The sequence below is a fragment of the Erpetoichthys calabaricus genome, chromosome 1, assembly GCF_900747795.2.
Source record: "Erpetoichthys calabaricus chromosome 1, fErpCal1.3, whole genome shotgun sequence".
Classification (NCBI taxonomy): Eukaryota; Metazoa; Chordata; class Cladistia; order Polypteriformes; family Polypteridae; genus Erpetoichthys; species Erpetoichthys calabaricus.
Window position 1 is genome coordinate 334,062,177 of NC_041394.2, and position 72,089 is coordinate 334,134,265.

Consider the following 72,089-nt stretch of genomic DNA (forward strand, 5'->3'; position numbering starts at 1 on the left):
GAAGCTATCAACCACAGTTCATGTAATTTCTATAAGAAATGTAAAACTAAGAAATTAAACATTTAACAAACTAGGAAGTAATGATGGCGAACAAAGTCTCCCTTGGCTTTGGAAAAGAATATACTATGGTTGATTTTATTTCACCTTAACAATAGTGTTTATATTTTTATCATGCAGACTCCTATGAAGACAGGAATATTAGCGGCTGTGAGGCACCACGAGACCCAACCCAGAGCTGTGCCGTTCAATGTGGCTGTGGTGACAAAAGGTCAATTGGTGATCGGACAGCTCATACTTCTCAGTCTACTGTATGCTTTAAACGTTCAGTACCCAAAAGAACTGAAATACAGTTTTGAAACAGTTCAGAATGTGCTCCTGAATATCGGGTGCTCAAGCTCACAGAGTGTTGTCATTCAAGAATATGCTCTATACATGTTAATGGCTAATGTGTCTTAGATCTGTGGATTAACAACATTTATTTCTATAGCACATTTTCATACAAACAATGTAGATCAAAGTGTTTTATATGATGTCAAAGAGAAAGTTACAGGAAAAAATAAATAAGATTAGGTAAGACTATTAATGAATAAGTAACAAAGAAAAATAAATAAATCCATACAATTTTATAAAACAGAGATAGATAATTAGTAGAAGGGCAGTGTCAGGGTGGTCCAGATCTAATTATGCAATTTTCATTACGCTATAACTTATTAAGCTTATTACATAGAGAATTCACAAAAAATTCTTTTTGTTGCCGATAGATGGCAGCACCTGCCCTGCATTCGTTTATTACCAGATATTTTGAACAATTCTTTTGTCTTGCATTGTTTTCCTGCATTGCATTAAAAGTTGCACAATTGGATCTGGACCACCCTATACAATATTATAATGTAAAAATATGTTTTTCTTTAGATTTTAACTTAATTTTGCTAAAACTACTGTTGTTTCTGTTAAATGTTGCCTCTGTAGCAACTTAATTTTAATGTTATGACAGAGTCACTTTACCCAGCGCAGTCTGTGTTCAAAAATATAGCTGTCTGAAATTTGAGTCTACTGTACACAATGCATTTATAAAAGATATCTTCATATTTCACAGTATTACTGAAATAAACAAAATTACAATGTCATGTCTAAGACAATAAAATTTTACTATGTTCAAGAAAGCCCTGATTTTTTTGTTTTGTTAAAACTGAATACTCTGTGCCATATATTACAGTTTTTCTCTATTGCTTTGATGCAATTCCCACATCGGAAATGTCATTCTCCTCACTCTTGATGCAGCTATGATATCAGTCCTGCATTTCCCCACACATATTAGCATATCTCATTGTGTTTGTACAACCTGCCATATTTCACTACTGAAGATGTTTAGACGTTGTGTTGACGCATTTCTCATCTGAACTTGTGAAACCAGTTTGAATTTTTCTCAGTCAGAATTATGCACCTCACACTCACCTTGATACCACCCTGAGTTGCATTAGTGTTTTTAATCAAATCACTTTAAAGTTTCTTAACAAATGTATGAAAGAGTGAGGCCAGTCAAGCATGGTCAGCAGTAGTAGTAAAATTGCCCTTCACAAGAAATTTCACAATGTGGCAGGCATGGAGCTCTGAAACTCAGACCAGCTTGTTCACTTCTTGGATGGGCTCTACAAGACCCCCATTCCAGGGAATGAAAGAAGAATTGTTAGGACCAACATCCTAACGTTGTTTTCCTTGGCCTGAGAAAGTTGCTTGAGTTTTGCTGTAAACCATAGTCTGTTACTATTAGGCTGATATAACTGTGTCTGTTAACTCGTCCAAGTCGCCTGTTGCAATCTTTAAAAACACCCCAATCAGTGAATTCAAAACAGGCTTCAGCTTTACCTCATTAGTCCACCTTCTCACAGTGTTAACTGCAGGTTTAGATGACTGTAATTTATTCCTAAAGGTTGGGAGCAAGTGAACCAAACAACGATCGGACAGCCCCAAAGCTGCATGGGGTGCAGCGTGATATGCATTCTTTAGCTCTGTATATCAGTGGTCCAGTGTATTTCTGTCTCTGGTTGGGCAGTTGTGACATTGTGACATTGTGGTCAGCAACACAGGAGCGTCACAAGGGACTGTACTTTCTCCGGTCCTGTTCAGCCTATATACATCGGACTTCCAATACAACTCGGAGTCCTGCCATGTGCAAAGATTCGCCGATGACACTGCTATCATGGGCTGCATCAGGAGTGGGCAGGAGGATGAGTATAGGGACCTAATCAATGACTTTGTTAAATGGTGCGACTCAAACCACCTACAACTGAACACCAGCAAAACCAAAGAGTTGGTGGTGGATTTTAGGAGGCCCAGGCCCCTCATAGACCCCGTGATCATCAAAGGTGACTGTGTGCAGATGGTGCAGACCTATAAATATCTGGGAGTGCAGCTGGATGATAAATTAGACTGGACTGCCAATACTGATGTGCTGTGCAAGAAAGGACAGAGCCGACTATACTAACTTAGAAGGCTGGCATCCTTCAACATCTGCAATAAGATGCTGCAGATGTTCTATCAGACAGTTGTTGTGAGCGCCCTCTTCTACACGGTGGTGTGCTGGGGAGGCAGCATTAAGAGGAAAGACGCCTCACGCCTGGACAAACTGGTGAGGAAGGCAGGCTCTATTGTTGGCACGGAGCTGGACAGCTTGACATCTGTGGCAGAGCGAAGGGCGCTTAGCAGGCTCCTATCAATTATGGAGAATCCACTGCATCCACTAAATAGTATCATCTCCAGACAGAAGAGCAGCTTCAGTGACAGACTGCTGTCACTGTCCTGCTCCACTGACAGATTGAGGAGATCGTTCCTCCCCCAAACTATGCGACTCTTCAATTCCACCCGGGGGTGTAAACGTTAACATTTAACATTATACAAAGTTATTGTCTGTTTTTCACCTGCATTATTATCACTCTTTAATTTAATATTTTTTATTGTATCATTATGCTGCTGCTGGAGAATGTGAATTTCCCATTGGGATTAATAAAGTATCTATCTATCTATCTATCTATCTATCAGTTCATATCCTATATAAATGTAGGTGGTTTTGTTGCTGAGATGTTCTCTGTTAAAATCCCTGAGAATAATCAGAAGGGATCTTGGGTAAATTTGCTCCATGCTAATTATCTAGTCAGCTAGTTGTTGCAGTGTGTCGCTTACAAGAGCTTGAGGTGGAACATAAACACCAACTAGAATAAACAAGGAAAACTCCTGTGGTGAATAAAAAGGCTTACAGTTAACAAAAAGCATTTCTAAATCAGGGCTATACATTTTACTTAATACTGTGACATTGATGAACATTGATTTAAAAGCAGATTCTGCCTCCCCTTCTTTTACCTGATGACTCTGTTATGTGGTCCACTCTATAAAATTCAAAGCCTAGACGGTGTAGCCAAGGCAGCCACATCATTCTAATGTGATTTGTACAGTATGTATATATATATATATATATATATATATATTGTAACACACGTGCGCTTGGGAGACAGTTTATGGGCTCAAACAGATACAGTTACCCGCCGAACCAGGGGTTGGCGCTGCCCTCTAACTCTTCTTTCCTCTCTCCCGGCAGAACAACTGAAGAAACCACCTAATAACATCACTTCTGGTTCCAGCCCTCACATTTACACCTTTTCATAACATCACTTCCAATTTCAACCCTCAAGATAACGCCTCTTCATAACATCACTTCCTGCAGATCCACCTATACATACTACCCTCGTTTTCTTTTGTGCCAGTTCCATTTTGAACTTTTTTCTGTGTGACAATATATGGGGGATCCCTCCAAATCTTTGGCGGTGTTCTTGTGCTTATTTTACAGTGGTGTAGTTGAAAGAATATTGTTCTCATGTCCGAGGAACAGGACCTGAATGTGGTGCTGACCAATATGGCCACTGAACTCCAGACGGTGAAGCTGCAATTAGGGAAAATGCACACCAGGCTCGCTGAATCTGAAGCCAGGGCGCAAGCCAGATCAGCTATCAAGGAGGAGCTTGGAGCGTCGGCTCCCTCACAGGTACTCTTGCCATTACAGGAAAACGATAACACTGAAACCCATTTTCTTGTCTTTGAACGAACAGTAGTTCGCCAGCGCTGGGAACGCGACAAGTGAGCTAACATATTGGCTCCATTCCTAAAGGGGGAAGTGCAACGGACTTATTACAACCTTAGCGTGGAGGAGGACACCAACTACGATGTTCTAAAGGCTGAAGTCCATAAATGCTACGACATATTGGCAGACCAGCAGGCAAGGTTATGCCATGAGTAGCGTTTTGATCCGGCTTGCTCCATCTGGCCCCAAACATATGAGATCTGGGGGGATGGCTGGGCAAAGGCCAGATGTCAATGATGCCTGTAAAATCTGTGGAGGAAGTAGTGTGCGACATTTTAATAAATACCTTGCCAGATTTTCTTGCCTTGCTGGTCCATTGGCAGCTTTTTAAAGACATGGACGAACTGGTCTGGATCATTGAATGTCATCAGGACACCCACCAAGCTAAGCGTTCGGAATGGTCCACTTGCCAAACCTGGACGGGGCACATGGTAAGTCCGAGCCGGCTCTTTGCGACATAGAAGCGGTTGTCAAGCAGAAAGAAAAATGAACCCCGGTCCTATGCTGTAACAAGTGCCGAGAGCCTGGACATCTGCTACCTCAATGGCTACTAAACCCGGAACCGATGGACTGCAGCTGGGTGAGAGGAGGAAGGTATCGTGTCCTTGTACAGGAGTGGTGGTTACTGGGTTTAAACTTACAGCATTAATAGACTCCGGCAGCAATATTTCCATTGTAACTCGCTGGTACGTGCTACTGCAACAATGGCTTAAAGGGAAGACCAGTCTAACCTGTATACAAGGGGAAACTCGGTGGTATAGGTCTGCCTCTTGTGTCATCAGTTACGAGGGTGATATTCAGACAATGCAGGTGGAGGTCTTTCGAAATCCACCTTTTCTCATGATATCAGGAAGAGACTGGATTAACAGAAAAAATGGTAACACAACCATTACTCCCGGAGAAAATTTGGGTCTAACTATGGACAGAGATTAACCGTCCCAAACTGTCTCCAGGCTGTGTAATCCACCAGCGTTAAGGGATCACGTAGGAATTTAATGTGATGGAGTGGAAACTGAGGCGGAACAGGCAAACACATCATCTTCTGGCGACGACCCGTCTCGGCCAGAAACTCCGCCCATTGAGGGCACCGCTGATTCCCTATCTTCACTAACTTTTCAGTTTAGACAAACGCCGGCCTCCTTCAAACGGGATCAGTGGAGTGACGACTTAATGAAATTTGCTAGAATTGCAGTAGTCTCCATAGCTGGCCAGCGCACTAACCTTCCCATACCTAATGGACCTCACTTTGTCATTAAGAATAATTTATTATATAGAGTAGCTGAGCACAAAGGGGAGGTAAGGTCACTGTTACTAGTACCACAGACCTTCCGGTGGCAGATCTGTGAACTAGCTCACACCCACCTCCTGGGCGCCCATTGGGAGCCGACAAAACTTTGGAGAGAATTAAGCTCCCATTTTATTGGCCCGGTCAGTTTGAGACCGTCAGTTTGAGAATTATATACTGACGGTCCATGAGACCATCCATTTGAGCGGTTCAACCAGACCCTCATACAAATGCTATGTAAGGTGGTCAATACAGATGGAAGGAACTGTGATCACTTACTTCCTTTAGTTCTTTTCACTTATTGGGAGGTTCCTCAAGCCTCTAAGGGGTTTTCCCCTTTTGAATTATCATATGATTGTCAACCCCAAGGACTATTGGATATCTTAAAAGAAAGCTGAAAAGAAGAGGCCCTCCCAACCACTAATATTTTAGAATATATCAGTCAATTATGCGATAGATTGGAAAAAAATTCGATCTATACTAAAAAAAAAAATATGTAGAAAGTGCAAGCAGCTCAGGCTGCGTGTTATAACCAGGGAATGTCCCTTCGGGAGTTCCGCCCCCATGACTGTGTCATGGTCTTAGTACCTACCTCCCACTCCAAATTACTGGCCCATTGGCAAGGGCCTTACGAAGTTAAGGACCATAAAGGCTTGGTCGACTATTTGGTTTAACAACCTAATTGACGTCTAGCTGAGCGGATTTATCATGCCAATTTGCTGAAACCTTGGAGGGACAGGGAGGTCGATCCTGTTCCCTCTCATCCCCACTCTTATTAAGCTCACAAATTGTCACTTAACTTCGGTCCCAAATTGATGCCTGCTCAGGAACAGGAGCCGGAATCAGTAATCCTGTCAATTTCGGAGGTAGTCAGTGAACGACCTGGCTGGCCCTAGCTGATTGTGCATGATATTATCACTGAACCCGGAGAGATAGTCAGAGAATGCCCCTATCACCTCCCGAAAGTGAAAAAAGCAGAAGTGTAACTTGGGATCAAGAGAATGTTGGAACTAGGTGTGATTGAGGAAAGCCATAGTCCCTGGTCCAGCTTGATAGCCTCAATCGGTAAGCCAGATGGGAGTTGGAGGTTCTGCAATGACATCATCTGCTTAATCAAGTATCCCAATTCGACACCTATCCTATGCCCTGCATGGACGACCTCCTTGAGAGGCTAGGGGGTGTGAAATATCTGACCAAACTTGACATGACCAAAGGGTATTGGCAAATTCCTTTAGCGGAATCTGCAAAGTCCAAAACAGTGTTTAGTACCCAGAGCGGACACTGGCAATACTTTGTACTTCCATTTGGATTGCACGGGGCACCAGCCACCTTCCAATGTCTGGCAGATAAAGTCCTACGGCCCCATAATTCTTATAGCTCCACCTACCTTGATGACGTTGTCATTTATTCCGGCACATGGAAGCAACACTAAGAGCACATTCAAGCTGTGCTTCGAACACTTGATGGAGCCAGCCTTCAAATCAATCCCAAGAAATGTTTTTTCGGATTTAACAAGGCAAAATATTTAGGTTACCAAGTGGGCAGGGGTACAGTGCAACCACAGTGTTCCAAAGCTGAAGCCATCCTAAGTTGGCCCTGTCCAAAAACCAAGCGGCAGATACAAGCCTTTCTCGGTTTTGTGGGGTGCTAAGTAAATAAAATTATTGTTGAAAAAGGTCAGAAACAAATAGGAGATTCTACAGACACATACAGTCTGACTGCAGCATCTAATGCTTGGACCTGTTACAGAGTGATTGGGGATTTCCAGTGACACTTTTCGGTAAGTCATACAAATCGACTCATGAGTACAAACAAATCAATTCAGCGGAGTACAACAGGAGTGCTGTAGCGCATGTGTGTGTGATGTCGCTAGTGCCTTTTGTTTCACAGGTAGGTGTTTAAAGTACCACCCATCAGATTCATGGCCCTCGTTCACTTCACATTGGGTTGTTTCAAGTTTAAACTAATCATTACTGTTGAACAAGAACACTGTCACCGATGAACCTCTCGGTCATCAGACAGATGGAATACAGTAATAGCACATTTATATTGGAATATATTGTTTGTTTTGTGCAATTTGTTATTAGCTGCGGTGGGTTGGCACCCTGCCCAGGATTGTTTCCTGCCTTGTGCCCTGTGTTGGCTGGGATTGGCTCCAGCAGACCCCCGTGACCCTGTGTTCGGATTCAGCGGGTTGGAAAATGGATGGATGGATGGATTTGTTATTAGAATGGTTTTACATAGAATATATAAACATAATGTTAAACAAATACATGTATGGCACTTTATACGTTTTACAAATTTGTCACATTAAAATGAACCTCTGTGGTGGGTTGCCAACCTGCCCGGGATTGGTTCCTGCCTTGTGCCCTGTGTTGGCTGGGATTGGCTCCAGCAGACCCCCGTGACCCTGTGTTCAGATTCAGCGGGTTGGAAAATGGATGGATGGATGGAAACTGAACCTTATGAATGTATTGTTAGAATTTCTAAAAATGATTTGCTTTCAACTTTATTTTATTTTAGTTCATAGTTTTTTATGGCTCTTTGAATGGACAAGGAGTGTTTCATTCAGTTGTTCTTCACACTGAATCATTATACACAAATTTGTCACATGATTCTCGTTCTGCACTATTACTTGGGAACAATTCCTATCCACTTATGATTCTTGAACTGATTATCTTATTGTATTTATGCATTTTCATTATACTGTCATGTTTTTAAAGAGATGATTTTCTGGATTGTTTTTTCTCATTTTGTCTCTCATAGTAGAGGTATACCTATGATGAAAATTACAGGCCTCTCTCATCTTTTTAAGTGGGAGAACTTGCACAATTGGTGGCTGACTAAATACTTTTTTGCCCCACTGTATATATATATATATATATATATATATATATATATATATTCACGGCATTCGAAGTCTGTGTCACAATCTGATTGTATGGGTGGTTACCTACCAGGTAACGCTTGTGGTTGGCCAGCAATCTGCTAACATCCGCCACGGTGCCCTCAGTTTGTGAGGAGCAGATCATAGAATGGTTGAAATAGGTTACTGTCAAATAAATGCAGAGTACACGACACGTGTTTCGCCCTCATTCTGGGCTCATCAGGTGTACACACTCCACTGCACTCCCTCTCGGGAATTGAACCTCGGACGTCAGCGTCAGAGGCGATGCCCCTAACGTTGTGCCACGGCGTGTGGTTCGTTTATTTGACAGCATGTAGATCGGGGTAATTACATTCATGGCATTCGAAGTCATATATATATATATATATATATATATATACACACACACTGTATATATGAGGGGGGACCCAAAAATACCTGGAAATATTTTTAAAACGTGTTTAATTTAATTTTCTGTACAAACTGCAATTAGTCGCCTTCAAAGTACTCTCCATTGGCGGAAATACACTTATCTAACCATTTGTTCCATTGTTCAAAACATTTTTTAAATTCGTCTGAAGTAATGCCCATTAATGCTCTGGTCGTTCCTTGTTTTACCTCTTCGACGTCAGCAAAACGCCTTCCTTTCAAGTCTTTTTTCATCCGAGGTAACAAAAAGAAATCACACGGAGCTAAATCTGGTTGAGTAGGATGGGTGGTTCAGGGTTGTCATACCGTTTCTTGCCAAAAATTGGCGAATGCTGAGAGCAGTGTGAGATGGAGCGTTGTCATGATGAAAGAACCAATCGCCCGACTCCCACAAATCAGGGCGTTTCCTTCTCACACTGTTGCGCAACCTACTTTTACAAAAAAATTCACTGAACACAAGCACAACCTTCCAGACTGATGGCACTTGGCAGACTGACTTGTGAGGAGTGTAACTAGATCGCCCTAGCGGCCCAACCACGTACTACAAGTACCAACCTAACAACAACAAAATTCCGGTTATTTTTTGGTCCCCCCTCGTATATATTATAAGGCACTATATTGCGTCCGACCCGGCACAGACTCACATGGAGGCACATGTAAAAACAAAACAAAGACTTTTATTTTCTTCACCTGTGGGGCACGCCGTCTTCCCTGTGAACCCCACAAGCACAACACAGTCCAAAGTGCACAAGCACAAAACCACAACACTCCCTTTCTGGTACCACCACTCCTCCCATCAAGCTTCGTCTTCCTCCCGACTCTGGCCACTGAGTGGTGGTTGCTGGCCCCTTTTATAGCCCACGCGGAAGTGCTTCAGGTGCTTGATCACCTGTTTCTGGTTGCACTCCCGGGTGGCACTGAAGACTCGTCCAGTTGGGCCTAGGGATTCATGCAGCACCCCCTGGCGGCCACCCCGGATCCCAACAGGGCTGTGGAGAACTCCATCTCTCATGGAGCCCTGCAGGAAGCTGAGGCACCACAGTTAGCCAGGGAGGCTGCCACCAAGCGTCCCGGGGGAGGTATTGAGCAGCCCATGGTTGCTCCCCCGGAACATATGTCGAAGGGATGTCCTGGCCGGGCATGAGACCTGGCCATCCGCCACAATATATTATATGTATATTTATATATTTACACATACACACACAGATACAGCCCTGATAACTGTGATCAGAGTAACAGCTCCTATGTTTTGTTTTCCATTTCTCTTCCTTTCCATCATGACTTGACACATTTGCTGATGTCTTGTACTGAAAAGCAATGTCAAGCAGAGCAGCATTTAGCATATTGTTAGTGTTCAATGTAGTCTAGTCTATTAGGTGAAATTTGTGTGACATATTTGTGTTTTATTAAATCTGCACATTGAAATCTGTACACAGTAACAGCAATTAGGCAAAAATGCAAAATTAAAGAGACAAAAAAGTAAAAAAAAAAAAATATCAGAGCTGTAAAAATCAGAGCTGTGTCACTTTTAGATTGTGTTCACTCTGCACTCAACTGTCTCACTACACACAGACAATGACAGCTATGCAAAATTAAACACATTGTGAATAAAAAAAAGCACACAGATGGCTTGCTAATTATAAATATAATGTAAAGTTGTACAAATAGCAACTGGTGAGGCATATTACAGTAGCAGTTCCATGTTAGGATGCTCATTTTACACAGACAGGAATGGTAGCTTAAGTACATCAGAATATGGGCCCTTTATTTGAACCCGTCAACTTGCCTTTGTGATGTTAATTTCAATTATTTCAAATGTAACCAAGAGCACTTCCTTTCAGGGATTTGTGCATTTTTATTATTTTCAGAGGCTGCCCTCTCCACCAGAAGATTTTTGTACTGTATACCCTTCGCCAGTAACTTTTCAATTTCATTTTTTCTAGGATGGTAGTTTAAAGTTTTTCCCTAAAATTCTGCAGAATTTCTCTCTTTTCTTTGCACCCTCTTAGTTTCTGTGTCAGGATTTCATCCATCCATCCATCCATCCATTATCCAACCTGCTATATCCTAACTACAGGGTAACGGGGGTCTGCTGGAGCCAAACCCAGCCAACACAGGGTGCAAGGCAGGAAACAAACTCCGGGCAGGGTGCTAGTCCACCGCAGGGCACACACACCCACACACACACTAGGGACAATTTAGAATCGTCAATGCATGTCTTTGGACTGTGGAAGGAAACCAGAGTACCCAGAGGAAACCCACACAGACACAGGGAGAACATGCAAACTCCACGCAGGGAGGACCCAGGAAGTGAACCCAGATCCCCTAACTGCGAGGCAGCAGCGCTACTGTCAGGATTTCAGGTTTATTATAAAACACTGAAAAATTCACAGCTATTTGGCATTTTTACTTTTACTTTAGCAGGGTGCTATAATAACAACACCCAAATATTCTTCATTCTAAGAAGAGTTGTTTTCTTATTCTTTGCATTCAGTGAGCTCCAGCACATTTTCTGTGACTCTTAACATCTTGAAAGAGTCTTGTTCTGATGGTGGGATTTCATTACTCGTCTTTAGTTTAATTGTGACTCTGCTAGCTTGTACATGTCTGTTTGCTTTTCTTCTTAGCATGAACTCTGGTATGTCTCTGAAGATGGCTTATTTGCATGAACCCTTTACCACAAACAGCACAGCAATGAGGTTTCACTCCACTGTGAAGTTTAAGGTGTTTCCAAAGACTGCTACTGTCAGTGAATCGATTGCCACATTCTGTACAGGCATATGGTTTTTCTCCAGTGTGAACTCTTGAATGAGTCCGAAGGCTGTTATTATAAGAAAATCGTCTGCCACATTCAAAGCAGCTATATGGTTTCTCTCCAGTATGAATTCTTCTGTGGGTCTTAAGGTGGCTGACTTTTGAGAATCGTTTGCCACAATCAGAACAGCAAAAGCGTTTCTCTCCTGTGTGAATTCTCATGTGGCTCCGAAGATAGGCTAATTGAGAGAACTGTTTGCCACACTCTGAACAGGTGTAACGTTTCTCTTTGCTGTGAGTGCTTGTGTGTTTATGAAGGTAGCTTATTTGTGAAAAGCATTTGCCACATTCCAAACAGGTATATGGTTTCTCGCTACTGTGACTTTTTTTGTGACCATATAAACTGCTAACATCAGAGAAACATTTGCCACATTCTGGACAGCAATATGGCTTCTCTCCCGTGTGAATTCTTGTATGTCTCCTAAGATTGCTTAAGCCGGAGAATCGTTTGCCACATTCTGAACATCTGTATGGCCTCTCTCCAGTGTGAGTTCTTGTGTGGCTCTGAAGGTTACCTATTTGTGAGAACTGTTTACCACACTTAACACAGCAATGTGGCTTCTCTGCACTGTGAATTATTGCATGCCTTTTAACGTTTTTTATACTTGAGAAGTTTTTACCACATTCAGAACAAGAATATGGTTTTGATATCATATTAAGCTCCTGATTAGCTTTATAATCAGTTTTACATTTAACATTTTCCCCACACTCACTAGAAATACGCAAAGATTGTCGAATTGTGTTTTGCACCTGATGCTCACCACAGATGGCATCTATCCTTGTTAATTTCACAACAGGCAAATAATTACATTTAACTGAGGGTATTGGCAAGCTTTCTGAGCTCTCAAACATCATTTTCTTCATCTTTTCATCACAACATTTGCATTCTGGTGTACTTTGAAGAAAGTTGTGAGCTAAAGAAGAATGGGAGAAGCTGTTGCTCTCTTCTAAATCTGCAGTAAGACATAAAACAGACAGGTTGATGTTCATATGTTTAAAGAAAATGAGAACTTTGGAATGTCTCCTAGACAAAGGCATACAGTGCATCCGGAAAGTATTCACAGCGCATCACTTTTTCCACATTTTGTTATGTTACAGCCTTATTCCAAAATGGATTAAATTCATTTTTTCCACAGAATTCTGCACACAACACCCCATAATGACAACGTGAAAAAAGTTTACTTGAGGTTTTTGGAAATTTATTAAAAATAAAAAAATTGAGAAAGCACATGTACATAAGTATTCACAGCCTTTGCCGTGAAGCTCGAAATTGAGCTCAGGTGCCATCCTGTTTACCCTGATCATCCTTGAGATGTTTCTGCAGCTTAATTGGAGTCCACCTGTGGTAAATTCAGTTGGTTGGACATGATTTGGAAAGGCACACACCTGTCTATATAAGGTCCCACAGTTGACAGTTCATGTCAGAGCACAAACCAAACATGAAGTCAAAGGAATTGTCTGTAGACCTCCAAGACAGGATTGTCTCGAGGCACATATCTGGGGAAGGTTACAGAAAAATTTCTGCTGCTTTGAAGGTCCCAATGAGCACAGTGGCCTCCATCATCCGTAAGTGGAAGAAGTTCGAAACCACCAGAACTCTTCCTAGAGCTGGATGGCCATCTAAACTGAGCAATCAGGGGAGAAGGGCCTTAGTCAGGGAGGTGACCAAGAACCCGATGGTCACTCTGTCAGAGCTCCAGAGGTCCTCTGTGGAGAGAGGAGAACCTTCCAGAAGGACAACCATTTCTGTAGCAATCCACCAATCAGGCCTGTATGGTAGAGTGGCCAGATGGAAGCCACTCCTTAGTAAAAGGCACATGGCAGCCCGCCTGGAGTTTGCCAAAAGGCACCTGAAGGACTCTCAGACCATGAGAAAGAAAATTCTCTGGTCTGATGAGACAAAGATTGAACTCTTTGGTGTGAATGCCAGGCATCACGTTTGGAGGAAACCTGGCACCATCCCTACAGTGAAGCATGGTGGTGGCAGCATCATGCTGTGGGGATGTTTTTCAGCGGCAGGAACTGGGAGACTAGTCAGGATAAAGGTTAAGATGACTGCAGCAATGTACAGAGACATCCTGGATGAAAACCTGCTCCAGAGCGCTCTTGACCTCAGACTGGGGCGATTGTTCATCTTTCAGCAGGACAACGACCCTAAGCACACAGCCAGGATATCAAAGGAGTGGCTTCAGGACAACTCTGTGAATGTCCTTGAGTGGCCCAGCCAGAGCCCAGACTTGAATCCGATTGAACATCTCTGGAGAGATCTTAAAATGGACGCTTCCCATCCAACCTGATGGAGCTTGAGAGGTGCTGCAAAGAGGAATGGGCGAAACTGGCCAAGAATAGGTGTGCCAAGCTTGTGGCATCATATTCAAAAAGACTTGAGGCTGTAATTGCTGCCAAAGGTGCATCGACAAAGTATTGAGCAAAGGCTGTGAATACTTATGTACATGGGATTTCTCAGTTTTTTTATTTTTAATAAATTTGTAAAAACCTCAAGTAAACTTTTTTCACGTTGTCATTATGGGGTGTTATGTGCAGAATTCTGAGGAAAAAAATGAATTTAATCCATTTTGGAATAAGGCTGTAACATAACAAAAGGTGGAAAAAGTGATGCACTGTGAATACTTTCCGGATGCACTGTATGTGGTAACCAATTTATTTTAATTCAGATTAACTAATTTCACAACAGCACTGTGGTGCCCAGTATAATGGCACCATTGCACAGTTTCACACTCCAGGCACTGAAGGACCAAGGAAGGGGAGAATTGAGACATAGACAATGATGACTGTTCCAAACAAACAGGGTTCTAGTTTATTCTAGAGGTGCTAATAACTACTTAAAATTATGTCTTGCTAATATATACAAAGACTAATGTAAGAACATTAACAAAAACAAGAAAAATAAGTGAAGGTGCAACATTCAAAAATTACTGTGACTTCAAAGCAAATAGTGATGAGAATAATTATCAAAAAGATAAACAAAAAACCTTTTCTTTGTCCTTCCTCTTCCCAGTTGAGGCCATAATGGAAGGAATAGGTGAAACTGGATATTAAGGACAAGTTCTCCCCAAACATGTGAGGGGACCGTGTTCCTCCAGTGGGGTCCCATTTTGGACACCCACAGGGTTGCCTGGGACTTCTACTTCAGAAGGTTGGCCCTGTCGGGGTCCTTGAGTGCACCAAGGGGAAATACTTCCCTGTTTTGTGGGACTTCCACCTGACCTGGAAGTGCTCTTGTCATTCAACACTACGACACCAGAACATACTCCTAGGTCCTTGAATGAAAGACCACAAATTTCTGCAGTACCTCCTAGTGGGTCCCATAGAAACCAAACAGGGCTGCCCCATGGGACTATGGCTACTAGCAGACCTTGTGGGATTGTGTGCATGGGTACTGTGGCACAGGGAAAATGCCATCTAGTATGTCAGGGGAGCATAGAGTACAGGCAGGTTGTCTCCCCTTGGCCCTCCATTATACTGGCTTACCAGCTGGGTAAGGATCTTTTGTCCAGCACTACCACCAGAAAAAAATCAATGTCTATGTGGGCATCTCCTGACAACCTCCTAGATGAGGCAGGGAATGCCCTGGTCTCTTTTGCTGCCCACTCATTCATTACCTTTGTCTCCCAGCCAGCTAAGGCACCATGAACCATCCCAACAGCTATACCAGCCTTTGCCCGTCATACATCACTATATATGTTTTATGTATATTGTGTATATTAAATACACTCACACACAAATACACTGAACTGAGGATTGATTGCTAATTGAATTGACACGTCAAGAACTGAAATCAGATTGCGTTATCAGATTCCCAATGATTCCCACCCTGTTTGTTAAAAGGTTTGTTTAGAATTGCAATAAAGTACAATTAAAAAAATATTATATTTACGAATTTACACAATGAAGAGAACAATATTCCCACCAAAATTAGCTTCCCCACCTTTTGTGTAAGTGCATAATTTATTTTTATTTTAAAACCTACCTTTCTCAGATGGAGTTTTCTCATTCCTCTTCATGTCAGACCCCAAAGGCTCCACCTTCACCTGGCCAGAATTTTCCTGGTGAACACAGTGTCTGTTATAATTGCAGTCTAATTCCGTTACCAGTTCATTTGGATGGGAATCACACTCTGGATTAAGAATTTCCTTCTTAACATCATTTACAAGTCTATTTTCCTGAATGTCAAAACAAAGAGCTTTGTCAACTTTGGCTTCCTGTTCGCAGTCCTCCACCTTAATGTGTACATTGTTGTTCTCCATGGTAGCCAAGCAAAGGGAGCCCTCTTCCCTGTCATTTTTCATGTCTTCTGTCAGTCCCTCTTCACATTTATATCCCACCTCTTTTCGTCCCAGGACAGTAGTGTAAGTCTTCTTCATTGTGTCCATCAAAGCACTATGGAAAATGTCATCCTCCACTATATAGAAAAAGCAGACTTTATTTCAAAATGAACCAACAGGAGCTAAACACATTTTAAAGTAGTAAACAACTTAAAGTACACTCACAGAATGCAACCACGCTTCACATTAATTGACTAGGCATTAAACAGTATCTGACAAGCATTAGGACATTTGTTAAAAGATAATTCCTAGGCCTGTCATATCAGGAACCACCAATGGATACTTAACTTGATTATTTAAAATACTAGGGACTCTGCCCCCTGCTCACTTCGCTCGCCAACCCCCGGGCAGACACTACACACTAGGCACTTTGCAGATCTGCCGCTCGCGTATGGGGAAGCGGATATACAATTTAAACAGATTGTTATTTTCATGGGAATTGTTAAATATGCATAACAGAACTCACTATTTTATATTACAGTGAGTAATTAACCATAGTAAAACATAATAAATTGAAAGAAAATTATGTTTCATGTTGCATTAGAGTTATTCATTGCGTTATACATTTTCGTTCTGTTTGGCTTTGAAATTAACACGCAAATACCTTTTAAACTTACACTTTTACTGTAAAACTTCAGTAAAAATAATATTTGGAATTAACTTTTCGTCAATATTGCTCTGAATTTCGATTCCGTGTTTGGAGTTACATCATGACAATGCAATGCAAAACTGCCCGTGAGTGAATATCATTTCTTTCTCTCTAATAAAAAAAATGACTTTTTTGAATGTTTGTCCCTGTGATTTGTTGTCATAACAAAAGCTATTCTAACGGGAAACTGTAAACGTTTTAATATGAATGGCATATCAAAATCTCCTTTTTGTGTCTAATGTTATCTGCAGAAGATACTACATTACCTTTCTTGTTGCCCGTTAAAATTTTACATGTCGGAATTGTCTGACCAATTTTGAATACAACTAATCTTGTCCTATTGCATAGCCCATCACTCAGACATAAATTATGCAATAACATTACGATACAGCCTTCTAACCACAGTAATTCGGCTGGTGGAAGACCGGACAGTGTTAGTGGTTGTAGATATTCTACATGACATTGTAAGTTGATGTTTTCATCTTCCGCACCATCACCGCCAACTGTCTCAGCATAGTCTATTGATACGCATTTAACCAATTTGCCGTGTAACCGATCAACAATTTTTGTGTTAATTTATTTTACTTCATTGTTTCTCGGTGCTAGGATTGCCCATGTACTCATTTCTTCTGTTAATAACCCTTCAGGATGAAAGTCTTCAATAAGATTTGGACATAATAAGTCTTCTTTTATTGGGAACTTAAAGTGAGGAAAATGAAAAAATGTATAAGACCTGAGAACGCAGGAACTGTGTCTGACAAAAGCAGAGGTGAGAGAACTGTGGGTGTGGGCCGTTAACCTGAAATGGTTGACAGGAGGGTGGGACTTGAAAAAATCTCTTGGCAATAGTCTCGTCTTGTCTCAAGATTTTCTTTTATAATAGAGAGACAGTGTTGCAAGTCCGGCTCCAAAATTTACAAAAGTGAGCAGCAAGAAAGCACTTAGGGGTTGAGAATGTTTTCAACCTGAAGTGGCTGTGCTATGATACCGGATTTGTAAGTGCCCCAAGGTTGCTTGTTGTGTATTAATATTTGTGAATTCCAAGTTCCTAGTGTGTGTGGTTTATTTAGTTTACAGTTCCATGTTTCTTGATTCAAATCCATGTCAAAATGGAGGCTAACCTTAAACTCAAGCACTGTGCCATCACTGAACTTCTAATGATTTTGAATAAAGGTCTGTGAGGGACATTGACTTTTTAAACCTGTGGCCCACATGCTTCTGTAATACTCCATCTCACGCCTGCCCACTCCTGCAAACACTTGGCCTCATTTGTCCAACTCCCGCCTGCAGAAACATATTGCTTCCATTAAGGAAAAAAAGTCACGTTAGGATTGATAAGCCTGTTTTGTGTACAAGGAGGTGGCTGAAGCTTTCCCCTATTTGGCCCTGTTGTCCTCTTCACTTATTTTGCAACAATTCTCCATCAGTATTTAATACAGATCTTCCAATAGGACTTAAATAATAATTTCTGAGCACAAGTCTTTTTCACAGAAATGAACAAAAAAGAGCAGTGTAAGCAATATATCTTGTTACAGCTTTGTATGTTGGCAACTGCTTACTATTCTATATTGAAATAAAAGTACAGTCTATGTCAGGGGTAGGCAACATCGGTTCTGGAGGGCTGCAGTGGCTGCAGGTTTTCGTTTCAACCCAGTTGCTTAATTAGAAACCAATGATTGCCTCGTTTTATTTTATGGCATGTTAGTCTGTAATGTAATGATCTAATATATTTTTTTTCCCCATTCCAAGGAAATCGTCCAATGATTTGAAGCCTAAAACGGATAATTTTCAGTCTGCCATATTTTTCTCTTAAGTGTTTTATTAAACCAAATAGTGCATGATGAATCCACACAGGTGTAAATGGAGACAAGTTAGAATGAGAACTGCTAGCTCTTTTGTCATTTGCATCTTATTGCTAATAAGGAGCCATTACAGACATTAAATGTTTCAATTTAAGACTGAAATAAGCAATTAAGGGTGGGGAACCATAACAAGCGAGACCACTAAAATGAAGCATCAAAATGTCACTTCAGCAATAAGGGCTTCATCAGCAATAATTGACTTCTCATTAAGAAACTGGACTGGAACAAAAACCTGCAACCACTGCGGCTCTCCAAGACAGACATTGCCTATCCCCTTGCTATTCATTCCACAAAAATGTGCAACGGACACAGAAAGTAGGTGCCGTCTACATACAAGTCACACAAATAGGTTTTGCTTGAAACATAAGTTTTTCTAGTCGGCATATCACTGTTAACAAACATTTCCTACTTTCAAAATTTACTAGAGATTTGCAAGTTTTTTCTTATTTTAAAGCAGCTCACAATACTTTTTCCTTATCAATACAAGCACACCATAACCAAGCAAAGCACTGTGAATGTACAGACATCTCATCTGCTCGCTAGCTCTGACAGCATTACTAACAGCTGTCCAGAGAACTTCACTGCACGCTTTCATTTGGTACAATTGCATTAAGGCTTGATTATTACAAATTATTACAAATATCTTCTTGTTTGTGTGCCTTTGTGATGAATGAAAAGATGGAACTCTGGAGAGAGCAACATACAATTGTCCGTGACTGAAAACTGGTTTTGGCAGATACAGGCATATCTTTTTGAAAGTTTGTCCATGCGCCTTATTAATTGTCATTGCAAAGGCCAATCTAACAGGAAATTGCATGTAGAAGTAAAAGGCAAATTTGAATCTAATGGGGTCAGGGAAATATTGGGAATAAGGACAGTTTGTGAGGTAGCAGCTGCGATTGTTTTACTCTTCAGTACATTGCGGTGAATGCTGAGAACAGTCAGTCTAGTGCCTTTACAGAGACTTCTTGCTGGCATGAGGTTTCTGAGAAGCATGACGACTGAACCAATTTTAAGTTTGACTTTATGCGGAGGCATGCCAGTGGGAGTAATGGCTGCTCGGCGGGTCATGGGAATAACTCCACCGGATAGCCAGTCAGCATCGTTTATGGTCGGAACTATGATGGTATGTGATCTTCATTGAACCTCTAACTTTCGTTCTTGATTAATGAAAACATTCTTGGCGAATGCTTTCGCTCTCGCGTGTATTGTTGGCTCTGTAGTGCATGTGCCATGATTTGCTGCTTAGTCTTGCATGCGTCTTGCTTGTCATGGACTTAGTGAATTATAAATATAGATAAAAATAGAAACTTTGAGCAGAGAAATGTTGCTACTTATAGCATGTGGATAAGAGCTGGTACTGAACAGTTTGTTGACAAATTTTTTCAGACATCGTAAAATTCGATTCTAAACCAGTCGTCGCATCTTTGAATAGTTTCAGAAAAAAAGAACACAGTTGTGAGTGTCATATATATATAAAACCGCTCACAATACTTTTTCCTTATCAATACAAGCACACCATAACCAAGCAAAACATTATGGCATTTCCTCATCTGCTCACTAGCTCAGAGAGGAAAGAGGGCGTTACTAAGAGACGTCCAGCAAACTTCACTACATTCTTCAATTTGGTGCAGTTGCATTACGGCACGATTATTACAAACTATTACAAATCCCTTCTTGTTCCTGTGCCTTTGCAATCCCCTTCAATAAAAGATATAGAAGCTTTGGGCTGAGAAATGTTGCTACTTTGCAGAGAGCATGTCAACAAGCTGTTCAGCACCGACTCCTATGTACAAGTTTTTTCAGCCGTCATAATATTCGATTCTAAATCAGTCGTCGCATCTTAGAACAGTTTCAGAAAAGAGACCACAGTTGTGAGTGTCTTTTTGTTGATGCGCTCAATTGTCAAATTGCTGCAACACTGAATCCAGCACATCCAAATTAGACTTCTATCTTGTCTTCACAGACTGTTACAATGACCTCATAGGCTTGCCTTGTTCTTCAGTATGATTAAGATGCCTGACTAACTTTTTTACATCAGCCAGAAGCTGTGCAACTGCTGTGCTTCCTCCATCACTGCTGGTACAAAAGCACTTGAGAGAATTGTGTTTAGAATGTGGGCTCAACAGTTTAATGTGGTGTAGCCGTGTGACGCAGTGATCGTGTTTGTGCTCCTCAGTCAGCAACAGTCATTTCCCGAAAACTCTTAGGGGTTTCAAAGAGTAAAGCGTGAACAATTTCACCCATTTTAATTTTGCTGGCTTTGAATGGGGACACAAAAAGCACCCTTGGCACAAGACTGTAGTTCTCATTAATATAATGGATGGCAGCACATATGAAAGAGGTTTTCTCAATGTTTTAGGTCCAAATATCAGTTGTAACAGCACACCCATGATTATCACAGTCTCTAGCATGTTGTATTCAATATCCTTTCTCAGTTTTTGTGCTTTTTCTTCCAGGTGTCGCGATACAGTCCTAGGATGGGGCAGTATCTCTTAAAATTTCAGACTTTCCAGTTCTGGCTGCAGTGTGAATCAGGTATTGCTCAAGCTGAACTGTATTGTAAGGCTGTTTATCCTTGCAAACAAAATCTGCACATTTATCCAGTGCTTTACTTTTAGGGTTAGTTGTTACTTTTGACAGGTTTGGCCAGCATATCAATTTCTATGTTGGCATCTCCTGCTAACCTCCTAGCTGAGGCAGGGACTGCCCTGTCTTTTTTGCTGCCCATTCATTCACTACCCTCTGCCTCCCAGCCAGGTAAGGAGCCACAAACCATTGTGGTAGTGATGCCAGCCTTCACAATATATATATTTTATGTATATCATATATTTATTGAACTGCATATTGATTCTGAATTGAATTGACACCTCAACAATTGAAATCAAATTGAATTGTCAGATTCTCAAAGATTCCCACCCAGTCCATTAAATATTTGATTACAATTGAAATAAATTATCCATTTTAAAACTATATATGTTTCCACGTTTACACAATGAACACAATGAACAGAACAATATTCCCACCAAAATTAGCTTCCCCAACTTTTATATAAGCACATCACTATCAAGTTTTATTTATTTTTACTTTAACACCTACCTTTCTCAGAAAGAGTTGTTTTCCCATTCCTCTTCATCTCAGACTCCAAAGGCTCCAACTTCATCCGGCCAGAATTTTCCTGCTGTTCACGGTGTCCGTTAAAATTGCAGTCCAATTCCGTTACCAGTTCATCCGGATGGGAATCACGCTCTGGTTTAAGTGCTTCCTTCTTAACTTCACTTACAATTCTATTTTTCTGAATGTCAAGGCTAAGAGATTTATTGACCACAGCCTCCTGTTCACAATCTTCCTTCTTAATGTGAAGGCTCGTCTGTTTCTGGTTGTAAAATTCTGATTCACAGTCCTCAAGCTTAATGTGTACAGTTTTGTTCTCTGTGGTAGTCAAGCAAAGGGAGCCCTCATCTCTGTCATTTTTCCAGTTTTCTGTCAGGTCCTCTTCACATTTAAATCCCACCTGCTTTGGCTCCAAGACAGTGTGGCAAGTCTTCTCCATTGTGTCCATTAAAGCACTACTGAAAATTGCACCTTCCACTGTACAGAAATACAAGACTTTATTTCAAAATGAACCAAAAGGAGCTGAACACATTTTACGTACATTTTAAAGAGGCAAACAACTTAAAGAACACTCATAGAGTACAACCACGGTTCATATTAATTGACAAGGCATTAAGCAAAATCTTAAGAGCATTAGGACATTTGAAAAAGATAATCCATAAGCCTGGCATATCAGCAACCATCGATGAGCATTTGTTCATTTTAAATAAAGTGCGGCTCCAAAATGTACACAAGTGAGCAGAAAGAAGGCACTTATGGGATGAGAACATTTTCTGCCTGATCCTGAAAGGGCTGTGCTATGATGCTGACTTTGAAAGTGGCCAAAGGTTACCTGCCGTATTACTAACATGTGAAATCAAAGTTCTTAGTGTGTGTGGTTTATTTGGTTTACAGTCCATACTGTATTTCTAGTTTTAAACCCACTGTCGAAATGCAGGCAAACCTCAAAAAAATCAAGTACTGTGCTATCACTGAACTTCTAATGATTCTGAATAGAGGTCTATGCGGGACCGATTTTTTTTTTTTAAACCCATGTCCGCCCGCTCCCTCATACTCTTGGCCTCATTTGTCCTGCTCCTGCAGAAACACATTGCTTCCATTAATGAAAAAAAAAAAACTCACGTATGATCGATAAGTCTGTTTTGTGTACAAGGAAGTGACTGAAGCTTTCCACCTCTTTGCTCCTGTTGTCCCATGCCTGCCCACTCTCTCAAATACACTTTTTGTCAGCTCTCTCCCGCATCCCAATGGTTTTTTCCCACTCTAACCCACAGAAACACACAGGGAGGTGGCTGAAGCTTTCCCCACTTTTGCCCAGTTGTCCTTTTCACTTTTTTTTTTGCGACTATTCTGCTTTGTCAGCATTTATTACAGATCTTTCTGTGGGATTTAAGTAATAATTTCTGAGCACAAGTCCACAGAAATGAACAGAAAAGAGCAGTGTCACGTTATAGCTTTGTAAGCAGGTAACCACTTACTATTCTTTATTAAAATAAAGTACGGTCTGTGTTAGCAATTGCTAGTCATTCCACAAAAGTGTAAAACGGACACGGATGGTAGGTGCTGCCACGATACAAGGTACAAATGTAAGTTTTGTTTACATTTTCACTCGGCATATTACTGTTAACTAACACTCCTCACTTTCAAAAAAAAGTTTTTAAAAAGTGTTTACTTTATATATAAAAAACAGCTCACAATACTTTTTCCTTATCAATACAAGCACACCATAACCAAGCAAAACATTATGGCATTTCCTCATCTGCTCACCAGCTCATAGAGGAAAGAGGGCGTTACTAAGAGACATCCATGAAAATTTAACTACATTCTTCAATTTGGTGCAGTTGCATTACGGCACAATTATTACAAACTATTACAAATCCCTTCTTGTTCCTGTGCCTTTGCAATCCCCTTCAATAAAAGATATAGAAGCTTTGGGCTGAGAAATGTTGCTGCTTTGCAGAGAGCATGTCAACAAGCTGTTCAGCACCGACTCCTATGTACAAGTTTTTTCAGCCGTCATAATATTCGATTCTAAATCAGTCGTCACATCTTTGAACAGTTTCAGAAAAGAGGCCACAGTTGTGAGTGTCTTTTTGTTGATGTGCTCAATTGTCAAATTGCTGCAACACACTGAATCCAGCACATCCAAATTAGACTTCTATCTTGTCTCCACAGACTGTTACAATGACCTCATAGGCTTGCCTTGTTCTTCAGTATGATTAAGATGCCTGACTAACTTTGTTACATCAGCCAGAAGCTGTGCAACTGCTGTGCTTCCTCCATCACTGCTGGTACAAAAGCACTTGAGAGAATTGTGTTTAGAATGTGGGCTCAACAGTTTAATGTGGTGTAGCCGTGTGAGGCAGTGATCGTGTGTGTGCTCCTCAGTCAGCAACAGTCAATTGCGAAAACTCTGAAGTGTTTCAAAGAGTAAAGCGTGAAAGTTTTCACCCATTTTAATTGAGCTGGCTTTGAATGGGGTAGCAAAAAGAACCCTTGGCACAAGACTGCATTTCTCATTAATATAATGGATGGTAGCAGATATGAAATAGGTTTTCACAACGCTTTCGGTCCAAATATCAGTTGTGACAGGAAACCCATAACTGACGATCTCTAGGATGTCATATTCAATATTATTCCACAATTATTATTTTTTTTCTTCCACATGACACGATACAGTCATCAGATGGGGCGGTATCTTTTAAAATTTCAGATTTTCCAGGTCTGGCTGCAGTGTGAATCAGGTACTGCTCAAGCTGAACTGTGTCATAAGGCCATATACCCTTCCAAACAAAATCTGCACATTTATCCATTGCTTCGCTTTGAGAGTTAGTTGTTAATTTTGACAGGTTTGGCCAGTGTATCAAGTTCTATGTTGGCATCTCCTGCCAACCTCCTAGCTGAGGCAGGGACTGCCCTGTCTTTTTTTGCAGCTCACTCATTCACTACCTTTGTCTCCCAGCCAGGTAAGTCACCAAGAACCATCTCGGCAGGGATGTCAGCCATCACAATATCCATCCATCCATCCATTTTCCAACCCGCTGAATCCGAACACAGGGTCACAGTGGTCTGAAGGAGCCAATCCCAGCCAACACAGGGTACAAGGCAGGAACCAATCCCGGGCAGGGTGCCAACCCACCGCAAGACACACACAATCACACCCACACACCAAGCACACACACTAGGTCCAATTTAGAATCGCCAAAGCACCTAACCTGCATTTCTTTGGACTGTGGGAGGAAACCGGAGTACCCGGAGGAAACCCACACAGACACGGGGAGAACATGCAAACTCCATGCAGGGAGGACCCGGGAAGCAAACCCAGGTCTCCGAACTGCAAGGCAGCAGCGCTACCACTGCGTCACAGTGCCGCCCCATCACAGTATATATATATAAATATTACGCAGATTGCATATATATTGAATTGCAGATTGATTTTGAATTGAATTGACTCCCCAGGTATTGAAAACAAATTGAGTCGTCAGATTCTCAAAGATTCCCACTCAGTCTATTAAATATTTGTTTACAATTACAATAAATTATTCATTTTAAAAATATGTTTCCAAGTTCACAAAATGAAGAGAATAATATTCCCACCAAAATTAGTTTCCCCAACTTTTATATAAGCACATCACTATCAAGTTTTATCTATTTTTATTTTAACACCTACCTTTCTCAGATGGAGTTGTTTTCTCATTCCTCTTCATCTCAGACTCCAAAGGCTCCAACTTCATCTGGCCAGAATTTTCCTGCTGTTCACAGTGTCCGTTATGATTGCAGTCTAATTCCGTTACCAGTTCATCCGGATGGGAATCACGCTCTGGTTTAAGTGCTTCCTTCTTAACTTCACTTACAAGTCCATTTTTCTGAATGTCAAGGAAAACAGATTTGTTGACCACAGCCTCCTGTTCACAATACTCCTTCTTAATGTGAAGGCTCGTCTGTTTCTGGTTGTAAAATTCTGATTCACAGTCCTCAAGCTTAATGTGTACAGTTTTGTTCTCCATGGTAGCCAAGCAAAGGAAGCCCTCATCTCTGTCATTTTTCCAGTCTCCTGTCAGGTCCTCTTCACATTTAAATCCCACTTGTTTTGGCTCCAAGACAGTGTGGCAAGTCTTGTCCATTGTGTTTATCAAAGCCCTACTGAAAATGGCGCCTTCCACTATATAGAAAGACAAGACTTTATTTCATAATGAACCAAAAGGAGCTGAACACATTTTACTTACATTTTAAAAGTAGCAAACAACTTAAAGCACACTCACAGAATACAACCACGGTTTATATTAATTGGCTCTGCGTTAAACAATATCTTAAGAGCAGTAGGACATTTGTAAATGATGATCCGTAGGCCTGTCATATCAGCAACCATCAATGGGCACTTACATGATCCTTTAAATAAAGTGTTACAAGTCTGGCTCCAAAATTTACATAAATGAGCAGAAAGAAAGCACTTAGGGCAGGGGACCCCAACTCTGGTCCTGGTGGGCAGTAGTGGCTGCAGCTTTCAATCTAACCCTTTTCTTAATTAGCTACCGGTTTTTGCTGCTAATTAACTTCAATTGAATTGACTGGGTTTTTTAAGATTTGTTCCCCTGAATTTCTTCAACGTTCTCCTGAATTTGCTTCATTTCTTTCCTTAAACAGAAATTAAATGAGAAGTGAGTGAGCCGACAGAAGACCAACTAAGTCAGGGCCTCAAACTCCAACAAATTTCACTGCAACCAGTTGCTTAATCAGGTGCCGAATCTTATCGCTAATTAAACCCGTTCTTTAATTCCATGGCTTGCTGCTGTTCTCATTGTGCATTAGCAGACATTTCTGAAATTGATTTTCTTTTTTCTAAGAGCTCTGTTCAAATGTTTTGGGGACCTGAGCAGATCAGCATTCCTGAGACCTTCATCTTTGTTTATTTTCAGATATTGTATGATGTACACCAGTTTGCTGGTCAGGTTTTGGTTCATTTTGTATCTCATTATTGTTTGGCAGCTAATTAAAGAAAAAAACAATTAAGGGGTCTGAGTCTTCAAGAGCCAATTAATTAAAATGAATTCAAAAGAACTTAATTAGGAGCAAATACAGGTCACTAATTAAGAAATTTCTACCGAATCAACAAGCTAATTACCTTATTTAATTTTAATTATTAATTATAATTAGAAGAAGGCAGGCTCTATTGTAGGCACGGAGATGGACAGTTTGACATCCGTGGCAGAGCGATGGACGCTCAGCAGGCTCCTATCAATTATGGAGAATCCACTGCATCCACTAAACAGTGTCATCTCCAGACAGAGGAGCAGCTTCAGGGACAGACTGCTGTCAATGTCATGCTCCACTGACAGACTGAGGAGATCGTTCCTCCTCCACACTATGCGACTCTTCAATTCCACCCTTTGGTAAACGTTCACATTATACAAAGTTATTGTCTGTCTGTATACCTGCATTGTTATCACTCTTTAATATTGTTTTTTGTATCAGTATGCTGCTGCTGGAGTATGTGAATTTCCCCTTGGGATTAATAAAGTATCTATCTATCTATTAAAAGGGCAGACTCAGTTATGGGACACACTGTGGCCCCCCTGGAGGCTGTAGCAAAGAAGAGAATTAAAACAAAACTGAGTGCCGTTATAAACAATGCTGCACATCCTCTCTCTGACACACCAACACTGAGGACTTTCAGCCAACAAATCACTCAGTATAAGTGTGTCAAGAAACATTATGGGGGCTCCTTTATACTAACAGCAAGTCAGAAGTTTTCATTGTTTTTAAACTCTCTCTCTTTTTAGTCATTCACAGTGTGTGTGTGTACTTTTGCCCACCACTGTACATTTATTTATCCATCTATCTATTTAATTAGCTTCTGTAAAAAGCCAAATTTCCTCTTGAGGACAAGTTCCATCTATCTTCTATCTTATGTATGTCTCTTATCTGTTCTACTTGTAATTTTAGTCAGTAAATAAATGAAAAGATGACTAAAAACCAGACATTATTTACCTCCTTCCCCTTGGTAATATCTTTCGTAACTATAACATTAGCTTCCACTGTTATGCTGATGACACCCAGCTCTATCTCAGTAGCAAACCTACTGCTTCCTTTCCACACTCCTCACTTACTGATTGCATAGCAGAAATCAAATCCTGGTTTTCTTCAAATTTTCTTAAATTAAGTAGTGACAAAACTGAGGTTCTCCTCATTGGTACAAAATTAACATTATCCCAAACTGATCATTTTTCCTTTGTTACTGATAATTCCTCTGTCTCCCCTTCCCCACAGGTTAAGAGTCTGGGTGTCATCCTTGATAGTACTTTATCTTTTCAGTCCGACATCAAAAACATCTCCCGGTCTGCATATTTTGACTTGCGTAACATTAATCGTATTTGCCTCTTCCTCACTCCCCACACCACTGCTATCCTTGTTCATAGCCTTGTCACTTCTCGTCTGCATTACTGTAATTCCCTTTTCTTTGGTCTTTCTCACAGTCCCTTTATAAGCTTCAACTGGTCCAGAATTCATCTGCCCACATCATTACTAGAACCCCCTCTATTCACCATATCACTCCCGTTTTGCAGCAGCTTCACTGGCTTCCAGTTAAGTTCTGCATTCAATTCAAAATTCTCCCACTAACTTTTAAGGCTATCCACAACCTTGCCCCCTCCATATCTGTCTGACCTCCTCCATGTTGCCATTCCCTCCCATACCCTTAGATCCTCTTCCTCCATGCACCTGACTGTCCCCTTCGTCCGCCTTACCACTATGGGGAGCACAGCATTCAGTTGCTCTGCTCCCCAGCTCTGGAACTCACTACCATCTGAGCTTAGAAATAATGATTCATTCTCACTTTTCAAATCTAAACTTAAAACTCATTTGTTTAAGATTGCTTTTTCTCTTTGATTACAATTGCTCTGTCTGATTTAAATTTTTGTATTTTAGTTTTGTTTATAATCTGTGTTTTATCTATTGTTCAGTGTCCTTGAGTGTTTAGAAAGGTGCCTACGAATAAATAAATTGTATTATTATTAATAGCAGTCCTAAATAAACCCTATAATGCATTCCCTGTTTAAAAAGTTACCGCCGTCACATTAAATCTTCTTAGCAAGACAAAAATTAATACTAGAAATCTGAGGTTGCTAATAACAATGCAGGATGTTTGTTGATAAAGTATTCTCCACTCCATATAATTTGACCCTGAAAAACAATGAGCACATCTCAAAGATTGTACGACACTTCCATAAATTAGGGACCAGCAGCCTGATAAATTCTTTCTTCAATTTTTTTTTTTAATATTTTTCGGCAGAATATGATCTGGCACAAGCATTTAATTTAGCAATTTTTATGTAGCCTTGAAGGTTTTTTTTCTATTGTTTTGCTTTAGATGTTTGGATATTTCATAATATTGACATTATTGGGTGTTCATATTTTATATCTACTTTTATACATTTCCATATGTAATTTCAGTTATTAACCATTGAGAGGTAACTGTTGGTTAGTACCATCATTACCAGAACATTTCCAGACTTACTTAACAAAATTAGAATCATGGTGGACAGGGGACTGTTTCTTCTTAATCTGCCATTGTGATGCTGGGAAAACTTGCAGCCAGTGTGGTGTAGTGGGGTTACAGCTTTAGACTTCACACCCTAGGTTCAGATCCCACTACTGATACTGGTGACCCCGAGCAAGTCACCTGACCTGCCTGTGCTCCAACTGGAAAACCCTAAGTAATGGAACCAATTGTATAATAAATGTTTTAAGTCACCTTGGATAAAGGCGTCAGCCAAATAAGTGAATGTAAACGTAAATGTAGAACTTAGCTATGCACCTATTAGGGTGAAGATAAAAATAAACATTTTCTTACATTTTATTAAAATGTATGATGTGTGTGGAGAGTGACGTAAAAGGAGATGTAATGTGATCTAACCATAAAATAGATGTAAATATGAATTGTCTATCCATACTTTTAAAGTGTTTTAACATAGCGTTCAATATTGGTTTATATCTCCCGGCTGGCCAGGGAACGCCTCGGGGTCCTCCCAGAGGAGCTGGAGGAGGTGGCCGGGGAGAGGGAGGTCTGGGCTTCCCTGCTTAGGCTGCTGCCCCCGCGACGCGACCTCGGATAAGCGGTAGATAATGGATGGATGGTTCAATATTGGTAAGTGTTCTATACCTGTTACCTTTCAAAGAAAGAAAGAATTTTAATTAAAACCGAGAGGTAATGCAAATCCATGGGCATAACCAATCCTACATTCTTCCGAACTATGCAGGCACTAATGTAAATTAACTTGTAAGACAGCTCTGCTGAATATGGCATAATGCACTGTACGCGAAAAAAAAAAAAAAGGTTGTCAAGTGTTTTCATCAAATTAAGCAAATTCTACATATCTAAAAATCTAAATTCTAAATATTTAAATTCTACATATCCAAGATGTGCTTGCTAAACATACATATTTTAGCTTAATGAAAGAAATTAATCCACGCACATGGAGGACTTTAGCAATCCCCGTATCTCCCACCCCAAAACTTTTCATTGGGGTTACTTTAAAGCTAACCAGGTGCATTGGGTATTGTGAACATTAATCTATCATAATCTATCAGCACAAACAATTTAAAAAGTATTAAACACGTTTTATTTATTTCGGTTGATTGCACTTTTCGTATAACTTTGAGTTTAACACAAAATAAGTGAGTAATGGCAACAGTTCCCACATCTGATTACGTTTCTGTTAAAAAAAAAAAAAGGCTTTGATTTAACATCAATTGTGTCCGCGTGACATACCAGTTTTTTTGCCAACCTAACTAGAAAACGCAACGTTTTACAAACACGTTAAAGTAGTGCCAATTTGAAACAAAAACATACCAATTTCTTCTTCTTTTTTGTTAGTTTACGCGAATGCGCGTGCACGTACCCGCTCCCAGCAAGCTTCACGACGATTGGCACCGATCGCAACGCAGACAGGTAAGCGCCACCAAGTCGGGGAACAAAAGATGATCTGCGCATGTGCGATTTCACAAGCTGCTCCGCAGATTTAATTCAAAGAGTAGCTTGAGCAATTCCAATCATGAGGTCACAGAAAAAGTGATTTGTAATTGATTTCCCATATTAATTTACGATCCGTTATGCTTGAATGCCAGATGGTCGTATTTCGAGCAGTGAGCGCACAGTGCCCTTCCTACCAGCATAAAACGAGGTGCTGAGCGGAGTAGCGTGGGGGCAAAATCTGACAGCCAACGACACGAAGACTGACAAAAGTGGAATCTGTGGCGCTCTCCCGATATTTTACTTCATGACGTGTAGGTGCACGACAACGCAAAATGACTGTCGGTGGTGACATTATATAGACACACATAAACTGACTGTTTTCTATAATGATAAGTAAACAGGTCATAGACTCAAAGTGTGCGCCATACCGATCGGATGGACTGACCTGGGATTTTTTTTTTTTTCAGAGACTATTGAATGTCGTCACTGTAAAGTAACTGGCAGCTCTGCAAAAGAGCCGCAGCCACACTCGCCGGCAAACTACATGGATACTCGTCTGTCAGTCGGATGGTGACCACATGACAGCAGAGAGAAGGTCAACCAGCCGGTGTCTCACGCGTTGTCTTAATCAGATATTAAGCAGCTTGTACCTGATCATCCTCACAGCAGCACGCGGAACAAGTCACATTCATAATATCAAGACATCGTCGTCTGAACATCTACTTCAACTTCTCTCAAGTAACGCGAAGACCCCGCTTCAAGTTCACAGCACGCCCACTGATCTAGTCAACAATTTAAAAACTGGCATATGCTCCAATGCTTGTCCGATTGTGTGCCTGAAGGTTCATTAGTGCCATCTAGTGCATGGATGTTTAAATGATGACACCGCTCCCTGATTGCAATGATTCTCGAGTTGCTGCTCTGTCACTTCTCCCGTGGATGCAGGTTTTCATCTTATTCGTCTTTAACTACTTCCTCATTCATTGATGAATGCAGTTGTTATTTCCAGGAATTTGTGTTTTGGAGTCAATCCGGAAATGACAAAATTGGGTTTGCTAAATCTTATTGGTATGCAGCCATATGGGGACAATATGTGATTTAGCTCCTTTTTTAATTCAATCATCCTTGGAATCATGATTTTCATTCCCCATTTCTAGGTCTTCTGGTTATTTATACCATTGTCTGCTAAACGGCACACTAGTGGCCATAAAACTGAATTATCTAAGCCCTCTCATCAATTATTGCTGTTTATCTTTGGGTTCTATTCTACTCGTGGGTCACAAACGTCACAGAAAAAGGTATATTAAAGCAAAGACAGTTAAGCGTGTAAAGCCATGGTAAAAATAAACTTTTTTTTGTTCATATGGAAGCCACACTACTTGTACTGTGTACTTCTGAATGTATGGGCATCCTTGGTAGAGAGTAGGATTTATCACAATGTCCAGGCTAAATTGCCCTCCATGGCCAATTCATGCTGGCTCCCTTAATCATCCCCTGTCTCTAAATGGCTATCACTCACACCACTTCACCACCTAACAGCTCATGTGTGATGAACGTACTGGCACATACAGTAAGTACATGGCTGCCATCGCATCATTCAGGTGGATGCTACACATGAATGGTGGTTGAAGTGGCTAACCATTCACTGAAGTGCTTTGAGTAGTGAGAAAAGCGCTATACAAATGTAAAGAATTATTATGTAGAATAAGGAGAAAAGCCAAGCAAAATGACACCTTTTATTGGCTAACTAAAAAGATTACAATATGCAAGTTTTCAAGGCAACTCAGGCCCCTTCTTCAGACGCTTCAAAAGCTTGCATATTGTAATCTCTTTAGTTAGCCAATAAAAGGTGTCATTTTGCTTGGCTTTTCTCTACATTCATAATGGCTAACACGGTACAACACCCTAGTACTTATGTAGAATAAAAAAAGAAAACAGCAGCTAATTAAATAATTACCTCAATTAAAGACAGCGTGACTGACCGATTTTGAAAGTAATTGGAACAGAAATCTACAAATGTAGGGGTACCCCAGGATTAAAATTGTGAACCACTACCTTGTGGATTAAAATTTTCAGACTTTATTTGAGAAAGTCCACTCAGCAGGATGAAGCAGATTCATTGTCAAAGCCTTACTATATAAAGAAATAAAATAACTGGTCATTAAATAGATAGATAGATAGATAGATAGATAGATAGATAGATAGATAGATAGATAGATAGATAGATAGATAGATAGATAGATAGATAGATAGATAGATAGATAGATAGATAGATAGATAGATAGATAGATAGATAGATAGATAGATAGATAGATAGATAGATAGATAGATAGATAGATAGATAGATAGATAGATAGATAGACAGACAGATAGATAGATAGATAGATAGATAGATAGATAGATAGATAGATAGATAGATAGATAGATAGATAGATAGATAGATAGATAGAGAACTTTTTTGTCCTCAGGGGGACATTTGGCTTTTAACAAAAACTCTTTAAATAAATACACAAATAGGTAGATAAACAAAAACAAAAACAAAAAAACAGTGAGAAATATGGCACTTTTATAGTAGGTCGCAGCTTGCATATTAATGTAAAAATAATAAATAATAAAGTTAAATAATAAGGAAGATAAACAAACCATACACATTTCCTAACCCGCTTAATTCAGACCAGGATCATGGGGGTGCTGGAGCCTATTCCATCTTGCATAGGGCAGAAGGCAGCAATAAACCCTGGACTGGGCTCTAGTCCATTGCAAAGTGAACACACAAACACACACACACACACACACACACACACACACACACACACACACAGGCCAGTTTAGCACTGCTAAATCACCTAACCTGCATGTCTTTGGAGAGTGGGAGGAAACCAGAGCACCAGAAGAAAATCCACACAGAGACGGGGAGAACATGCAAACTCCAAACAAGAAAACCTGGTTACCAAATCCTGGTCTCCTTGCGGTGTGGGAACAGCGCTACTACTGTGCCACTGTGCCAGCCTTTCTGAGATTACAATTACAGAATAAGGAGTATTGCACACGACACAGCAGGCAATGATGGCTAGAGTAATTAAGCCTTGCTTCACTGACTGGTTGTGATTATTTAGCAGAATTCAACAAATAAGTTCTGTACTGTGACAGTAAATGGAAAAACAGGAAAACATGGAATCAGATGGAACAGAAACCAACAGTAACAGAGGCCTTCGGGTCTGAAGTGGGATCACATCAGCTGACAGGTTCATCATGTAAGGGTTTTAGTTTTTGAGGGAGAGTGGGGAGCACCATAACAGGAAGACAAAACAGTGAATATATTTAACTAAAGAGTCTTTCTACAGGTCACCAAAAAAAAAACAAAACACGGGTCTCCTTGGTTGGAGACAGACACCCTGCAGTGATGTTTTGTTTAGTGAATTTGGATTCAAATGAAGCTGACTAACATTTCAACTAATTTAAATGAAAATATCCCCATTTTCCTACTGACAACATCAACATTAGCTGTCTTCTCTCAACTAACACTAAAGTCACACTTGAGAGTCTTCACATGGGATTTAAACCCACATGTTTTATTTTTTGTATTGGTACCACTCACATTCACATAGCCATCAGGTATAAATGTATAAACTCCTCACTCACTCACACAGTGTTTCCTCACCTCAGTTTCACTAATTTGCCATTTTTTGTCCTCAGTCCCGTACACAGCAGACGCACTCCCAAGTCCTCCAGTTTATTGACCGACAGTCACAACACAGAGAGACAGTTCAGCACAAAGACATAGGCGTACAACATCCAAAGACCCTGTGATGACTGACCACATCAATAAAGAGAGGACAATGTGGACAGGTGTCAGTAATGGCTCCAGCAAACGTCCGGCCTGATATTTCATGTGATGCTGTGGACTTGTCTGTGATTTAAACACAGGATTTTGTTCTGTATTTTTACTGTCATACCCAAAAATAATTACAAGTCAATTCACAAAACAGTCAGTATTTCAATACTGCGACATTTCTAAATTACAGCCCCTCATGCAGACTATATAAAATGATCAATAGAAAAGTAAAAGTATTGAAATGAAAGGTATTATCTGAATGATAATTAAATATTTAAAGTAATTTTTATTCAATGAATCACCAAAAATAAAAAAGGGCATCAATGTATTCAATAAGCAGTCAATATGCTACACATATTGAATAAAATTACGTTTCCTATATGTATTTTTAAATTTGATATAATGAATTCCATAAAACAGACCATTACTCCATTGTATATGATTCCTACTTAGTAGAAAAAATTCCAAAAAACACTAACAAAATTGGGAGTGGTCTCCCCTCGACTTTCTCATATATTCAGATATGGGTGTAACGGCCGACCCCTTTACCCAGCCGGCAGCTACACCTCCAAGACCTGTGGCCTGGATAATTTACTGAGAAAGAATCTAACTATCAAGCCGTACTTCTAACCAATTAAACTTTTCCCCACAATCGACGGTGTAAATATAAGTACACAAAAGCAGGATGTAAAATTAAACAGATTAAATGTATTAAATGAAACAACAAGACATGCAAAAAATTGAAAACAAATATAAATATCCCTCCACCCCAGCAACAACAAGACACCACCAAATATAAATACAGCAAAAACCCTCCCTTGCCCCTGTAACATATAAACACACAACACAAATAACAAAAATTGAATGAGATACGGAAATGAATGTGAACTTGAGTCCGGTTATAAAAAACTGTCCTGAATGTGGTTGACTGAATTAGCGAAAAATGAGTCGTTTGATTTTCCCCGGACAAAATGGAGCAGCCTCACCATGCATCCTCGGTGCGTGGTGGATGATTAATTCCGACCCCGGGGTCTCTCGTGATGAGGTTCTTGAAGCAAGTCCGGCGGATAGAAAAACAAACTGGATGGAAATGCACGATGTGGAATATAACAGGTACAGATGGCTCGTGGTCGTGAATGTGAAAAATCTCCTTCTCTCATCTCCTTCCATCTCATCCTGCTGGCTTAAATAGTCCTGTGACGGCAGTAATTGATTAATCGTGAACAGGTGTTTTCCAGGTTTGCGGCTGTGGTCTCCTTTCATCATCCGTCCCCCTTTACGGGGACGGCATTAACTGATACACATACAAACAGCAAACGGGACAATGAAACGAGACGCACTCAGAACTGACATTTAACAACACTAACTATGTGGCCCCGCTACATGGGGATGGATGTTTGAGGAGTAAACCGCAAGACAATGATTGTATTTTTATATTATGTACTTTAAAGAACCATCAGCAACAAATCAAATCAAAGTAATATATTGAACAATTATTATAAAAGTGAAGTTGAATAAATTGGACTCAGCTCAGCTGCATGAATAAAAGGTAAAGTACCACTTCCGGTTAACGGAAATCGCCCAAAAGTTGATAGAAATCTATGTTTGTGCCTAATACTTGTCTGCAAAATTTGGTTGACCTAAGTGTAAAGCGTACTCAAGTTATCATGTTTACATACATACACACACACACACACACCCACCCACACACGCACACACACAGACATCATTCCAAAAATTGTATTTTCAGACTCAGGGAAGTCTAAAACGTCAAGATTCATCAAAATCTCGACATGGAATCTTTGGACGAGTACAATACTTCCCCTATACTTCACATACGAGAAAGTAAAGAAAGGATAATCCTGGAAACACTTTCCCGCTGTACTACTTCTCCTACTCCACACATTAGTTTGATTTGAGAACAATAGTTTGATTTAAAGACAATTACTTTTGCTCTCCTAAGTACACTCCTTATACTTCATGTCATAAAAACAGCACTGTATCACCAGTACTACTCCCCAGTATGTCTCTTATTCTGTACATTCAAACATCCAATGTCTAAATGTTGTGAATGGCATTAAAAGAAATCACCACCCAGTTACCAAATTTGCCCCTCTCAACAGAATGCAGTGCCCCTGTTTTAGTTTGGGAAAATGGTTCAAAGGTTTTAACAGAAAATAAGCAGGCAAGAATCAGAGAGGAAAGGTCCAATACTTCAATTGTTTACTTGTTCAAATATAATATCAGTTACATACAATATAATAGCAATATACATGCAGATATAGGAATTGTACTATTGACTTACAGTAATATATATAAAGATATATGATTTATACTATTGACTTACAGTAATACAGATATGTGAATTATACTATTGACTTACAGTAATACAGATATGTGAATTATGCTATACTTACAGTAATATCAAAAGACCCAGAGCCATCATCCTAGACCAGTAGACTGAGGGAGCCCACGTGTCAGTCTCGTCAGAGGATCAACTCGTGAGCCTGGTCCAATACCGGGCGGTGTGCACGTTCCCCACGGTTGAGCTTCCGAAGAAACTGAGGGCGGAACCTTCCCTTATATACTAATTGAGTGTCCTTACCCAAAATGGCTTACGTGTAAGCAGTGTATACAGAAGTGATCAGTTTCAGCACACACCCTTCCACGGGACGCAGTATTGTTTTTCTTCTACTTGGCCCTCACTGAGATGGTGCCTAGTATCAGAAGACACACAATAACAAGCGTTGCTTGCAATGAAGCCCCTCGAAGTGAAAAACAAGTACATGGCCTTGACTGTATTCCCATAACATTCTGAAACTCTTTATGAGAAGCAAGTTTTTGCACATTCTTTCGCTATCATCCCAAACATTCCAATCTTTGTAGCTGGTTTTGCACTGAAGCGACCAACCCCCTCTTACTCCTTTATTTCATCCCTTCTCCTGTTACAGAGAAAACCTTTTTTATTACAGCCCCCCACCCAAGCCAACATAAATCACAGAAGGGCTACATATCTCCAATAAGGTTGTGGTAAGTAAAACACCAGTGTCACTCTGAACTTCACTAACACTTTGAACATCAGTAGCACATCAGATGTAATTAAGTAGCACATCAGTTATGAAGTTTTTTTCTTTGTTCCTTCTTGTTTTAAGAATAACCAAGTTTGTTTGGCCAAGAAGAAAATTGCCCAGCACACACTTGCTTGTCTGTTTCGGACTATATTTGGACCCAAAAATAAAGCAGACAGTTAATAAAGACAGCTCTATCCCATCAAAAAGAGTAATAAAAATGTGAAAAGTGGTTTTGAGTCTTTTACAATGTATAAAAATTTGAAAGACAGTTTCTCACTGTTGGCAAAGAGGACAGCAGTCTGATGCTCCAGGAAAAATAACTACTAAAAGTCAGTTGGTTTTTGAGAGCAGCGTGAAGATTCCTGCATTGCAGGTCACCAAGTCTCTTCTGCTTATAAAACGTTATCCACATTGGCGTTCTATTAACTCCAACATGCAGCTCTTGTCTCCACCATGTATCTGGTATGTCATTGAAGACTTTGTAAAAGGTCACATTTACACACAACTGGTACAGATTGTTTATTTTCATATCATGCCAAATTGTTTGTCTACTTAACTGTCAAATCTTAGAATCGTGCCTGGCCGTTCAGTGCAATCTGTAACATTGAGTTTGACTTGAGTGATGAAGTCTGTGACATCTGAGTCAAAGATTTGATTGTCTGGAGAGATGCACTCACATAGTGACAATGCGCCTAAGTTGACCGAGGCCTCTGTAAACAGGCAGAGAAACTGGTGCATGAGCCATTCAGACTCTACACCCAGGACTGATCTAAGGTGCACTGGAGTGAATCACATGCTAGTGTGGCTATCTATTATATTATATTATATTATATTATATTATATTATATTATATTATATTATATTATATTATATTGTGATCCCTTTGCTTGTAAGAGAGAGAGACAACATGATAAAATAACATAACAGAGGAACTCTCAGCATGTTGTTTCAGATCAGAGGCTCCTCCAAAAAACAAAAATTTCCAAAACCAAGATGGGTTCTTATAAACTTGTTAGCTGAAAAACATGGACTGATAAAATCTGGCAAATATGATAAAATCAGTTTAGATAGATCTAACAGGAGTAGATACCTATCAAATTACAGGTAAAATTCCATTACAACGAACTGCCAGGGACCTAAAAAATATTTTGTTGTAATGAAAATTTCGTTGTAATGAGATTCTGTATTTGTTGCTATAGTGCTTTCTTTTAACTTGGGTCCAGGCGTTTACAATCCTTTCAATAGCTTCTTTCGCGTTAATTTTAATCTTTCCCCGTTTACAAGTTATGCTGATGAGAATTTTTCTCAGCATTTCCTTGCGATAATACACTTTCATCGTGCAAATGATGCCCAAATCCAGTGGCTGAAGCACTGCTGTGCAATTGGGTGGGAGGAATTCAACACGAACATTATCTAAATGTAGAAGCATGTTGTGGGCAGCACAGTTATCAATCAGAAGCTTTTCTCTAGGTCTGATCTTGCTTGATGATGATCCCATTACCCTCCTATGGTGATTAGTCAGGGGCCTGGAAAGGATTTTATAGTTTGTATGAAAAAGGCTAATGGGATGCCAGTTCGTACAGTCAGACAAGTCTCCTTTTTTGAGAAGCAGAGCAAGCACGGCCCTTTGACAGGACAACAACAGTTAATTATTTTATGTGTTTCCCTTAAAACACACAAATAAGTCAACACCTGATAAAGTCCAAAATATTTTAAAATGACTTGATGATCAGGCTGTCTACTCCAGTTAACTTTCAAGTGTTTAGTCCACCAAGGGCTATAGTCAGCTCCTCCAGGCTGAGGTTTCATAGGAGATGTTGGATTTGTCGAGATTGTCTAAGCTTTTTTCTTCTTCTTCATATTGCACAATTGCCACATCTGTGGAAGATTGTTTGTCCATTGCCGGGGCAGGGCAACAGCAGGCTCACAGTGCTGCAGTGAAGCGCCACAGAAGCGAATCCTAAAAGATCATGGTCACACTATAAGTCCCTGTCTTACACCCCAAAACACGAGGTTGAGTCTCAGTACTTTAGCAAAACCAGCTTTATTCCTCTTGAAACAGGAACAGCACAATTATTTATCTGCCACTCTTCTATACACAGACACAGCAGTCAGACAGGGTTGTGGCCAGGTTAGTGGCCAAGTAATACTGTTCCCTGCATTTACAATGTTCCTTGCATCAACCTTCAAGATCTTTTCTGTTTGCTTTGGCGGAGAGAGGCAGCAGAGCTGTGAGCCTGCTGTTGTCCCAGCAACATATAAACAGACTTCCACAGACGCTGTGATCGCACTTTGGGACACTCTTCTGCGGGTTGTCCAGTTGTGGGAGGTCCCAAGAGAGTTTAGAAACCTCACATTTTCTTGAATGAGTGCTGCATTAATAGGAATGTTTCTTGAACGAGCATCACTGAACTACATAAAAATGGCTTTTTCAGCATCTTCAAATACAACAGTTTGCATACATTTACAACCCGAGATTTTTCTTCTTTTTTTGCTCGGTCTTTCAAGAAAGTTGACAGTGTCAATGGCAAAATTCCGAATTCATTGGCAAAGTCTTTTTTCTATTTGCCGCAATCGAGAGCTGCAAAAATTTAATGTTTTTTTTTTTTTCTAATTTGAACTGTTAACCACTGAAAACAAAAACAGCAAAAAAATATAGTACGAGTAAAGTTCGAAGAAAGAAATTTTTTAGAATGTTTCTGTTTGGGGATCGTAGTGCACAATTGAGCTACGACCACAGAACTAACTGCTCTGTGGATGATTCATTCAAGTATTTCAAGGTCTTTTGGGCACTTCATTGTAATGAAAGTATCTGCTGAATGTACTTTGTAGTAACAAGATTTCTATAGACTTGTGTCATATGGGGAAGCTGTCAGGACCATAAAAATACTTCGTTGTAAAGAAAATGTTGTTGTAAAGATATTCGTTGTAACGTAATTTTACCTGTATTAACTTTTTGCAAGAATATAAATGCCAGATGTCTCCTATGTTGGCCTTGCCAGCCATAAAACAACCTTTGGAGCATTTGAAGCTTGAAGGCCTCAATTGTACTTCTGATATCATTCAGTCCTTGCCTTCCTTCTACCACTGATAAGTGGAACACACCTCTTTGGACCGATACATACTGTCCCAAAAACAAAATTAGTTTGATTGTCTGGGTGAATTTAATTAGTACCACTGGTGGATCAGCACATTTGAGTTTGTGCCAAACCATGGAGGCAATCAAGTTATTAAAAATTAACACCCTACATCTCCAGAAAATGCTCCTCAGTATCCACTTCCAAAGGTCCAGCCTAAACTGTACCATATCAGTCCACCCTACCCAGTTCTCTTCAGTGGTTTCCTCTTTGCCTAAGTACTCCCCACAGGTAACTAAAAACTTTCTTGCCCCATTGAAGGGTCTCAGGAGGAGCTCGAGGAGCTGTGAGTCCTCAGTCATCCACCAAAAAAGTATTACTTTTTGACCAATTAACTTTCACAGGTGTCAGCCTCTGATAAACATTTAAACAACCCACTAAAGTGTCCACCTCGGAGGAAGAGGACACAAACACAATCACATCATCTGCGTAGGCAGCAACTTTAAAATGTTTAATGTCTATGAGATCTGTCCTCCCTTGAATCCAAGAAGCTGTGAAGTTTCAATTAGGTCATGCACCAAAATATATTATCAAATATGGACCTGTTTGGCACACAGTAGGTCTGATCTTGCTTGATGATGATCCCATTACCCTCCTATGGTGATTAGTCAGGGGCCTGGAAAGGATTTTGTAGTTTGTATGCAAAAGGCTAATGGGATGCCAGTTCGTACAGTCGGACAAGTTTCCTTTTTTGAGAAGCAGAGCAAGCACGGTTCTTCGACAGGACAACAACAGTTAATTATTTTATGTGTTTCCCTTAGTACTAGGGTGTTGTACCGTCACAAATAAGTCAGCACCTGATAAAGTCCAAAATATTTTAAAATGACTTGATGATCAGGCCGTCTATTCCAGTTGATTTTCAAGTGTTTAGTCCACCGAAGGCTATAGTCAGCTCCTCCAGGCTGAGGCTTCATAGGAGATGTTGGGATTTGTGGCAGATTGTCTAAGAGGCTCATGGTCTCAGAAGAGTCTTTTGTAGATTCAGCGCAGAATAGCTTTCTGTAAAAATCCAGTGCTAGAGCCCTGATGGCCACAGGCTCCCCAAGTATGCATCCATCTTCATTTTTCAGGCACTGAATCACTTTACTCTGTGATTTTTGTCCAAAAAAATATTGTGTAGGAGAATCCATTTGAGCCAATTCTTGAATCCTTGCATGCACTAGAGAATCATGCATTTATCTGTTGAATAAATCCATAAGAGCTTGCTTCTTGACTTTAAAATTCTCAAAAACATCATCATTGAATGAGATATCGAAATCTGAAGAGCAGGGCCAGGACAAGGGTGAGGCAAATGAGGCACTTGCTTCGGGTGAACAATGGGAAAGGGTGCCAAACTGATAAAAGGTGAAAACTAATAAATTGCAAAATAAAAAAAAAGAAAAGAAGCCAAATGTATGTTGCAATGTTCATCAAATGCTTTAAGCAAACAGATGATTTGCATCAGATGCTCTCACTCAATGTATTAGTTTCCCAAAGAGTAATAGATATTTTAATATCACAAGTTAGATGGAGATATGAAAAACTATATGGAATTTCATCCGATTTCAAATTTTTAACAAGTGAAAAATTAAAGTCGATGGATACAGAAATTTTTTTTTAAAAGCAGCTTGTGATTTATCCCTTAAATATCCAAATGACATAAATTCTGTAGAATTCTTATTAGAAATAATCAGTTTCAAAAATCAGGCAATGACATTAATTCTAGACCTTAAAGCAGCTACAAGTTTAGATTTTTTAAAAACCGATTCATGAATATAGTTGGGTTTAGTCCTATCCAAATTTAGAAGTTGCATTGAGGATATTCCTAACACTTACTGTAGCTTCTGGTGAAAGAAGCTTTAGTAGGCCTAAACTAAAAATTATCAAAACATATTTCAGATCGTCACTTGCTCAGGAAAAATTGTCAAATATGGCAATTTTATCAATTGAACAGGAATTGACAATACAAATGAATTTTGATAAAATAATTGATGAATTTGCTTCACTAAAAGCAAGAAAAGGAAAACTTAAAAAAAAAGATTTTATATTGGGCATTTATTTAATTATTTTTTCATTGCAATTATATTCAATTTTGTTTTGTCTTAAGTATTATTGATATTATTTTGTCTCTATTATTAAATTACTGAAAAATTTGTAATATTCTAACTCATCTCATGTGTAATACTTATTTTGTTTTTCTTATGTTAAGGTTAGTGTGATTTTATTTTTAATATGTGCAATTTTATGTTTCTATTACTATTGTACTATTACTGTGTTCGGTGATATTTTTATTTAACAATTAATAAATTAATTTTGTTCTCAAAATTATTTATTCATCCATTATTCAACCCGCTACATCCTAACTACAGGGTCACGGGGGTCTGCTGGAGCCAATCCCAGAAAACACAGGGTGCAAGGCAGGAAACAAACCCCGGGTAGGGCGCCAGCCCACCACAGGGCACACACACACACACACACACACACACACCAGGGACAAGTTAGGATCGCCAACGCGATCTGTGGACTGTAACCCATGCAGACATGGGGAGAACATGCAAACTTCACGCAGGGAGGACCCGGGAAGTGAACTCAGGTCTCCTAACTGCGAGGCAGCAGAGCTACCACTACGCCACCGTGCTGCCCCTATTTATTTATTTAGTTTTATTTAATACTTATTGGTAATAAAAAATTATATATGTAGGGGCGCAAATTTATCCTCCTGCCTCAGGTGAAAATACCTCTAGGCCCGGCACTACTGAAAAGAGTTTCAAACCTTCTCCAACTCCGCCATTGCATTTTCCATGTTCTCCGTTACATTCTGAGGGTATCCTTCAATAAGAGGAATGAATGGAGCGTGGAAAGAGATGGAAAGCCATTTCCAGCAGTGTATCATTGCTGTTTGGGTTGAGGGAACGTTTAGCTCCACTCATGCCATTGCTCATACCCACAGTTTCTGTTCTTTTAACCCTAAGGCTGTAGCCTGGCGTAGGACACCCTGAATCGACCTCAGAAACAGCTGGTGATCAGGGAAATGGTAACAAACGTTTACACTACTTTTACCCTCAATAAACTTCAAAAAAACGGATTATGCTCTTGTTACTGTAGCCTCCACGGAAGCTCAGCAGAGACGACAGACTACACCTCACAGATGTCCCCGAGTCGCTGCCTTCCATGTCTTCATCTTCGCTCATTGCACCCGTGCCCGCAGGTCACATCAACTGCACCCTGAACTTTCAATGAGCCTCTATCTTCGTAGACTGAGCTCTTAACTTTATTTTACTAGCAGACCCATCTTTTATTTTTCTTGTCATGGGCTTTACTCTTTCTGTTTCTTCCTCCATTTCTTGAACTGCACTCTCGCTGCTTTCTGCTGCTCTCGCCAATCTCATGTATTTCACCCTGAGTACTCTCAGCTGACACTCTCCTCATCCTCTCCTTTCTTTTGTATAACATCTGCTTCTTTGACATCAACAATGAGCAGAGCTCCTCTGTCTTTCACAGCAGCCGTACTCACAGGCTGCTAGGTGCCGTCACTTATATGGGACACCGTCAGCACTCTGCGCGTCATCACTCTCGGGCGCGAGCCGCAGCCACCTGCTCTGCTTCAAGTTGAAGTGCCGATAGCGTCATCTTTACAGATAATGTGCTGTTCTAATCCTGAACATTCCGACCAGAATCCTTCATTAACTCCTCCTCCATATCAGAAAAACTGACTTACCTCCATCACTTTTTGAAAAGCTAGGTACATCCGAATTGTCAGTCTCCTCAGAGCGCTTACATTGGTTAGTCTTGTGTCATACCTCTCCACACTTAAAACATTTTATTGGTTCTGATGATATACAGATTACGTAATTAAATCCATTCTAAATATTAGGCCCACATCAAGATCACCCTGTAAATCATTCAAAATCATGAGCACTTGTCTCCTAAAAGAAACGACGATTTAAATTGGACGATCGACTTTCCAGGGGAATCATCGTAACTTTCGATATGATCTTCCTCCATTTCCTGAACTGCACTCTCGCTATTTTCTGCTGGGTTTTCAGATTCATAGATTATACCCTCAGCACTTCTCTCAGCTTTAACATCTCATCATCCTCTCTGTCCATATGTTTCAACTTCTTTTATTAGGACATTTTTTAATGGGGGTACATTTCAAATAATCAAACTCCGTGCTTCAGTTGAGAGAGGCAAAAGAGAAGGTGCCGTGAATAACCACACCGTTTTGTACAAGAGTGTGTATTAATGTCTCATCATTTACAAAAACAACAAGTTTTATTCATCCGAGAGGTAGATCGGATATTCTTACAGCCGACTAACGTGCCGACTTCCACTACCCACGTCTCAGCGAGACCATTGCATCAGCAAGTAACTTCACGCAGTTCTTTTGTGTAATGTTGTGCAAGTTGCCCGGCTGCAAAACAGGCGGCGTTTCTATGGCCGCGCCACAATTACAGTACTAGAATCAGTGGAAAAAATAAAATCTAGCCAACAAGTAAATCCCTACACATTATAAGTAAATAAATAAATAAACAAACAAATAAATAAATGAAAAAATATAAAGATAACAGATACTCACAGACCGTCTCCACGCAGCTCCACGTATTGATTGGCCGCTCGATCGTTTGGAAGCACAGGTGTTCGAAGTGCCGCCTTGAGGTTTGAGTGAAAAGTGGGCGTGGTCATATGTCAATCATTTCGGACTTCAGACATTCAGATATTAGATTTTGGATCATTTATTAGCTCATTGGTTTCAATCAACTTTCATCAACAGGGATATGTGTCATTCATTTTTTACTTCAGCCAATTGCCTGAACGATATTTAAAAAGAAGGGCGGGAGTCACGGAGCCGTTCTCGGTGCAAGTAAAAATAAGCATCTTTAAACCTACACCTGCGACGGCTGCCTACGAGTGCCATTTACAGTTCAGCTCTCTGTCGAGTGGACTATTACGATTATAAAACAGTTTTACCGCCGTTATTTATGTTTAGGGGTTTTAAAAAATAAAGATCATAAAAGTTTAGATATACGATATTTATTTACTGTTGCTCGGTGCAGCTGTTACTAAGCAACATCTGAAGGGAAATAGGATTTCACTGAACATATGAATGCAGATCTGTGTTTGCCTAATTTAAGTGAGTTCACGGCGATTTAAGTGAATACTCAAGTCAGTCAAATTAATACAAATATCTGACTGTTTTAATTATTTGAAAGTCCAAATAACTATATAGTGCAAATTCAACAAGGCACTGTGAAGGTGGGCTATAAAATTACATTTTAAACTTTAAATAAATTACCCAAGTAAAATCTTTACTCTAGAATACACACACTGAAAAAAGTATAACATTGATGTTGCTCATTCAACGTAAATTTTCTTTTTCAAGCAAGTTAAGATTAGTCATTTAGTGTTGTGGCTTGAAATATTTGGTTTCAGATCTCAATCAAAGTAAAGAAAAAATGTTTGTACCAAAGTAAGTTACGGTGGAGGGAATAAACATAAAAATCCTATTACAGTTAACCTAATATTTTAGGGTGTTCGTGTGCTGTGTGGGAGGGGCCGTTTGTATATTCTTCTGGTCGAACCTTCCAGCGTTCTGGCTTTCCAACTGCCAAAAAAGAAGAACACTTTCCCGAGTGGAGTGGACGTGGATATACAGGTCTGGTCATTTTCAGCAGCAGACTTTTATAACGGATGATTTCTGGTAAGTGATCCTGTTTCTCAACTGTTAATTTTAAGTATAAGGTCTCGTAAAAAAGCATACTTTCAAGAAAGCTATAGAAACGTTTAATTATTTTTGGTTGTATATTTAAGATTTACACTGCAAAATGCTTGTGTATTTGCACTGGATTCTTAAAATAAATGTAAAAAGTACAGCATTGGAATGTGTTGTGTTCATAATATTTCTAATAGCATTTTAAATTGTAACAACTTAAAAATAGATTTACTTCAGTATAAAACAAGTGAATTGCACCCAATCACTCTAAATGATTTGCTTCAACTTAAAAATTCTGGGTTCTATAAAAGAATTATATTAGTTCAGATTGAAAATATTAAGTGTGAATCATTACCTTAATTATTTTAAGTCAAATGGAGGTTATACTTTTTTAAGTGCAAGTCTGAAAAATGTTTTATTATTTTTTTTTATTACCATCATTACTATTTGTAGCTGCGTTTGTACAAAATTTCCAGAGTTCTGCAGCTTTTAGTTTAGTTTGGGCAACAGTGTGATGTCAATCCATATATCTTCATTTTAAATGTTTTAGTAAAATTCAATGCAGAACAATTCATACAAAAAAAAGGGAAAGAACGATTTTACAAGGAAAACAAAAGTTCTTGTTTAAAGAAAGTTCTGTTTAAGACTTACTATCTTGCTTCATATTTCCCTAAGTTTGGTAATAAAGTATACTATCAATGTTCATATCAAAACGGTCAGAAAACTGTATACCAATGTTGTATTTGCAAACTGATCTATCACTCTGTGCTTCTAGAAGAGTGTCTGTTTCCTAATTGGCTTAATTAACACTTACAGTTAGGTTAAAAAAATGCTTTAGTTGCCTCACATTTTTATGCAATCGTTTTGTTCACCCCACTGAATTAAAGCTGAAAGTCTGCACTTCAACTGCATCTGAGTTGTTTCATTTTCAATTCATTGTGGTAATGTACAGAACCAAAATTAGAAAAAAGTTGTTTCTGTCCAAATATTTATGGACCTAACTGTAGCTAAGTAGAAATTTCTGTTTCATGTTAACTTACAGAGTGTAAAAGACTGCATCATAATTTAAGTAACAATGAAAAAATGATCTTCTTCTACTTCAGCCTTTAATGACCTGTAAAAACCCAAACAGAAGTTAAGGAAAAAGATTTGAGACAAGAAAACAAAGAATTAAAACAACTCCTGATTTCCAGCACTATGGTACTATTTTTTCCAGTCGGTGCCTGTGTCTTGTAAGTGCTGGATGGACAAGGGTTGAAAGTACAGTGATCCCTCACTATATCGCACTTCGACTTTTGTGGCTTCACTCCATCGTGGATTTTAAATGTAAGCATATCTAAATATATATCACAAATTTTTTGCTGGTTCGCGGATTTCTGCGGACAATCGGTCTTTTAATTTATGGTACATGCTTCCTCAGTTGGTTTGCCGAGTTGATTTCATACAAGGGACGCTATTGGCAGATGGCTGAGAAGCTACCCAACCAGAGCACAACTACGTATTAAATAAAACTCCTCAACGATATACAATTTGCTTCCCACGAGGTGCTTCGCATACTTGAAAGCCCGAACAGCACGTATTGATTTTTGATTGTTTGCTTTTCTCTGTCTCTCTCACTCTCTCTGACATTCTCTGCTCCTGACGGAGGGGTTGTGAGCAGAGGGGCTGTTCGCACACTGGCCTAGAAGATGTGGACACTCCTCTATAAAATGCTGAAAGACTACCTTCACATTGCTCCCTTTCTTGCAGCTGCTTTGTCCGGCGGTGCTTCGCATACTTAAAAGCCCGAACAACCCTATTGATTTTTGATTGTTTGCTTTTCTCTCTCTCTGTCTCTCTCTCTCTCTCTCTGACATTCTCTGCTCCTGACGCGCACTCCTTTGAAGAGGAAGATATGTTTATATTTTTTTAATTGTGAGACAGAACTGTCATCTCTGTCTTGTCATGGAGCACAATTTAAACTTTTGACTAAAGGGTGTTATTTCATGTCTAGAGGGCTCTAATGATGTTAAACATATTTAGAAGGCGGTAAACAGGATTTCTATGCTCTGACTGCGAAAATATTCGATTTATAAATAAAGAATCTTACTTTGCGGAAATTCATTTATCACGGTAGAGTCTGGAACAGATTAACCGTGATAAACGAGGGTTTACTGTAGTTTCTTACCCACTGGCAGGCCATAATGAATTCAACACAGGAATGGACTGCAGTGATTTTTCAGTTCTGATATTAATTGTAGTTTTAGTTTTTATTTTATTTTTTAAATTAATTTTTATTTAGTTCTAGTTTTCAATGGAGTCAACAATTTTTATTTTTATTTAGTCCTATGTTTAAAATTAGTTTTTATTTTGTTTAGTTCTGGCCTTTTTACATAATATTAGTACAATTTTAGTTTTTTTTTTTTTTTCTTTTGCAAGACCACAGATTCTGGCCTACACATATTTCAATGTAAGTTATGTTTCAGTCAACAAAATACTCTCACAGTTCATAACGACACCTTGACTATCAATGATTAAACAGATTAAGTGGCCTAATGAGTATTGTCAACAAGATCAAATGTTTCAACCCAAGAAACCAGTCTGTACAAGAACGTTGCTGTCAAGCTTTAAACAAGCACGCATTTTGAAAGATCTGTTTGTGTTGCAACAGCGTTCATTGCACAGATAGCCACACAGTGAAAATATTCACTCGACGAGTGCCTGTAATGCAAGTGCACAGACAAGGTCCTCAGCCACTGGCGCCAGCAGACTATACTGTATGTTGATGATTTCTACTGCCAGTACTGAAGGGCTGTGATGTGCCGTGAGGTTCATTGCTGGTGAGGCACTGACTCCTTCAGAGTCAGATTTACAAATATATGATCCCAAAAGAGTAGCTTATTCTCTACTTAATTGGCAGCCAGCATGCACATTGACTACTGGTTATGTTTCATATCTCATCAGCATTCTTTACACACACATAAGTAATGTACATGTCTGGCTAAGAAAGAACTGTACATTTATAGCGGCGAGAGAGCAGAGAGAGCGCATTTGCTCTGCACCCTCCATGTGCTCTAAATTTGCCGTTGCAATTCCACAATTCAAACTCATTCAATACAAATGAAAGTATAGAGTGGTGTACAAAACAAAAACGGATTTCAATTTGGACCTTAATTTAAATATTTAGTTGTTTTTAAAAGCTTTTTAATTCTTATGCTTTAATTAATTTTAATAGACTCTGTTCAACAAAAGGATAACAAGAAAAACAAAAGAATATTTTATTTAAGGTCAAAATTTAGTCTTTAAATATTGGATTTTTTTTCTTAGTCTGATCCCATTTTTTATAAAATTGAAAACCATTTATGGTCTTACTTTTACTTGTAAATAAAGTCCATGTGCCTATCCTTCTCCATGAAAATCTCCGTCGTTTTCTTGTAAAAGTCCTCCTTATTTTCCTTTAGTTTTAAAAATCTTAACAAAAAATAAAAATAAGCGGACTGCTGCAGTGCACATGACTTTTTTGATATCGCTAACTTATTGGCGTCTGCATAGAAGAACAGCAGCAACGAGCACCTGTTGGGTTCACATGTGCCCCCTGCAGGGTGGCATGTTACTGTCTACCTCACCTTGTGCCTTTTCACTGCGGTTTTATGTCTGATGAGCAAGACTAAATATGTCACACACATTCATTTAAGATATTAGCCAGACTGTGGAAAGTCAGGGTGTATAATAAACGTGTCTGCACATATTATATTGGCTTCATACAGAGAGACATTAACAGGCACACACCAACTACATGCATCAACCCAGTGTTTCTCCCTTGTATTTGATCAAGGAATGTGCAAATTCAGTGATTTTGACTATGAGAATGATCAGAATTATTGGAATCATACAGAAAACAAATTTATAGCACAGACCAGTGAACACGTTTATTTTATGTTATCATTATTAGTTTTTTTACTTTTCATGATGATGCCTCCCCTGACCGCACATCCTTGTACTGAAGTGCAGTCACGGTGCCAGAGAAGTGTTGGACTTCCACTAAGTATTGATCCAGATAGTCATGCACTGGATCTCCCACATTTTTGTCGTACGTTACATTTGCTTTTATTATTATCTGCGCTGTAAAGTATTTCCACTCGTTACTTTCTCACTTTCTCTTTACAAACATCTGTGCAAAACTCGCCATCATCAACCGCACACGCTTACTGCTTCAACCCGACAATCCAAATGTGCTCAACAAACAAACAAAGGTCCTTTTGCGGAAGTTGTGCCACGTGACTCTAGTAAATCCAAGGTACAAGATGATCACATAGTGAACAGCACAACATAACTGAATGCTCAGGGTAACCAACAAACAACCACTCTGCACGACTGAATCGGATTGAATGAAAATCATATTGCTGTTTTTTTTGTTCACATATCATTAATTTTTATTTGTATTTAGTTTTAGTTGCTCTGTTTGCCTTAATTTCAGTTCTCGTCCTTGTAAAATGAAAAACAATACTTTTAGTTCTAGTTCTCATCGTTATGAAAATATCACTGGAATGGAGGCATAACTTGGCCAGGATGGTCCTCGGTTTCTGTCCCAATTGGGATGACCAGATAATGCACGGGCGAGGGATGAATGGATATTTTGAACAGCTTGTTCCCCCAGCATGAGAGGTAGCAGTGGTCACCAGCTGGAGCCCAGCCTGGACATCTTCAGGGTTGCATGGAAATTGTGGATGGAAGGAACAACCCTGTTGGGGTCCTTAGATACTATATGGGGCCGCTGTGAAGAGCAGACCTCCCTATTTCAGGCAGCTTCCATGTGACCCAGACATGACACCAGAAGTGCTCCCAGTCCTGCCTCATGCTATGAGTCAAAGTTGAGAGGTGTGAGATGAAGCTTACATGGAGAAGTGAAAGAAAAGAAAGAAGAAGCGATTGTGCTTGTGTGCATGCTTAAAAATAACCCGTGTGAAGGTATTTGTTAATATAAATTGTTAATTGAAACCAGGACTTGTAGTGGTTCTATTGTGTTTGGGACTGGGGGCCTCAGTGGTACCTCCTACAGGTCAGAGTCTCCTTTTTATGTTAAACTGAGGCTTGGAAATTGTGGGATAAAAACTCTCTAAAATTCAAGTGCCAAATATAACTGGTCAGTCAGGTCCTTGCAACTGAATCAATGAATGTGCCCTCTGGCTTTCCACACATAATCAGACAAATTCTGGCCCTTTAGATGAAAGAAAAAATGAGCTGTGTTGTCATTTAAACAAAACGTAGCCACTTCTCTAACTGGTCACTGCAATTTTTCCATGTGTTAAACTCTGTAAATAAGTCCATTCAATTTTTGCTTTCCTCTTTCTGCCCTGCACATGTAATTTACCATCTGTCAAAATAGACAACAATTTAGCTTCTTCACAAAGGTGAAGCTGTCTTGGCATGAAGTGCTCTAGCAGTGCCCCCAGGCCACTCTACATTCCTGAATCTCCTTCTGCAAATCTAAGCGGCTTGTATGGTCCGCATTGTAAACAGGTGCCGACAGGCCCGTTTCTGTCACATGTTGCACAACCTTTACTACACTGCACCGAGATTGTTGAGGATATCTTCCATCCATCCATTTTCCAACCTGCTGAATCTGAACACAGGGTCACGGGGGTCTGCTGGAGCCAATCCCAGCCAACACAGGGCACAAGGCAGGAACCAATCCCGGGCAGGGTGCCAACCCACCGCAGGACACACACAAACACACCCACACACCAAGCACACACTAGGGCCAATTTAGAATCGCCAATCCACCTAACCTGCATGTCTTTGGACTGTGGGAGGAAACCGGAGCCCCCGGAGGAAACCCATGCAGACACGGGGAGAACATGCAAACTCCACGCAGGGAGGACCCGGGAATCGAACCCAGGACCCCAGATCTCCCAACTGCGAGGCAGCAGCGCTACCCACTGCGCCACCGTGCCGCCCCTGAGGATATCTTAAATCTCACTTATCCAGCCACATATACTGTACATAGGGTTCTCTGTGTCACAAAAGCTGTCTGAAAGCTTTTCCTGCCTGCTACGCTTTCTCTTTTTAATATCAAATCCATTGATCTCTGCATTTAGCTCCTTCAACTCAGCCCAATGCACATCCTTTTTTACTCTTGCCCTTTTTCATTCAAACTAACTTTTAAATCAGTGTTTTTTTCTTCCATCAAGTTCACTGTCATACTACCATCTTCACAATTTACATGCACTTGCTTCTCTTTCATTTCTACAATTTCTTGTTTTATTTCCACATTTTCTTCAGTCATTTCCGGGACCCTGCTATTCAGCTCACAGACTGACAGATGATAATGCCCAACCAAAATTATCAGCTGCTCTGTCTTCTATCTGACTTGTTTCTCTGAGATCAAATTCTATCCTAGCACTGGTTATTTTTCCTGACATTAGAACAATCGAGACAAGAACAGGCCATTCAGCCTACCAAAGCTCACCAGTTCTATCAACTTAATTCTTCTAAAACAACATCAAGTTGAGCTTTGAAAGTCCCTAAAGACCTACTGTCGACCACAATACTTGGAAGCTTATTCCAAGTGTCTGTGGTTCTCTGTGTGAAGAAAAAGTTCCTAATATGTGCATGAAATTTAGCCTTAACAGGTTTCCAACTGTGTCCACGTGTTCTTGATGAACTCATTTTAAAGTCACAGTCTCGATCCATTGAACTAATTCCCTCCATGATTTTAAACACTTCAATCATGTCTCAACTTTATCTTCTTTTACTTAAACTGAAAAGGCTCAGCTCTTTTAATCTTTTCCTCATAATTCATTTTTTGTAGTCCTGGAATGAGAACTTCTGCCTCATACTACTGGATGCATTATGTGGCTGCACTACCAGCCAATAACAATCTGCAGTATTGTGATTGCATATCTAGAAGGTTGATTAACATGGTCCATATATGGCTGTTTCAGGGTGAATTGGGTGGGTTACAGAGTTACAAAACATTTGGGGTTGATAATGGGTAAAAGGCACATATTTTCTCTCTCAAAACCACTCAAAGTTATATATACATGAAGCCCCATGCATGAGATTTATATCCAGGATTTTGGAACTAGGGCAGCACGGTGGCGCAGTGGGTAGCGCTGCTGCCTCGCAGTTGGGAGACCTGGGGACCTGGGTTCGCTTCCTGGGTCCTCCCTGTGTGGAGTTTGCATGTCGTCTGCGTAGGTTTCCTCCGGGCGCTCCGGTTTCCTCCCACAGTCCAAAGACATGCAGGTTAGGTGGATTGGCGATTCTAAATTGGCCCTAGTGTGTGCTTGGTGTGTGGGTGTGTTTGTGTGTATCCTGCGGTGGGTTGGCACCCTGCCCGGGATTGGTTCCTGCCTTGTGCCCTGTGTTGGCTGGGATTGGCTCCAGCAGACCCCTGTGACCCTGTGTTCGGATTCAGCGGGTTGGAAAATGGATGGATGGATTTTGGAACTATGGAGTAGTGGTGTTAACTACTTATTGCTCCATCACTAATGTTCTGCCACAAAAAGAAAAGACAGAAAACAAAATAACCACAAAGGACCAGAGCTGAAAGCTAAAGGAAAAGGTTATAAAAACCATGGTCAAAAGCCAAAACTGAAATCATACGGCACACCCCAATACCTAAACTTTTACAGTAATTTAAATGTTAAAGTGTGAACTTCAGAAAAGATTTCCAAAAACCTAATGTGCAGGAATTGTTTGAGATTATCTGAAACTTGGCCAAAGTAAGTAGCATGTTGCCATTTTATATCTGCAAGGAGCCATGAAGGTTAAAATCATTGACTAAATTTGAGATTCACAGACCAAATGGCTTTCTTTTCTGATTGTTATTTTGTTCTTTCTGACTGAATTACCAGAACCACATATAAAATTTATTTACAATCTGAGTACTCATAGTATTAACAGCAAAGCAAAGTCAAACAGATGTCCAATCCTAGGTGAGCGTGGTGAAGTGCCTGGTGAGGAGTAGATCTACAACCAAAAGGCAGTTGCTGAAATATTACATGCCTTGCAGGGTTGTTTGTTAGATTTGAACCATCTGAAACTGTTTTTTTTATTACCATTTATTCCAAAATAACTCAAATAAAGAACTCCCATTGAAAATCATGCAATTGCTGTTCGGGAGTACAGTGCAGTTTACACTTTAAGGGAGCAATTTTTAGAACAAAGACCCACAATTTAAAATAGACCCAAGAAAAGATGTCAAATGAATTACAAAAAAATAATTTATTTGATTTTTACATCATGATTTTATATTGAGAAGGTAGATGGAGCAAACCGCACAATCCAACCACAATCTGTTTCACCTTGACGAAATTAGAATGGCTCGAGTTCATCAATGACTGATCTGTTCTTCATGACACCAATGACCTTCATCTGATTTCCATCACATGGCAGACTCTGGTGAATTGTCATGTGCAAGCGTCTAAAACATTCAGTTTGAACCTGATTGGCAATCACAGAATACCTTTAAAAGTGCGGCAAGGCCAACATGCGAGGTTACAATAGGAATACCAAGTTTATCCATGCTGAGAGAGCGAAATATCACACTCACGTTTACCTTGTGGTACTTGAAAATAACAAACTTTAAATTTACAACTAAGAACTCAAAACTCCCAAAGTGCAAGATTTGAATATTGTAAGCAATTCATTCTCTGGAATTTTGGGAATGACATCAGATATTTCCTTGAATGTGGTCCCACCAGAATGACACTCCAGCTAACAGAAGGCACGTCAGTCTATTTGTACTCTCAGCTTACAGAAAAGAGTCATCTACATGCACAAGAGACCACTGAGCAAACATGTTTACCTTGATCAAGTAGTTGGTTCCATTCACCAGCTGACTTCTGTATTTTATAGGTTTGAATTCTGGAAAACGCTCGCCTGCATGCTTTTCAACATTGAGTTGAATCCGTGGAGTTAAAAGCAGTCTGGATTTGTGGGTATCACAGCATGTTTTCATTCAGATTTACAACTTAGGAAAAACCTCGAAAGGAGCCCACATGAAACTGTTCCTTGCATTTCTTTGCTCTCGTACATACAGTTGTGAGAAAGCTGGTGACATACTTTATGAAGACAGATTTGTAAAATGCAGTATATAAGCACTTAAACATGCATTCCACTTATTACAATAATATGGAGTTTTGTAACATCAACTTTGTGTGTGGACATGAACAATATATATATATATATATATATATATATATATATATATATATATATATATATATATATATATATATATTCACGGCATTCGTAGTCTGTGTCACAATCTGATTGTATGGGTGGTTACCTACCAGGTAACGCTTGTGGTTGGCCAGCAATCTGCTAACATCCGCCACGGTGCCCTCAGTTTGTGAGGAGCAGATCATAGAATGGTTGAAATAGTTTACTGTCAAATAAATGCAAAGAGTACACGACACGTGTTTCACCCTCATTCTGGGCTCATCAGGTGTACAAGCGTGTACAAGGTGTACAAGCATTACCTGGTAGGTAACCACCCATACAATCAGATTGTGACACAGACTACGAATGCCGTGAATGTAATTACCCCGATCTACATGCTGTCAAATAAACGAACCACACGCCGTGGCGCAACGTTAGGGGCATCGCCTCTGGCGCTGACGTCCGAGGTTCGATTCCCGAGAGGGAGTGCAGTGGAGTGTGTACACCTGATGAGCCCAGAATAAGGGCAAAACAAGTGTCGTGTACTCTTTACATTTATTTGACAGTAAACAATTTCAACCATATATATATATATATATATATATATATATATATATATATATATATATATATATATATATATATTTATATACTGTTTAAACACCTTTTACTGTCATTATGTTTAAGAAGGCTAACAGAATGTCATGTTATATAGTGCCTTGATGTGTGGAGTGCAAGTCACAGAAGGTTCTGCTCAAGCTTTATAACACACTAGTGAGACCACATCTGGAGTACTGGGTGCAGTTCTGGCCTCCAGGATACAAAAAGGACACATGCTAGAAAAAAGTCTCTGATTCCAGGGCTACAGGGGATGAATTATGTGAAAAGATTAAAAGAGCTGAGCTTTTACACTTTAAACAAAAGAAGATTAAGAGGAGACTTGATTGACATTTGCAATTATGAAGGGAATTTGTGCAGAGGATTGAGACTGTGACTTTAAAATGAGTTCAACAAGAACACAAGGACACAATTGAAAACTTTTTAAGGGTAAATTTCACACAAACATTAGGAAGTTTTTCTTCACATAGAGAACCACAGACACATGGAATAATTGAACAAGTGGTGTGGTAGAGAGAAGGACTTTAGGGACCTTCAAAACTTGACTTGAAGTTATTTTAGGAGAACTAAGTGGATGGGACTGGCGAGGTTTGTTGGGCTGAATGGCCTGTTCTCATCTAGATTGTTCTAAAACAAAAACTAAAAAAAGTCTATCTAATCTCATAGCCTAGTAAATACTCCTCTAAGTTTACAGTTTTACAGGTTCATTGGGTTCTTAGTGTTATCTGTACAGAGTGGAGTGAGATTATTACTTGGAATGTGCTAATCAACATCAAACACATTACACTCTCTAGTACCACTGGTCATGGATGGGCGTGAGAAAGCAGAAAAAACATTATTAACTGTGATGATTATAAGTATCCATCTATTCATCCATTATCCAACCTGCTATATCCTAACTGCAGGGTTGCGGGGGTCTGCTGGAGCCAATCCCAGCCAACACAGGGCGCAAGGCAAGAAGCAGACCCCAGGCAGTGTGCTAGCCCACCGCAGATGATTATAAGTATTTAATTCACAAAATACCAATGACTGTATTTTGTATTAATCATGCTGCAGAGAACTATATGATTTTTTACTTCTGTATGATTTTATCTGCATTTAGGTAGGAAAGGAATTATGTTTATGCACAGAATATGAGACTGGTTTAATTCTTCTATGTGAAAGTGCTAACCTCTTGATATTAACAGAACACCCTGTGATATTATAAATCAATGTGATCTTTCTTTACTCTTTTTTAATATTATAAGAAAACAAGTCACTTATGAATTAATAAATAAGGATTATTAATCTAATCAAACAAATATAATCTAGTGAAGATATTAAAATTATAAGAATGTAATCTCTTTATAACTAATACAATGAACTTTAAGAAAACTGCTTAAAATGGGTTTGTGTGGGTACTGAGAAGGTTACATTCTTTAAATAATGTAGGTGCCTGGTACTGCTTTGTTTTTCTGTACTCCTATGTCATAAATTAAGATGTCCCCTAATATTTATGGATGACCTCAAATTGAACTGTTATGTTTTTTTCTGTTCTCTCTTTGGCTAATGAACACGCTAGGTGATAAAAGGGTGAACAGTTTTTTCTTTTTCGAGTCTGCCCAAAACTCAAATCAGTTAGCTGAGCTGGGGGGGGCAGTCTCACCATCTCTCACCAAGAATAAATATTAAAGAAATTGCTTTTATTTTAAATTGGCGTTTATCCCGTTGTTTTTTTGACTTGCCCCGTGTGAGGACAGAGACGGCCAAGCGACTCCTTGAGTTGGATTGTCCAGAGAACCAGTGAAAGGACCGACACCGGCCGGGTCGGGAGGACCAGATCCGGAAAAAGTTAGGACTGGCCTGCCTCTTCCGACTCCCGCATAAGGAGACCTTGACCTCCTCTGATTCTTTCCTGAAAGTCGAGTGAACTGGGAACTTCAAGACGGGACAAAAAATTCTTGGTGAGTAGACCGAGGGAGTCCGACCGGGGAAACAAAAGAAACCAGTCAGTGAGTGGACCGGAATGTATAGATAAGCTCTCGGAAATGTTAAGGACGTGAGTTAGTACACTTCCTAGGAAACAAAGAAGAAGTCTCTTAGAGGCTTAAAAGTAAAATAAAGGAAGGGAGTAGAAAGAACAGATAAATAACTGAACATTTCGTGATCGGAAAAAAGCACTGTTGTGGGAGGGCGAGACTCTTTGCTCTAACGGTCTGGTTATATCCTGAACTCAACGGGTCACTCAGGAAATCGATCACCTAAACAGCGGTAACCAGCGGCCTTCCGGTGAAGCTGTCAGTCCGCTAATCAGGTTGATCGTCTCGGTGGACCGGGGGACAGGAGGGACCAGGAGTGAAGCGGCAATGAGAGGCTGGTTTAGCAAAAAGTGCGGAAAACTCACTGGCCATGGGGAAAACTAATAGTAACCAGTTAAAACTGCTTTGGGAAAACAAAAGCATAAATCCACGTATTTATCTGTGACTGAATAAAGACTAATTGAACTATTCCTGTCTTCCTTGGGTGTTACTTCCACAGTTAATTTGGCACCTGAGCAGTTCCCCTTCTGTCGGAGAACCCGAGTGAAGGTGCGAATTGCAGACAGGAATAAGATCGGTGACCGGTGAGCACAACTGCTTTACCGTCCAGGAGAGGTACTAGGAAAGTAACGATAAGAGCGCCTCTTGGAATGAGACGGAGTCCTAAGTAGACTCGGAATTAGAAGAGAGAGGTGGAAGTTTAGTAAAAAGGGAAAGTACCTCCCGGTCGGGAATTCACTAAAGAAAGAAATTGAAAAAACAGGGTGTGAATGAGGAACCTCTGTTGAGAGGATTGTTTTCAGAAAACATGCCAAGGGAAAAAAAAGCGGCTCTCCGAGACACTACATAGAACAGAAAACAGGCTTACATTTAAAAAAAAAAAATAATGTAAACGGTGGAATAAACAGAGCGGGGGCAGGTGGCCAATAGAAGGCTCTGGTGATTTGAGTGAAATACAGGAAGTTAGGAAGATTGTACATAGAAATGCATGAGGGTGCTGTAGTCGAGAAAATGGAAATGTTTGATAGATGGGAATTGATACTTAAAGATAGAGCCTTGAAAGCGATGTAGAAGTGCAATGAGGGACTGCAAAGCCAAATGAAACTTATAGCAGAAAAAGAAAAGTTGTTCTTGATAATGCAAGAACCATCCCAAAAGTCCGGACAAAGAAAGGAAGAATAAGTAAATAAAAAATAATATAAATAAAAAGAAGAAGAACAGATTATACCTTGATTTAGCGACAGCATGCATTTCCCCTCCCTTTGAGGACAATAGTCCGTCACCACCCCTTGGGGCAGCTGGAGGAATTAATGAGGGAGAGGAAGAAGATGGTCTGGATGATTTTTAAAATGAACAGTTTCAGCCAGAGAGGGATGAAGAAGGGGGAAAGGAATGCCTAATAAGCCCCGATTCTGACTCCTCAGGGTCAAACATGAATATGAAAGAATGGAATTTCAAGCACCATTAATACAAGTGCCCATTTCGCAATTTAATGTACAACAGCCTGACTCAGATTAAAACCGTCCCACCTTGATTGTGCAAAGAAACTGGGACCTGCAAAAATTAAAAGAGGTGGTGCAGAAGCTGAACCAGTTCATGACGGCAGAGAAACAGTTAGATGACATGAATAAGCCAAATGCTGCAGAATGGATTCAGGTCCTTAGAAGGAAGGTCCAGGCTGAAATGATGTGAGAGGGCAATGGACTGAGATTCTGGGATGACAAGGGGTTGATAGTGGCCAGTTCAATGTTCAGTGGACAGTTACAAGTACAAATAAATGCAAAATATATCATATTTGGTATAATATATAATATATATAATATTATATATCATATCAATATAATATATCATATATGATATATTATATGATATAATATATCATATTCTCGTCCGTTTATAGGAGATGGACGTCTGAAGCAGAGCTCCGCTAGCAGCGGCTTTATTTTCCCACGTATTTCATATTATTTAGAGGTATCCTGTATTTAACCCGACCAAGGAACTTCCACTACAATATACAAGCATGAGTAACAAGAAGAAAAGTCAGAAAGAACCGGAAAAGAAACTTAAAGCTGCATCAAAGTCTGGACAGACTTCCGGCCTGAGTGCAAGTGAAAGGTATGGCCTCACGGAGACTGACCTGGAACAGGCAGACGAATGCACAGATTTCCTGGGACCCCGCTCCATTGTATCGTTTCCAATCGAGAGTGAAAATGGGAGTGAAGGTGCAAGTGATACAGGTCGCGATGGATCGCCGATTTCTGAGGATCATTCGAGACTAGAAAAGGCCCTGCAGGATGTGCTCTCATCTACTCATCGCGAGCCTGCAGCATCTGCTGTAACAGGAGCTGCATTTCCACTCGCGGAGCACGAAAGCCGAAGCGAACTGTCCGAACTGAAAGAGATGATCGCTACACTGGCCACTGCCATGGTTACAGCCAAGAATGAGCTTAAGAAAGATAACAAGAATGATCTTAAGAAGGCGACCATTGAGCTCAAGAAGGATAACAAAGATAAGGAAACGCGTCTATTTAAATGCTTTGACGTGAACTTTAAAGAAGAAACTAATTCCAAACTGAAAATGCTTGCTGACCAGATTAATGACGTTTCAGACCAGCTGGAAGACGTTAAGCAGGGACTCACGGCTCGAGTTGAAATAGCGGAGCAACTGCCGTCTAACGCCGATGAAAAAGCCACAGCTGTGAATTCCGAATGCAAAAAACTTGGAGACAGACTTGCAGCCCTGGAGGATGGGTGCAGAAGAAATAATATAAGAATTGAGGGTATACCTGAGAAACGAGAAAGCTCAAGCCCAGTGAAATTTGCAGTAGAATTACTGTCTAAAATAATTGGAGATGACTTTAAACTCGACATTGAGATAGCCACGGCTTATCGCACAAACAGACCAAGCACCTTTAAACCTAGGTCTTTTATTGTCTGCTTCGAGCGACTACGATGTAAGCTTGATGTGATGGCACTTCTCAGACACAAGCAAGAGATTATATTTGAAAATAATCTTATTCGTATTTTCCCCGACTTCTCACCATCAACAGCTGCAAAACGCAGATCCTACATTGACATTAAAAAGTTGCTACGGAAAGCCGGTATCAAATACTGCCTCATGTGTCCCGCCAAACTGAAAGTGGAAGTTCAAGATCAATATTATATTTTCCTAAGCAAAGAAGAAGCTGAAAAGGAACTAAAGAAGCTGTTTCCGACACTTTTTTGAAAGTTAATAAGGAGCCATATTCTATCAAGGCATGGGAAGGACCTATGATCTGCTCTCTGGATCCATGTTTAAAGAGACTGGTATTATAATTATACATCCTTTTCTTTATCTGGACTTTATATGTTTATGTTTTAATCAGAGTTATAGAGTTATAGACGTGAGTGTGAAAATGTGGAAGTAATTAAAGTAGGATTTTTTTTATTTTTTATTCTACTATACCTTAAAGTAGACTGTTTAACATCATACCCTTGGTTTATTGCTTTTTCTACTATTTATACTATTACCATTATACTATTACAGTAGGAATTACCAGGTTTATCCTAGACTAGTTTTTTAAAATCATTCCCAGAGTTGATTCTTCTTTTTTTTTTTTTTTTTTTTTTAATCTTAATATCTTAACTTAAAAGCGCTGAAGATTATTTCAAGCTTAAATACTGTTAATGATAATATTTTCTCTTCGTATGTCAGAGGACTGGGACATCGCGAAGTGGGATCTAGCCTCATGTGGGGAGGCAAAATGGGGGGGTAGGGGGATAAAGGGGGGAGAGAAGGAGAGCAGGTTATATCTCATCTATTCTTGTAATCCTTATAACTATAAATATCAATGCAACAATAGGCTAAAATGCAATAACTTATGGGGAATCTTGAAACTAAGATTAAAACTGCCATATTACCAATTAAAACTATAAAATGACATTAAAAACTCAGAATCAATGTCTCCATGATGGGACAGTTAACTTTGTGAGCTGGAATGTTAAAGGGCCTGAATCACGAATTAAAGAGAAAGAAAGTATGCTCTCACCTAACAGGCTTAAACGCTAAAATAGTATTTTTACAGGAGACCCACTTACTAACCAAGGATCAGTTCAGACTACAAAAAGACTGGACTGGCCAAATGTTCCATTCTAGCTTTATAAAGAAAACTAGAGGGGTGGGAATTCTCATACATAGAACAGTTCCATTTGTAGCATCAGATGTAGTGTCGGACCCTGAAGGGAGATATGTGATGGTCATGGGCAACTTATATAACAGTAAAATGATTTTGATAAATGTTTATGCACCCAATGTTGATGATAAGGAATTCATGCAAAATCTATTTGCATCCATTCCCAATGTGAACACTCATAAAATTATAATGGCTGGGGACTTTAATTGTGTTTTAAATCCACTCTTAGATAGGTCTCCTGTGACAGGGGGGACGACATCTAATACTGCAAAGATAATTACACAGTTTTTAAATGATCACAACTTATCAGACCCCTGGAGGTTTCTTAACCCAAACTCAAGAACATATTCTTTCTACTCACCAGTGCATTATAGCTACTCAAGAATTGATTATTTTTTTATAGATAATAATTTCCTGCCTACAATTAAATCATGCAAATACGACACAATTGTTATCTCTGACCATGCCCCTCTAGTCTTGGAGCTAAAATCATTAAGCCCCTCACACTCACCTCGCAGATGGTGTCTTAACCCTCTTTTATTGGCAGACGAGAACTGCACAGAATTTATATCCAAACAAATCAGCTTCTTCCTAAAGACAAACACTTCCACAGAGGTTTCTGCAGGAACACTCTGGGAAACTCTAAAGGCCTTCTTAAGAGGACAGATTATTTCATATATTTCCCACAGAAATAAATTAGAAACCAAGAAAGTGTCAGAGCTAAGAAGTTAAATTACTAGAATAGATGAAGAACAAGCCAGGCGTCCAAATGAAGTTCTCCACAGGAAAAGGCAGGCCCTGCATACAGAACTTAACATCTTAACAACTAAAGAAACTGAACAACTTATTTATAAGTCTAGACAGCATTACTATGAACAAGGGAGAAAAAGCTAATAAGCTTTTAGCTCAACAAATTCACAAACAAGAAGTTCACAATGCAATACCAGTAATCACCAACAAGAATGGAGAAGAAATCATCGACCATAATAAAATAATGCACGCATTTAGAGATTACTATAAGTCTTTATATTCTACTGAGCCCAAAGAAGACAACACACAATCTAATACATTTCTGGATACATCACAGATACCACAAATAGATGCTTTAAGTGCTGAGGAACTGGATAAACCTCTAACGCTAACAGAATTACTAGACGCTATAAAGTCACTACAAAGCGGGAAATCATCAGGCCCTGATGGTTACCCCGTAGAATTTTATAAGAAATTCTCCACTCAGCTAGCTCCCCTCTTATTGGCAACATTTACAGAAGCTAGAGACAACCAAATACTACCTCAAACATTTCGACAAGCATTAATCACCGTCTTTCCTAAACAAAATAAGGACTTGTTACAATGTGCATCATACAGACCAATTTCACTCCTGAATAATGATGTTAAGATACTCTCAAAAATCCTAGCTAGAAGGATGGAGAAAGTTCTGCCCTCGGTAATATCACAAGATCAAACTGGATTTATTAAAGGCCGACACCTATCTTCAAATCTCCGACGCTTGTTTAATGTTATATATTCACCAGCAAAATCAAACACCCCAGAGATATTACTATGATTAGACGCAGAAAAAGCATTTGATATGACTGAATGGAATTACCTTTTCACTGCATTGGAGAAATTTGGGTTTGGCCCGAATATTTGTGCATGGATCAAACTACTGTATACCAATCCAGAAGCTTCAGTTTGTATTAATAACATTTGCTCAGACTACTTTAAACTAGAACGTGGTACCAGACAAGGATGTCCCTTGTCTCCACTGTTGTTTGCAATCACTATTGAACCACTTGCGGTTCACTGCCGAAATTCTTATCAGATAAAGGGGATTGTCAGAGAAGGACTGGAACAGAAAATTTCTCTATATGCAGATGATATGGTCTTATATATATCAGACCCAGAAAACACTGTCCCTGCAGTTTTAACAGCACTAACAGAATTTCAAAAGATATCTGGTCTTAGAATTAATCTGAATAAAAGTATACTCTTTCCAGTGAATTCACAAGCATATAATATTAGATTAGACACCCTACCTTTTACCATAGCAGATCAGTTTAAATACCTAGGGGTAAATATCACAAGTAAACATAAAGCTCTTTATCAACAAAATTTTGGCGTCTGTATGGAAAAAATTAAGCAAGACTTGCATAGACGGTCAACCCTTCATCTCACTCTAGCCGGAAGAATTAACATTGTTAAGATGAATATCCTTCCTAAACTTCTCTTTTTATTTCAAAACATTTCAATATATATCAATAAATCGTTTTTTAAACAGTTAGATTCAACAATAACCTCATTCATTTGGAACTCAAAACAACCACGTATCTGAAGAGCGACTCTACAAAGACCTCAGGCAGAAGGTGGCATGGCTTTACCTAATTTTCAGTTTTATTACTGGGCAGCAAACATACAAGCCATAAAAACCTGGACATAAATAAATGCACATACACAGGCTTGGTCCGCAATAGAAGTAAAATCCTGTAGTACTTCTTTATATTCCCTGCTCTGCTCTCCAATAATTGAAAGTTATCGCAAATATACTAATAACCCAATTGTGCTTTACTCACTCAGAATATGGAACCAAATTAGGAAGCATTTTAAGATGGAAAATCTTTTATCAGTGGCACCTCTGCAAGAGAACCACCTCTTTCAACCTTCGCAAGTATATCCAGTTTTTAATACCTGGAAAAGTTTTGGAATTAAAATGCTCAGAGATCTTTATATAGACAACATATTTACATCTTTTGAACAATTGCGTTCAAAATTCAACCTCCCAGCTACACATTTCTTTTACTATCTTCAAATTAGAAATTTTGTTAAACAGAAATTGCCCGATTTCCCCCACCTTGCACCCTCCACAATCCTGGAAAAAATACTGCTCAATTTCGAGGAAATAAACACTATTTACACATTATATAAAATCTTATTAGAGTCCCTACCTTTCAAAGATCCAAGAAGACATTGGGAAGAAGATCTCTTAATCAATATATCAGAAAAGGAGTGGAAGGTAGCAAAGCAGAGAATTCACTCGAGTTCTATATGCGAAAAGCATAGAATTATTCAACTAAAAATTATATATCGAGCTCATCTGTCTCGCTTAAAACTGTCCAAAATGTTTCCAGGCCAGGATCCAACCTGCGAGCGCTGCAACCAAGCTCCTGCCTCACTGGGTCACATGTTCTGGGCCTGCACCAAACTAACATCATTTTGGACAAAAATTTTTAAGTGCCTCTCAGACAGCCTTGGTATCACAATCCCTCCTAACCCATTAACAGCTGTGTTTGGTGTCCTTCCAGATGGACTGGAATTGGAGAAGGACAAGCAAACTGTGATTGCATTCACTACACTTTTGGCACGCAGACTTATTTTGTTAAATTGGAAGAATCCTAATTCTCCTCTTATAAGTCAGTGGGAAACCGATGTTTTATATTATTTGACATTGGAAAAAATCAAATTCTCAGTTAGAGGATCTGTACAAAATTTTTTCAAAACCTCGCAGGATTTAATCAATATTATTTTAGAATAAGAGAAATAACTATTATTGCATTTAACTCCCTTCTCCATCTCTTATTTATATAGATATTTACTTCTCCCTTTCTTTTGTTTAATGTTGCCTTATTAAAAAGCCTTAAGCAATTTTCCTTTAGCTAAGCTCTCCTTCTCAGGGGTGGGGTTTGATTTGTCTTCAAATTTGTTGGGTTATAAATTGATCTGTTTGTATGGAATGATTACAATAAAAATTAATAAAATAAAAATACAATAAAATATATCAGCCCTCTAATGCCCAGTGAACTTGTATAGACAAGACTTGATGGCCCACCCTTCCAAAAGACGCAATGATGGCACAGGTGCAACAATCCTGTCACGCCCGAGGTTTTTCTAACTTTGCTGATCAGTTCTGTAAGAGGTGTACACTATGCCAAAAATTTAATGTAGGAAAAGACTTGCAGGTAAGTCTGGCTGTAACACCAAATGCCAGAGGGCCCTTTGAACTTCTGCAGATAGATTTTTTTAACTAACCCCGTCTCATGGGTATAAACATTACTTAGTAATCATCTACATTTTCTCACGCTGGGTGGAGGCTTTCCCATGCTGGCACGCAGATGCCAAGTCAGTTGCCAAAGTGCTAATTAAAAAAAAAAAATTATCCCACATTTGGGGTTAGCCTCAGAAAATTGCAAGTAAATACTCTGTTACAAGAACTGAGTCAGTGGCTGTAGATTGATGTCCACCACTATGGCAAGTATCATCCACAGAGTGGAGGGATGGTGGAGTATATAAATTTACCTGAAACGTAAATTTCTATACCAGTTGGGACTTGGGCTCTCATTAGGGACACCCAGTGAAAACATTGGCACCAGCCCAAGTGGAGAGGACTTTTCCAGGTGACTTATGAGTCCCCTGACAGTAAAAGTGCCTCACACTGTTCACTCCATCATAGCCCAGGCAAAAAAACCTTCACATCTCACTACTGTAAGGGCAATGCACTATCAAAATGTACTCTGTACCCTGTCAAATGTCACTATTGAAAGATGCTTAATTTTGAATCCGGCCTTCCTGCTCCCCACTGAGGAAGAGGGGGAACCACACAACTGCCATGATGAGATAACAAAGGTCCTGAAACCCAGGCTGGATCTCCAGGAAACTCCATTACAAACTGGAGAAGGATTTTATGTGGATGGCTGTTCCTTGAGATTGGACAACGGGACACTCTCCACCAGATACGCAGTGGTCAAAGGAGACCACTTACTTTAAGCAAATCGAATCTCTTCTAGTTTAAGCACACAAGCAGCTGAGCTAATAGCTCTCACATGAGCTTGCCAGTTGTCTGAAAGGAAGGTCATAACCATTTACACAGATTCCAGATATGCCTTTGGAGTCTGCCATGATCATGGGGCATTCTGGAAATGAAGAGGATTCAAAACCAGTACTGGTAAGCCCATACAACATCAGAAATTAGTGGAATCCCTTCTCAAAGCTATAACAAACCCATCAAACCTGGAAATAGTTAAATGCCAAGCCCATACTGGGAAACGAGACCCAGTCAGTCTAGGAAACGAACTGGCTGATCATTTTGCTAAACAGGCCGCCAATAATAACACACCAGTCTCTTTATTCCAACAGAAGGATGACAAAGACCCTGATAATCAAATTATTTCTTTACAGTGCGCTGCCACTGACCGAGAAAGGATAAAGTGGTCCTAAGAAGGATTCCTCTCTGATGGGGTCTGGACCCATAAGCAAGCTAACAAACCTTTCCTTCCAAAGGCTTCTTTTCCAGGAATGGTAAAAATTGTACATGGCCTGGATCACGTAGGAAAAGACGCTATGACACAGGATGTTGAGCGACATTGGGAAACCACAGGGTTCTCTGCATATGCTGAACAATTCTGCCGACAGTGTGCCCTATGGCAAAGGTATAATATAGGCAAAGGAACTCAGGTAAGTCCTGTCATTACCCCGAAACCAGTGGGTCCATCTGAGCATCTTCAAATGGACTTCATTGAACTAATGCCGTCCAAAGGATATCGATATTGCCTTGTGATTGTCGATGTGTTCTCCCGGTGGGTAGAGGCTTTTCCATCTAAACATGCAGATGCAAAAACTGTGGCTAAAGCTTTAATAAAAGAAAGCATTCCAATATGGGGAATACCACAGAAACTGCAGACTGATAACAGTACCCATTTTGTGAATTCTGTAATAAATGAGCTGACTACTTGGCTCCAGATAAATGTATATTATTACTGCAAATACCATCCCCAAAGTGGAGGTATTGAAGAAAGGTGCGATGGCACCCTAAAATTAAAATTGGCAAAAATCTGTGAGCAGACGAACTTAACCTGGCCAGATGCTCTGCCCCTGGCCTTGATGGGGTTGAGAGGAAGGACACATTGGCAGTTGGGACTGTCGCCATTCGAAATTTTAACTGGACGTCCCATGCCCATTGGCATGGTTATCGGAAATGTCACTTTGCATACTGTGGACAATGATCTTCTCTCCAGTCTTACAGGTCTCCGAGCCTCCCTGAAGGAAGTCCACAAACAAGTTAACCAGGCTTGGTGGACCGGTACCCCACTGATGGAGTTCCAGATCCCCTTGGAACCTGGATACTGGTCAGAGACATCCGAAGGAAACATTGGCATCAACCTCGCTGGAGGGGACCATTCCAGGTGCTGTTATCTACACCTCATGTCGTTAAAGTTGACGGACTTCCTGCCTGGATCAACATCTCACATTGCAAAAATGGCATTCTTAGTCTTGCTGTTAATAACTTTTTCTGTCCCCTCCAACACGGGACAATAAACTCATGGGGGCCTTCCTACACTAACTTTCCAAGTAGGGAAGACCACTTCATTCCAGATTGACTTTTGTGCTGTCGCTTTTTGTGAAACCGGCAGACATGAACAATGGACTAAGCCTGAAAAATATGTGTGTGTGACGGCTGCCTCATCCCCTGTATTCGCGGCCTCCTACAGAGGCTCATTGACACCTCTCTCACAAAAGCTTATTTTCTCCATGCCCACAATTCCCAGGACCCCAATTACAACCCTTTACTTCCGGAATCTTCACCTCCTTCTGAATATGATGATACTGCACCCGATGACTGGGTCTTATCGTTTAATGTGCACATTTTATGTGCAAAGGAGGGAACTGAGAAAGCAGAAAAAACATTATTAACTGTAATGATTATAAGTATCCATCTATCCATCCATTGTCCAACCTGCTGTGTCCTGAATGCAGGTTTGCGGGGGTCTGCTGGAGCCAATCCCAGCCAACACAGGGCGCAAGGCAGGAAGCAGACCCCGGGCAGTGTGCTAGCCCACCGCAGATGATTATAAGTATTTAATTCACAAAATACCAAAGACTGTATTTTGTATTAATAATGCTGCAGAGAACTATATGATTTTATACTTCTATATGATTTTATCTGCATTTAGGTAGGAAAGGAATTATGTTTATGCACAGAATATGAGACTGATCTAATTCTTCTATGTGAAATGAAAACAAGTCACTTATGAATTAATAAATAAGGATTATTAATCTAATCAAACAAATATAATCTAGTGAAGATATAAAAATTATAAGAATGTAATCTCTTTATAACTAATGCAATGAACTTTAAGAAAACTGCTTAAAATGGGTTTGTGTGGGTACTGAGAAGGTTACATTCTTTAAATAATGTAGGCGCCTGGTACTGCTTTGTTTTTCTGTACTCCTATGTCATAAATTAAGATGTCCCCTAATATTTATGGATGACCTCAAATTGAACTGTTATATTTTTTCTGTTCTCTCTTTGGCTAATGAGCAAGCTAGGTGATAAAAGGGTGAACAGTTTTTTCTTTTTCGAGTCTGCCCAAAACTCAAATCAGTTAGCTGGGGGGAGGGGGGGGGGGGGGTTTCACCATCTTTCACCAAGAATAAATATTAAAGAAATTGCTTTTATTTTAAATTGGTGTTTATCCCGTTGTTTTTTCGACTTTAGCACTCACAGGCGTCAGAGGGTCACCCTCCAAGTTTTTCCAAGATATGTGATACCACCCTGGACTGAGAGGAGGCACTGCCAAGAACCATCTTGTCTTGTTCTTCCTTCTCAATGCAGAGACAAATAAGGGCAACCGTCTCTCTGCCCCATCCAGTCCCTGGGCCTAATAGCACGATCACCCAGAAGGAGGAGTCACATCTTACCCAAGCAACAAGAGCAAAGCAGCTCCTCAACCACCTGATGGAAGACAAAGATATCATCATTATTCTGGCCACGTTATTCTGGTGGCATCAGTTTTTGTTTCATTTTCATGCCTGTCTGTATCATTCCACCATGACACTACTTTTACAAATTCTACAAAAATACAATATTAAAGAGACATATGCATTGCATTTGTCATTCCAACAGATGGCACATCACAAACATTTGTGAGAATGCATTTTATTACTACATGAATTGCAAAATTCTTTCCAATAGATGGTGCAATGCAAAAATTAATTAGATTTCAATATGACTTAGAAGGGTAGCACAGCTAATATATTAATAAAACATCAGTAATGCTGAGACACATCTGTTCAGACCATGAAGATTTTCCATCATAGCTTGGATCTTCAGGTGCTGGCCTACTGCCATTCTATTCATTCATTCATTTTTCAACAGGTAGCTAGCTTACTGTGGTGTGTATTCCTCTACTTTATAGCTCCTTTCACTTTCAGAAAAAATATTAAATGGTATTTATAACAATTTAGGCTATTGCATATTATAATATACAGTACATTAGCATGCCAGGATTTTATTTTATTGAAGGAACCAGAATTTTCATGATTGATGAGGCTTTGGTGATTATTATAGTGAAGAATTCTCATCCATTCACCATTCTGGATGAAGTCAGATTTAGGGAGTTTGTTGGCATCTCAGATCAAACCTTTATCCTTCCATCCTGACAAACAGTACGGTGGAAAGAAATCTAAAGAGGAAAAAGAGGAGGCAAAAGGCCACAGCAGTGATTCTAACCACTTAATATTAGATGTGTACTTAGAAGTCACATGTCATTTATTTAGTGAAAAGGATGAGCCATTAACTGTGTTATTAAGAGAAGGGAAATTCTCTAAACGCCATATTGTCCAAAGGATTTTGATAATCATTACTATTAACTCTAAAAAAATATATATAAATATTGGTGCACTGGTTGTTTTATTTTATGTTAGTTGTAATGTCCTGCGGTGGGTTGGCACCTTGCCCGGGATTGTTTCCTGCCTTGTGCCCTGTGTTGGCTGGGATTGGCTCCAGCAGACCCCCGTGACCCTGTGTTCGGATTCAGTGGGTTGGAAAATGGATGGATGGATAGTTGTAATGTCTGTGCTGCAGACTCACACATTCACTTTACTTATAACACCAACTTTTCTAGTTGGCTCAGGTGCACCGTACTTTTAATAAAGTTTTTAGAGATCTATACCGTTTTTCCACACTGCACAGTATTTTTGCCCATCAACTCACATATACTACAGCCAAGCAAAGCATTGCAAAACTGCAGGTGTCTGTGAGGGTTCATCTGTCTGTCTGTGTGTGGGTCTCCCTAAGAGAGGAACAGAGACAGACGGACATGGCAGAACCATTTGAACACACGTGGGGTGCATCTCCCAACAGAGCTGAGAGTACTTCATTCTACGAACACACACCGAAAGAGTAGCACCCAAGCAATGCTAGGTATGTTAAAAAGGTGGATGTGATTGATTTCAAAGCTATTACAATTTCTGAAAACTGATACCCCATCATCCATTTCAACAGTAACAGCTAAAAGAAGTTTTTCTAGGCTACGTTTACTTAAGTTCCTACTCAAAAATCTGTGTGGATGAGAACAGCTCTCTGATATTCTGATTCTGCCTAGAAAGACAACACTATTAGAAGAGCTATAAGAACAATGAAGTCACTGCAATCTATCAAAACATTAGCTCTTCAAGGATAAAATACCCAAGAGCTGACAACTTCTACAAGACAAAATTGTACTATTGATTTTTTCCCATGCTAAGATCTCAGTAAATATAAAAAGGTGCCTCCCATAACGTTGGGGACAAAGACACATTTTCCTTGATTTAGCCCTCTACTCCACAGTTTAAAATTACAAATCAAACAATTCAGACATTGTGATTAAAGTGCACATTGCAGACTTTCATTTAAGGGGATCTGAATTACATTTCAGTCACACCATATAGAAATGACAACACTTTTTCTACATGGTCCTCCCATTTCTCAGTACCATAATGTTTTGGACAATTGGTGTCACAGGTGTTTGTGATTCCTCAGGTGGGTTTCATGGCTTCATATGATACTTTGGCTTGCTTCTACCCTTTGAAATCTGTGGTTGTCATTGTTCAACAGGAGGACAAGACCTGTGCCAGTCAAAGAAGCCATTATGAGGCT

At 39.7% G+C, this 72,089-nt stretch overlaps 1 protein-coding gene across 1 annotated transcript; it reads right to left on the bottom strand.

Moving 5' to 3' along the window:
* Positions 1-11,435: 11,435 nt before the first annotated feature.
* LOC114665956 (uncharacterized) lies at positions 11,436-31,289 on the bottom strand. The gene is made up of 5 exons (XM_051932706.1): positions 31,140-31,289; positions 25,189-25,680; positions 21,504-21,995; positions 15,539-15,970; positions 11,436-11,554 (listed from the first exon to the last, which is right to left on the bottom strand). The coding sequence occupies exons 2-5, from the start codon at positions 25,640-25,642 to the stop codon at positions 11,436-11,438; spliced, it is 1,497 nt and encodes a 498-aa protein (XP_051788666.1). The 5' UTR covers positions 25,643-25,680; positions 31,140-31,289.
* Positions 31,290-72,089: the final 40,800 nt, after the last annotated feature.

Excerpts from the sequence above, each read along its gene's own strand:
- LOC114665956 (XM_051932706.1), bottom strand. The coding sequence starts at position 25,642 with ATGGACAAGACTTGCCACACTGTCTTGGAGCCAAAACAAGTGGGATTT. Across the intron at positions 21,996-25,188 it reads AACAACTCCATCTGAGAAAG|TGGAAGGTGCAATTTTCAGT; the intron begins GTAGGTGTTAAA and ends ATTTCTGTACAG. Across the intron at positions 11,555-15,538 it reads GAAAACTCCATCTGAGAAAG|CCTTCGGACTCATTCAAGAG; the intron begins GTAGGTTTTAAA and ends TTATAATAACAG.